The sequence below is a fragment of the Zeus faber genome (assembly GCF_960531495.2).
Source record: "Zeus faber genome assembly, chromosome: 1".
NCBI classification, from domain to species: Eukaryota; Metazoa; Chordata; class Actinopteri; order Zeiformes; family Zeidae; genus Zeus; species Zeus faber.
Genome location: NC_137193.1, coordinates 37469419 through 37530366, shown reverse-complemented (window position 1 = coordinate 37530366; position 60948 = coordinate 37469419). Strand labels below are relative to the sequence as shown.

The 60948-nt window shown below is 41.4% G+C and overlaps 1 protein-coding gene and 1 long non-coding RNA gene across 2 annotated transcripts; both read left to right on the top strand.

Moving 5' to 3' along the window:
* The first annotated feature begins 18787 nt into the window (after nucleotides 1–18787).
* On the top strand, nucleotides 18788–36382 carry LOC307239235. The gene is made up of 3 exons (XR_013844465.1): nucleotides 18788–18895; nucleotides 35644–35724; nucleotides 36278–36382. It is a non-coding gene; the product is annotated as an uncharacterized lncRNA (long non-coding RNA).
* A 7065-nt stretch (nucleotides 36383–43447) lies between these two features.
* clocka (clock circadian regulator a) lies at nucleotides 43448–58612 on the top strand (the record flags this gene model as incomplete). Its single annotated transcript, XM_080000438.1, is given in 20 exon segments — nucleotides 43448–43479; nucleotides 43676–43824; nucleotides 43898–43989; nucleotides 44084–44173; nucleotides 45154–45274; nucleotides 45898–46011; nucleotides 46107–46225; nucleotides 46305–46387; nucleotides 46914–47020; nucleotides 47173–47320; nucleotides 47740–47804; nucleotides 48017–48024; nucleotides 48026–48269; nucleotides 48829–48932; nucleotides 49279–49443; nucleotides 49900–50058; nucleotides 51956–52147; nucleotides 52673–52869; nucleotides 55527–55779; nucleotides 57690–58612. Coding segments are annotated over 20 exon segments (2703 nt in total). The 3' UTR covers nucleotides 57951–58612.
* Nucleotides 58613–60948: the final 2336 nt, after the last annotated feature.

Genomic DNA, 60948 nt, shown 5'->3' with positions numbered 1-60948 from the left:
TTTCCCTGCACACTAAGAGGAAAATGTCGCCTTTATCAAACCACGGCAATGTTCACTCTCATCTTGTTGAAGTGTTTTCCAAATATTTATGTTCAGAATTTTTTCAAATCTTTTTTATCCCAGTTCAGTTTTAACATTTAAGACCTAATTTGTGTGCTATAAATGTCAAATCGCCCCCTGCTCTGTTGATGCAGAAAATGAATGACGGTTTGTCAAAATGAAGTTACATTAACAGTGACTTTAAATAAGTTGCATCAAACAATCTCTACGAGGTTCATCCCAAGCGAAGTGTGATGCTCTGTGTTTGGATTGGAGGAGCCGCAACCTTCGCACAATCCCTCTGGGCCTCGGCTCAAATAAACCCATGAGGAAAGAGCGTGCAAATGCCAATCTTCCTCCTAATCCAAAAACTGTAGAAAGGTCGTGACATTTTGACACTTTTGCAGGAGACGCATCTCGACGGGGAAACGTCTCAGAGCAAAGTCGCAACCGAAAGAACCAGAAGTAAAACGTTATTTTTAATATTTTTGTTGTCGCAGTTTTGTTTTCCTGTGTAAAACTTTCCCCAGTGACCCCACAGGAAAACAGACACGGTATTTATTCCACTGACTGGGAAACGGAGTGGTTTGACGCAAAGAATGAAAATGGGCGTGAGATGATGACGGACACGGAGAGACTGAGAGGTTCATGTGGGAGGAAAACAAGGGAGTGGATCAGAGTCATCACCGGCTGGATGTGGTTAATTACTACTGCACCGCAAAAAGTCTGTCAAAAGAAGAGGAGAAAGAAATACATTTAGATAAACTTGAATCCAGTAATATTATAAGTAAGATAATTGATATTGATGAATTTTCTTCAAATATGAACAAATGTTATAAATTATCTTATAGTCTCAATATATAGTCCCCAGCAATATGATAAATAGTTAAACTCCAACATTTTTGGGGTTTATAGGGGTTGATTGGGGTTCCAGAGACATATTGTTGGGGTACGGGCCTAATGCGAATAAAAATTGCAGGTCCTTGATGTGGAGAAAGGTTGAGAATCACTGGTCTAAGCGGTGCACAAAACATTGTATTCTTACATTAAAATAATAATAGCTCTTCTTTCAGAGTGGGGAGCATCAAAAGTCTAATTTAAAAAACGTTGCTCATGTTAAAGTTGTCTTCCCTACAATTCAAGTTTTTACCCGTGAGGTCGGTTAGTTGACTTATAAGCAAACTCAAGAATATTATACTCACTATTGAAGATAGGTCAATTTATCTAAAATAGTAAAATAAAAAGAGATCAGATCAGACGTCAATTTTTGCTTCTTTATTCCCGGTGTTGAGATGGTCTGAGAGGATTTTGTTTGTCTTGACATTCTGTGTCAAAGTGTCCTCAGAGATGTCTGAATAAGGAGAATGAATGTCTCTGATCCTTGTGATGAAGGAGATGAGGAGAGGTTTATTATCTGAGAGCCATGGTCCCCAGCACATGGAGGCAGGGAAATATACAACGGGATATTCCGTATATCTCAAAACCCTATGGAATATCAACATTAAGTCAATTTATCCAAGAAACCTCTTTGGCAATATACGTCCCTCATCATGTTCCATTCGTTTTATTAGCGGCACCCCATAGCGTGGCAGAGAATCAAAGCTTCCTTTTTGTAACAAAATGATCCACGAACGCCGTGACATGCTTTTTGCAATAATATTTACCTAATTCATCTGATAGTCACACTGTGTTTTCGCTGTCTCTGTGACCTCTCAGCGTATTACCTCTGAGTTTTCTGAGGCCAGATAATAGAGAATGGCTCGGTAATTAGGGGTTTTAATAACGTGGTGGTTTAGGTTTACATAACGCTGAAAGGATAATACATTTCTGTGTGATCAAAACTTGAATAATCACGACACATTTCACGCAATTTACCAATTGTCCGGCACAGTTCGGGTTACATTTGTTCACATTTACATTACATTACATTTACATTACATTTCACTGCATATATGTATGGAAGTATGTATATGTATGTGACAAATAAAAATCTTGAATCTTGAATCTTGAATCTTGAATGTGTCATTGAGTATTAAATATTTATATCATTAACACATTTTGATGGTATGGTACTGGAGATAGAATTCTAGCCACTAGGGTGCACAAACCAGTGTATCATTAGTGTCAGTCCCAAGCCAGGATGAATAGAGAGGGTTGCGTCAGGAAGGGCATCCGGTGTAAAAACCATGCCAAATCAAACATGCGGACAACAAATCTGATTTTCATACCCCATCGGTTGAGGCCTGGGTGAACAACTACCGCCACCGGTGCCGTTAGTCAACAGGGTGCCAGTCCAAATTGTGCTACTGTCAGCCGAAGAAGAAGAAGAAGAGGGGGAAGGAGTGTCCGGAGACAGCAGGAGAGGAAAAAGGATAGGGGAGTAGTGTTGAGAGTAGTAACTTTGAACGTTGGCACTATGAAGGGTAAAGAGAGAGAGCTGGCTGACATGATGGAGAGAAGGAAGGTAGATGTACTATGTGTACAAGAGACCAGTTGGAAGGGGAGTAAGGCCAGGAGTATTGGAGCCAGGTACGAACTGTTCTACCATGGAGGGGATAGCAGGAGAAATGGGGTAGGGATAGTCTCGAAGGAAGAATATGTCAAGAGTGTTTTGGAGGTGACGAGAGTGTGGGACAGAGTGATGAGCATGAAGCTGGAAATTGATGGGGTCATAATGAAGGTGGTCAGTGCATATGCTCCCCAAGTTGAGTGTGAGATGGAAGAGAAAGAAGAATTCTTTAGTGAGTTGGATGTTGTGGTGGAGAGCGTCCCCAAGGGAGAGAGAGTGGTCGTTGGAGCAGATCTCAATGGGCTTGTTGGCGAAGGGATCAGAGACATAGGTGATGAGAAGGTGATGGATAGGTATGGTGTCAATGAGAGGAATGTGGAAGGACAGATGGTGGTGGATTTCGCAAAGAGGTAAGGCAGGCAATAGGTGGAAATGAACGGTTACCAGATGACTGGGAAACAACTGCAGAAGTGGTGAGGGAGATGGCCAAGAAGGTACTCGGTGTATCATGCGGGGAAGAGGAAGGAAGATAAGGACTCTTCGTGGTGGAATGAGGAAGTACAGGAGAGCATAGAGCAGAAGAGGTTGGCGAAGAAGAAATGGGATGGTCAGAGAGATGAAGAAAGTAGACAGGAGTACAAGCTGATGCGGCACAAGGCGAAGAGAGATATGTCAAAGGCAAAGGAAAAGGCATACAACGAGTCGTATGATAGGATGGACAGTAAGGAAAGAGAAAAGGACTTGTACCGATTGGCAAGACAAAGGGACCAAGCTGGGAAGGATGTACAGCAGGTTAGGGTGATGAAGGATAATGATGGGAATATGCTGACTAGTGAGGAGAGTGTTCTGAGAAGGTGGAAGGAGTACTTTAAGGAGTTGATGAAAGAAGAAAATGAGAGGGAGAGAAGAGGGGATGATGTTGAGATAGTGGATCAAGAAGTGCAGCAAATTAGCAAGGATGAGGTGTAGTAAGCAGAGCTGTAGTAACTACAGGGGAATAAAGTTGATCAGCCACAGCATGAAGCTATGAGAGAGGGTAGTGGAGGCTAGGTTAAGAGGAGAGGTGGAGATCAGCGAGCAGCAGTATGGTTTCATGGCAGGAAAAAGTACTCCAGATGCAATGTTTGCTTTAAGAATGCTGATGGAAAAGTACAGGGAAGGCCTGAGGGAGTTGCACTGTGTCTTTGTGGATTTAGAGAAAGCATATGATAGGGTGCTGTTAAAATAATATGGTGCCTCTGGTTGGAAACAGTTCTTTGTGATCCATATGTACCAGTCGCGCACATGTTGTTCTTGCACGTAGCCGCTTGAGTACATGTTGTTCATGTTGTTCTGCCCGTGCGCCTCTGGTTGGAGTCAGTTCTTTGTGATCCATATGTCCTTTTGTGAGCAGTTGCGCACATGTGGTTCTCCACGTACATTAGACTATATAAGGATCCAGGGAAGAAGGATCGGGGCTCAGACTTGAACTGACCCTGCTGTACTTTTTGATTCTGCCGGACAATAAATATGACCAACTCTTAAAGTCGTGTTACGTCCACTGATTGACGTTCCTACCCATCAACGAACATACGGAATGGGGAATGGTAGCTCAGGAGGTAGAGCTAGTCATCTAGTAATCTAAGGGTTGCTGGTTCGATCCCGGCTCCTCCTGCTAGCATGCTGGAGTGTCCTTGAGCAAGACACTTAACCCCTAATTGCTCCTGATGGCTGCGTCCGTCGGTGTTTGAATAATTGTAAGTAGCTTTGGATAAAAGCGTCTGCTAAATGTAAATGAGAACCTCGAAGGTAATTATCATACTTGAATTGATCAACAGAAATAAGTAATTGATTATAACAGGGTTATAAAAGGTTTTCTCAAACAACTGAACAACTTGGTGATCCCGACGATTTCTCCAACAGTGCCCAGAGACGAAGTGTGGTATTGCATGAGGAAGTCGGGGGGGGGCAGAGAAGTACGTAAGAGTGGTACAGGATATGTATGAGGGCAGTCAGACAGTAGTAAGGTGTGCAGAAGGTGTGACAAAGGCATTCAAAGTGGAGGTGGGATTGCATCGAGGATCAGCTCTAAGCCCTTTCTTGTTTGCAATGGTGATGAACAGGTTAACAGATAAAATCAGGCAGGAGTCTCCGTGGACTATGATGTTCGCGGATGACATTGTGATCTGTAGCGAGAGTAGGGAGCAGGTTGAGGGGAGCCTGGAGAAGTGGAGGCATGCATTAGAGAGAAGAGGAATGAAAGTCAGCAGGAGTAAGACAGAATACATGTGCCTGAATGGGAGGAAGGGCAGCGAAATGCTGAGAATGTAAGAAGTGGAGGTGAAGAAGGCAGATGAGTTCAAGTACTTGGGGTCGACCATGCAAAGCAGTGGAGAGTGTGGGAGAGAGGTGAGGAAGAGAGTACAGGCAGGGTGGAGTGGGTGGAGAACAGTGTCTGGAGTGATCTGTGACATAAGGGTTCCAGCAAGAGTGAAGGGGAAGGTCTACAGGACGGTAGTGAGATCATCTATGTTTAGAGGCGGTGGCACAGACAAAAAGGCAGGTGGCTGAACTGGAGGTGGCAGAGTTGAGGATGTTGAGATTTTCATTTGGAGTGACAAGGATGGACAGGATTAAGAATGACTACATTAGAGGGACAGCTCAGGTTGGACAGTTTGGTGGAAAAGTGAGAGAGGCGAGATTGAGATGGTTTGGACACGTGTGTAGGAGAGATGAGCTACATTGGGAGAAGGATGCTGAGGATGGAGCTGCCAGGCAAGAGGAAAAGAGGAAGGCCAAAGAGAAGGTTTATGGATGTGGTGAGGGAGGACATGCAGGCGGTTGGTGTAAGGGAGGACGATGCGCAGAACAGAAGGTATTGGAGGCAGATGATCTGCTGTGGCGACCCCTAACGGGAGCAGCCCAAAGAAGAAGAGGAGGTACTGGAGATAGGCTTTTTGCAGCTGAGTTGAGTAAATGATGTCAAACGAAATAACTAAAACACATTTGGTCACAGCTGATACAACTTACTCTCTTGAGTGTGGACTTCTTTTGCACGTGTGCAAAATGTTTTTTTTTTTCACAATTGTTCAATCGGCGATCAGTCCCTATTCATGCATAAAGGAGTTCACCTCTGAGTGTCCATTTTCAAGAATGACCCAAGTTAGAGGCAGAGGACAAAGACAAAGGAGAGGTAGAAGGGCCCATAGAGGAAGCGGGGGTGAAAGTGGAAGAGAGGGTGAAAGTGGAAGGGGGGGTGAAAAAGAAAGAGGGGATGAAGGAGGAAGAGGGGGTGGAAGAGGAAGGGGGGGTGAAAGAGAAAGAGGGGATGGAAGAGGAAGAGGGGGTGGAAGAGGAAGAGGGGGTGAAAGAGAAAGAGGGGGTGGAAGAGAAAGAGGGGGTAAAAGCGAAAAAGGGGGGTGAAAGAGAAAGAGGGGATGGAAGAGGAAGAGGGGGTGAAAGAGAAAGTATAGGCCTTACATCTTGGTGTAAAACTAATTTCAGGTCCCGGCTTAGATTTTTCCAAACTGAAGTCGGTGATGGACGGACAGACAGACAGACAGACAGACAGACAGACAGAGAGACAGACGATAGATATGGGCCGAATCTGACCTGCGGGACATATTTTTGCCACGCCACAATATATTTGATTGATAGAAAATGTATTGTTTGAGTGATTATTAGGGCTAGTGTTTTCTCCCAGGGGAGCTGAAGTAATCTTCCAGAGGTTACTCATCACTAGTCTGTGCTGTACTTCCAGAGCCCTGGTGACGCTGAGAGGAGGGGCCGCACCTCCACACGATGGAGGAGGATGGTGGTGCTGATGGTGCTGATGGAGAGATAGTCTCACAACAAGCAGAGAGAGGAGCAGCCAGAGGATGAGCGGCATCTCCCACATCCACAGCACCTGCAGGCAGCGCGGCGGCGCGACCAGCCTTGGCCCTAGTGCGAACAGCGTGAAGAGCAGCGCGATGAGTCCACGCGGCGCCGCGGGACTGTGCCTCGCTGCTCTGCTCGTCCTGCTGCCGGTCTGCCACAGTGAGTCCTGCTCACTGCTTCACCACCTTTCTCACTTTGTTTGTTCTTTTCTTTCTTAACTTTCTTTGTTTGTATGCTTCTTAACTACCTTTCTTTCTTTCTTTCTTTCTTACCCGTTTTTTTTGTTGGGTTTCCTCTTTTCCTCGTTTGTTTTTCCCCCCTGTCTTATTTAACTATCATTCCTTCTGTGCCGATCTTTGTTTGTTTGTTTGTTTGTTTGCTGGTTGTTTCTTTCAGACACGTATATGAATGAATAAAGCGTATCTTTTTATTATTACCATAATAATTAGAGAAGTTATAGTTGTTATTATCTTGGCCCTTTGGTTGTCTGTTTCTTTCTTTCTTTCTTTCTTTCTTTCTTTCTTTCTTTCTTTCTTTCTTTCTTTCTTTGTCTCTGTTTGTTTGTGTCCTTTTTTATTTTCAGGCAAATGTATGACTGAATGAAGCATATAATTATTATCATAATAAAATGTGTTATTGTTCATTTTATTATTGTTATCATTATAAGCAGTAGTAGTATGAGTATTATTTGTAGTAGTATTATTTGTATTGATAATTATTATTAATATTAGTATTAGTGGGAGTAGGCTAGTAGTTAGCGATATTACTGTATAGTTAGCTGTAGTAGCTATATAGTATTATTATGATTAATTTCATTATTCTGATGATGATGATGATGATAATTATTATCATTATTATTATTATTGCTGTTGTTTTATTATTGTTATAATAATAACAATAATAATAACAATAACAATAACAATAACAATAATAATAATAATAATAATAATATAAATTACTACTACTACTTTTAGTATTTGAATTGGACAGGTTGTCCAAAAACGTGAGCATTTGAAATGTGTGATTGGTAGAAGAGAAAGAATGGGGTATGTGTTAAATTAAGTGAAAATAAATATATATAGAAATGATAGAGTAGAAAAACAAAATGTTAAGAATGTCATACTTAAATTTACAAATATTATTTTATTTTGTGCTTATTCCGTACTTGCTTACATCAAAAGCAAACTATGAATTTGTGTCAAGAAGACTTGAGACTTATTCAATTATACAAGTTGACGCAGGTTTATCCATCCACCTCATTCATTTCTACGTGCATCCAGCTATTCATCCCTCCATCAATCCCTTCATCAATCTGTCCATCCATTCACCCCTTCATCTGTCTGTTCCCCCATCCACCGGTCCATGCCTACGTTTGAGTCCTCCATTCATCCATTCCGCCATCAATTCATCATCTTATGCATCCATCCATCCATCCCTTTCAATCCTCTGATTGATATGATGCCAAGGTATGACTGGATTGAGTTTGTTTTGTACAAACAGGCATTGATAAATGTTCTAGTAAACCGTCAAACTGTCTCACATGATTGAGATGTTTCTGGATGAAGGACGACACATATGTCATACGACATCACTGTGATGTCATTACTGTCGATGACGCATCACACTTATTACATACGTATTTCCTTGGGGAGTTTTAGACTCAATAAAGTTACATGGGACATAAATAATAATAATAATAATAATAATAATAATAATAATAATAATAATAATAATAATAATAATAATAATAATAATAATAAAATAACAATTAAATAATTATAATAAATATATATAAATTCCAAAACTAAAGCTGCAGATCCAGTCAGTGACAGTAGTTTTTGCAGATGTGCGTCAACTTTAGAGTTTTTATTGGATTTCTATTTCCATAATGTTGACACAATATAATCACTTTATCACTTTTTTTACTCTGCTCAGTTTCTGGTTCACAAAACCATTCTTCTTTCTTTCCTGTTTTGCTGAAAACTCATGTTACTGATGTGTTGCAGATGTAAATAATTTATGCATTCATTTCAGAATCTGTCTATTTGCTTAGAACATTAGTTTCTGGAAAACCGGAGAACAATTGTAAACATGAATTTAAACAGTTACAGAGACAGTAATCGTACGAGGATTAGATACATTGGTCTACAATGCCCTGCTCAGTATTTTGCAGTGAATGAACATTTCTGGTGAAGCATCAAAATATTTTCATATAATTTCGACTAGAGCACGACAATCTTTTATTCCTAGTTTCAAATTAATGTATATTTAGGTTTATGGTGTATTCATATTTCTATTGTATTTATATTTTGTATTGTTATTTATATTTTTTATATTTTCATGTATTATTAATTTCTATATATATATATTCTTTATTTTAGAACTTTATCTTGTATTTTTTATATACATTATTTTATATCTAACTGATCTGCATTTTCATTTACTTCTTTGCTTATAAATACTTTTGTAATCTTATATATTGTATACATTTTCGTTGTTGTCATTGGTGTTGATTCTATCTGGTTGTTCTCGTGATCTGTTTTACTTGATTGTCCAGTGCTTTGCGTTCTGAGAAAATTATCATTACAATCATTATTCATACATTATATTGTATTAATATTTTAAGTGTGTTTGTGGTTGGTTTTCTGCTTCCTGTGTTAATCTAAAGGCGCTCCAGCACAACTTCAACGAGCGACGTTAGACCAGAATCAGCTGCTTAGCCAGGTATGCTTTTATTGTGAGCCATTCTCTCTCTCTCTCTCTCTCTCTCTCTCTCTCTCTCTCTCTCTCTCTCTGTGTTAATCTCTCCCACCCTCCCTCCCTTCTGCAGATAGATGAAGTGTGCTCACTCCACCTCTCTGCAGACTTGCCATTTCAGGTGAGATGAAGCCTCCAAACCACCAGGAGGCTTTCACTAATCCCCACTCCCTCCTCTGGTGTCACGAATGAATTAACTGTGATGAACAGATTAATTTGTAACCCTGGTTATTTTGCTCTGGCCCCTGTTACAGGTGTCAGATGTTTTAGGGGAACTGTGCATCTTGATGCTTGTTCAGAAGTCAAAGGTAGTCCTACGTTTCTTACCCCACAGTAACATTTACACGTAGTCATTAAAAGACACTTTTATTCAAATTGACTTTCACTCGCAAGCTAATAATTGTTCAAAATAATACATTATTTGACTGTTGGTATAGAAAACATTACTTATTCTCTCACATCTTTTATGAAATCCTCTCAGACTCAGAGTTTTGGTTTTCTTCTTGTAGAGCTGTACAGTGTGTGCAGATTCCTCAAGATTCAGTTTAATTTCCAACCCAATGTTCTCCTTTCAGAAGCTGAAAGTGAGAGACAATAGTAAACGGGTGAGTTTGCCTTTGTTCATTTTCCATAAAAAAATAAAAAATAAAAAAATATTTAACCGTCAAGTGAACAACATGTTTCACAATCTCTGGTGAGCAACTGGTGCCAGGTATAATTCCGGGTTAAAATGAATGAAAAGCCTAAAGTAGTTAAACATATATATTTTAACAAAATGTCAATAGAAAACGAGGATATATGTCTTTGCTGCCATACAGCACATTTAGGTATAATTTTAAAGCCGCATTAATCAATATTTCTGTAAAAAGTCAGTGTTTATTTACATCAATTGTCATTTCCTTGAATTTCACTTAATGCAGCTTAAGCAACTACTTGTTTGTGGTCCATACAGACACCTGAATTCTTACACATTGATTTATTCAATCAAATATGAAAAAAGAGGCAACGGCATAGCTTTATTACAGACAATATGGTCAAGAAACATGCAAAGAGTTAATAAATGACCTTGGGGATAAGAAGGAATTCATCTGCATAGATCAAATTTGAAGGCCAGTCGCTGCTAGAGAGCAGACCGAGAAACTGGTGGTGCAGACAACTTATATTAACACATTGGTTTGTGTGCATATGTGTGTATGTGTGTGTGTGTGTTTCTAAGTTTCTGTTCCACTACACTAAACCTCACGGCGCTGCGTTATCACAGGGATGGGTGAGTTGCGGTTAACTTTGCTCGGCTCAGTCTTTGTGGTGTGAACTTGCCGTCGACTTCAGGGTCGTTTTGGAGCTTCAGGTCTCGTGACGGATGTTAGGATTTCCAACATGCATCACTCCCTGGACCAAGCTGGCTTCACACGTACCAATTTTACAATATACTGTGTGTCAGCTATTAAATGTTTTCATGGAGACACACACGCACACACACACGCACGCACGCGCGCGCGCGCGCGCACGCACGCACGCACACACACACACACACACACACACACACACACACACACACACACACACACACACACACACACACACACACACACACACACACACACACACACACACATTGCCCAGCAAGATGAAATCATTTTTCCTCCCTATCATCAGTTTGTGTTCTGCATGTGAGACATGCATGCTCATAGCATGTATAGTTAAGCATGTGTGGAATATTTAAAAAATAACCCTAGATTTGTGATCTAATATAGGCTGCATCATTTCCTAACCCTAACCATTAAATCACACATCTGCGATCTGAGAACTTCTGCATTCACACCTTGCTCAGTTAAGAATTATTTAAGAAGAACTAAAATTATACGTATTATAGTTATTTTATCACTTTTGATAGTTTGTAAGAAAATCAGGCTTCATCCTCCATAAAATGTAAAACTGAACACAACTAAGTGCAGAATCTCTATATCACTGAAGTGGCTGATAAAAGGTGAAAGCTTCCCCACATATCAGATAGAGGAAGAATATTATTTTCTTATTTCTTTTCAGCATGTCCATACTTTTGAATATTCGCTCCCCTGCATGTCAACACCATGATGTGAAATTAACAAGAAATGTCCCAGAGCCAACAATGAACAAAGGCTTGCATGGAGGAAAGTGAAGAAAGATTTTTAATATATATATATTATTATGTTATTTATCAATTTTATTTTTGCACTCTGTGTTGAAACTTTGTGCACAACTGAGTGACACTTCATTAGTTTCTCGCATAAAAACTCGTTTACATAAGTACATGACAGTGATACATTTTTCATCTTATTATAAATTATTGTATTTCCATCACTGCATCATTAGTAATCACATAACTTTATTTTTCCCTGTTAAGCAAAAAATAAACATGTCTTCTGAGTTTTGTCACACCACACAGATTATCAAATTTGAATGATTAAAAAATCACCAAGTATATACAATTAGGTTTCAAAATTGTGAAAAATGCGCTGGGGCAGTGTCCGCTCAACTCCTCTCACTCGGGGCTGTTAGCTTAGCATATTTCACCAATGATGCTCTGATTCCGACCTGGTGTTTATATAGTGTTAGGGGCCGAGTATGTCATAGTCATCATTTAGCCCCGCCCAAAGAATCAGACCACAAATATGGTTACAAACAGTTTAACGGACTCCACAATTCAGTGCTTCATCGTTCTGTCTTTTCACATGTTTTGAGCAATTACTTTCTACCATGTATAATGTATAGAGAAAAAAATCACTGAATTCACTTTACAGGGACTTTAAATTAAAATGAATAGAATAATTAAAGTACGAATAAAAATGGACAAAAAAGTGCGAAATAAATACAGTCAATCCTTACTTAAAAGGACTGTTCTTAAATGGCCGTGATTTGATATCTGAATCGACACATATTTATTACATATAATGTATAATAATAATAACTTTGATAATAACTTCAATGTATAAGCGCCTTTTTAAAACACCCAGCACACTTTATACAAAAACAGTTTTATCATCTCTTATCTATTGTCATGTAATTATTATTGAATTAACTAATAATTTTTTAATAAATAATTTTTTTTTTTTCAATTTAAATGTAGTTTCAGTGAAGTCTGCTTCTTACGTTCCATTCTCCTCGATGCAAACCTTAGCTCGTCTCTCAGGGGCCGTTGTTCATAGTTCTCGCATTTCTTTCTGTCGGGCCGCTTGTGTGCGTTGTGTGTGTGTGTGTGTGTGTGTGTGTGTGTGTGTGTGTGTGTGTGTGTGTGTGTGTGTATGTGTGTACGTGCGTGCCAGTCTTCCGTGCTGCACCCCCTCCTGCAGTTTGCGCCTCAGGTCCACACCAGAAGAGAGAGGAGAGTCTCACTTCGCGTATGTACCATACCTCCACCTCCACCTGCACCTCCACCTCCTCTTCGTCCTCTTCATCTTCATCCTCTTCATTGTCGCGTCCTCCTGCTCCTCCTCCACTTCCTCCTTCAGTACCACTTCCTTCTCCTCCTTTTCCTCTCCTCCTCCTCCTCCTCCTCCACTTCCTCCTCCTCCTCCTCCTCCTCCTACACACCCTCCTCCCTTCCTCCTCCTTCTCCTCCTCTTTCTCCTCCGCTTCCTCCTCTTCCTACACCCCCCCCTCTTCCTCCTCTTTCTCCTCCTCCTCCTCCTACACCCCCCCTCTTCCTCCTCTTTCTCCTCCTCCTCCTCCTCCTCCACCCCCTGCTGTTCCACCCTGATCAGCCATTGATGGAGCGAGCGAAGCATGGAGGCTCAGAATACTTTTTTCAGATCAATGGCTCTCCCTAAAAATGATTACTGCTGGTACCACTGATGCTCTCCATCCTACAGTGATGCTTATTAACACTGGAGAACACATTTTTCATTTTGTATTTAAAGCAAATATTTAAAGGAGATCGATAGATAGATAGATAGATAGATAGATAGATAGATAGACAGACAGACAGACAGACAGACAGACAGACAGATAGATAGATAGATCGATCGATCGATAGATAGACAGATATATAGATAGATAGATAGATAGATGGATAGATAGATAGATAGATAGATAGATAGATAGATAGATAGATAGATAGATAGTGTCAATCAATAGAACAAAATAGAAAAACAATAGAATACAAAACAATAGAATAAAATATGAAAAAATGGCAACTTTGGTAAAAAATATATACAATAAACCTAACAGTTAACTGTACTAAATAAAAATATGTTATAACAGATATATCGAAAACAACAGATATAACATAATCTAAAATATATATATAAAAAATGGTCAGAAATACGACACAAGCAGTTCATCACTTTCTCAATAAAATAATCAATTGATGATAAAGTCATTGAATTCATTAAGTGGGCCTGATTAATAAATATTGATCTTCTCCTCCAGGCACTGTAGGAAACAAGTACGAGTAATATTGCTATAATAACTATTAATGAATCTAGAAAGCAGCACATGACTGAGTAGTTTTACTGTGCTCATTGTAGTATTATAGTATTATTTTAGTATTATAGTAGTAGTAGATAGTATTATTTTATTTATAATTCAGACCATTTTAATCAAGAGTTGTTATTAAACTCCAAAGGTTTAGTGTCTTTATATTTGCTAAATCCAGTGTTTGGTTTGAATGTGTTTCTTCTCTGTGTAAACACTTAACACCATGTTTCAGATGGTGAGGCAGAGTTCTCCCTCTGCGAACAAAATGCGCATTAGTTGTTCTCTCTGCCACAGTAATTACCGTCTAAAATTAGTGCGGATGACACAGGGACGTACATCCACATAGATAATGCAGGAATGATGGGAGCTAATGTGGAAAGTGTTCATGCTGGAATCTGAGTGGGTGAGTGAGGAGAGGGATGTTGTGGAACACGCAGGACTTCCTGTGAAACTCAAGGTGAAAGCAGCAATCCCCACGTGTAGAAGTGGAGGTTTACCTGAAGTTCTGTGTTTTCCAGGACGATCTGCAGGGTCCCGGTGGGATCCAGAGCAGAGGGTACTTCCTGTACCGGGTAGGAGCGTTTACTACTAGTAACTTTACATACTATATACTAGATGTACTCTATACTCTATGTACTGTATGTATTGTATACTTGATGCACTGTATGTATTGTATACTCTATGTACTGTATACTCCTGTATGTATTGTATACTCTATGTACTGTCTGTATACTCTATGTACTGTATGTACTGTATACTCTATGTACTGTATACGGTATGTATTGTATACTGTATGTACTGTCTGTATACTCGATGTCCTGTACTGTATGTACTATATACTGTATGTACTGTATACTCTATGTACTGTATGTATTGTATACTTTATGTACAACAGAAGCTGTTTCCTGGCTGAGTTGGTCATTTGTAAAATATATTATGATATATTCTTCTAGCCGAGAAATGGAAGAAGATCCCTGGAATAAGAACATATGAAAGGTATCATATCAACTCATCAGCTGTGGTTTCCTTATAAGATAAGATTAAATTAGATCAGATAAGTTCATTAAAGTAGAAATTCAGGATTGGAAGGTGGTCGTGGGTTACTATATAGAACATTGAAAAATATAACCAAATTTGTTAAAAATAATTTGAATATTTGGAAAGACACCTTGTATATTTCACAATACATGCAAATATATTGCAAAATATAATCAACTGACTTTACCTATTTTTCTACTATTCAAATATATTTCAAAAAATATTTAAAAATAAAAATGTTCTATGCTAATTACATGGATATGGATAGATACGTAGATAGATAGATAGATAGATAGATAGATAGATAGATAGATAGATAGATAGATAGATAGATAGATAGATAGATAGATAGATAGATAGATAGATAGATAGAGAGAGAGAGAGAGAGAGAGAGAGAGATAACAAAAATACAAATAGAGAAAAGAAAATGTCAATATGCAATAAACCTGGGGATTACCTGAAAAAATGAAAATATACAGTAAAATATATACATAAACAGATATATATATATATACACATACATTGTACAATATATAAAAAAACACAATAATTTGAGTATTCAGATCCAATATATTCTAATATATTGCAAATGTATTAAATGTTCAAATTCTCGATACGCATGAAGATTATTTCAAACATATGTCTGGGCTATCTCCTGGCCTCAGCGTCAGTTTAAATGTAATTTGAATGAAACAAACAATGAAGAAAAAAACAAGAATGTCAACATATTACATTAATATATTTTGGTATCTTCACTGCTGCCTGTGTTGCTCCTCAGAGCAACCCTCTGTCCATGGGTGACCTTTGACCTAAACCTGCACAACGACAGTGACAGACCAGAACCCTCCGCTGTTTGTGAAACCTGAATCTACATACAACCCAGCTCCAATAGTCTTCATTTGTTCAGATTCCGTCTGTGTTCGCGTGTGTCTGCGTGCGTTGTTTCAATTAAAATGCTGTCACCTTATTAGACATGGTCGTGGAATCGAATCCGTCTTTCAATCCCCCCTTTCTGTCTGTTTCTCAATGAAAATGAGTGAGATGAAGATGAATAGATAAGGGAACGAATCGGAAGTCGGATCACTTGGATGTGTGCGTGCGTGCGTGCGTGCGTGCGCGCGTGTGTGTGTGTGTGTGTGCACCTTTGATAGAGCAAATGTCAATTGTAGAATAATATGAATTATTTTACACATGGAGGTTTTAATCTCTGTTTTCTTTAATATTTTTACTAGGGCTGCCACTTGAAAGTCGACGAGTCTAATCATCAGTCGGAAATAAAAGTCGAGCAGTGTTTTTTTATGTCAGTCAGTGTGTATGACAATAAACAGGGGAAAACAGATAGAAGCTTACAAACTGCACAGGGATAATATTTCAATGAGGAATTATCAATAAGGGGAATCATAAATATATTTTTATATGTGTGTTTTATAAGTGTCCCCATTAAGTACGGTTTCGTTACGTAAGGAGATGTGAAATAAAAACGCACTGTTCCTGCACCCCATCACTGGCTTGAGACGGGTGCGAGTGTGATTCGATTGACACAATTCTGAGTCGGGTACAGCCCTAGTTTTTATACAATACAGAATTTGTTGTACCTGGAAGCATAAAACTAAATGGAGCTTCAAATAAAGATGTGAAAACACACACACACACACACACACACACACACACACATTTATATATACAGTGTATTCTGTATACAGTACAGTGTACAGGTCTACAAGTAAAATAAATACCAGATTATCAAATGAAGTGAGACCACGTCAAACTAGAATATGTTTTGCCAAAATCCAAATGAAATCCACGCAGCTGCTTTCGGGTCAAACATCAGTCAACTTTTCAAGATTCAAGATTCAAGATGTTTATTTGTCACATACGTATACACACTAGCAGACATATGTGTAGTGAAATGACGAATGTGTGAAACGTGAAATGACAGGTGACATGTTAATGTCAAACTTACAGCCCCCTAACGGCTCATTTCTCTGTCTACGGCACAAACTGCAAATGTCTCTTTCGATTTAGAATAAAAATGTCAAACGTGTAACAGTTTATTTTCCAGTTCAGAGCTGCGGGCGGTAACTTCACAGCAGAGACTCTGAAAGAGACGAGCGAAGCAAAGGCTCTGGGTGTGAAACGTCCCGAAAGAGGCTGAATCAACTGTGACAAGACACACCCGTTGTGCCACCAGTTATAAGTTCATATCTACTCAACCACATTAAATAAGTATTTTATTTGACCTATGTTTACAAAGTGCCTCAAGAAAACAAAAGAATGGCAGATGGTTAAACAACAAGACAACAACAGCAGTCAGCTGTACCTTAAAATTAAATATGTAGATAAGGGGAGTACAGTTAAGTAAAGAGGAATTGTAAAACAGATAATCTGTCTAAAATGAACACAATATAGAAATACAATTCAGTGAAACAACACGTTTACTCTTCCTTGGTGTTTTCTTAACATGCAATAGTTTATTACAGCCATTAGATGGTGATGCCAGATTAATAATGGAAGTCAGTGGTGTCACTCAGTTAAGTCCCTGTATATCCAGTGTTAAGCGCCTCATGGTGGTCTAACAGCATATCAGCACAAAACAATTTAATTTAAAGGTTTTTTGTCGCGAATGTTTCATTTTAGTTGGTTTATTGGGCTGCAAAGTTCAGGTTAACTGTGGTGCCGTCCACTTTTAGGAGTAGTTCGTTGATGAGATATTAAGGACCGTCAAAATAAAACCCAACAAAAACAAGACACATTCTTTTGAATGAAGATTATTATTTCATTAAGGTAGTCTCTTCCTGACTGACCATTTACATTTTGACTAAAAGTAAAATAGAAAAAATATATGAAAAAGTGATTTCAACAAAATGCCGGGTCAGATGAGGTAAAAGTAACATTATTACAGGTCAGATGAGGTAAAAGTAATGTTACTAAAGGCCAGATGAGGTAAAAGTAATGTTACTAAAGGCCAGATGAGGTAAAAGAAACATTACAGGACAGATGAGCTAAAAGTAACGTTACTACAGGTCAGATGAGGTAAAATAAACATTACTAGAGGTTATATGAGGTAAAAGTAACATTACTATAGGTCAGATGAGCTAAAAGTAATGCTACTTAAGGTCAGATGAGGTAAAAGTAACATTACTATAGGTCAGATGAGCTAAAAGTAATGCTACTTAAGGTCAGATGAGGTAAAAGTAACGTTACCACAAGTCAGATGAGTTGAAAGTAATGTTACTACAGGTCAGGTGAGGCAAAAGTGACGTTACTACAGGTCAGATGAGGTAAAAGTAACATTACTATGGGTGAGATGTGGAAAAAGTAATGCTACTAAAGGTCAGATGAGGTAAAAGTAACGTTACCATAAGTCAGATGAGGTGAAAGTAATGTTACTATAGGTCAGATAAGGTATAATTAATGCTACTACAGGTCAGTTGAGGTCTGATGAGGTAAAAGTAATGTTACTACAAGTCAGATGACGTAAAAGTAAAGCTAGTAAAGGTCTGATGATGTAAAAGTAACGTTACTACAGGTCAGATTAGGTTAAGGTAACGCTACCAAAGGCCAGATGAGGTAAAAGTAGCATTACTACAGGTGAGATGAGGTAAAAATAACGTTACCACAAGTCAGATGAGGTAAAAGTAACGTTACTACAGGTCAGATGAGGTAAAAATAACGTCACTACAAGTCAGATTAGGTAAAAGTAACGTTACTACAGGTCAGATGAGGTAAAAGTAATGTTACTACAGGTCAGGTGAGGTAAAATTAACTTTGCTATCAGTCAGATGAGGTTTTTACCTCATCTGACTGATAGCAAAGTAACGTTACTATCGGTTAAAGTAACGCTACTCCCGGTCAGGTAACATCAACCTAAGCTCTGCGCTTCAGTGATACTCATATAAACTGTGTGTGGCGGGTAAAATATACTCAAAGCATGTGGGACATTTTATTTGTATTATACGTTGTACAAATAAATGGGCAGTACCGCACGAATGTTTCTCCATCTCTTCACCCGGAGCAGGATGCGCGGCGCCCCTCCTGCTTTCTCTACGCGGCCCGCTGACCCACATTCGGCTAACTCGGCTAGCTGCGTGCTAGCGGTGACAGAACGGCAGCGCGGACCGGCGGAGGAAGCTCAGTGACAGGAGGGCTGTTTGGAGGATCATTTAGGGTTGATACGATTTTTTTTTCGCAGCCAGCGGGAGGGAACACACACCCGGACAGTGAGGCGCAGGCGGCGCGGTAAGTGGCACAAGTTGCTCTGGAGCTCCGTGTTGGTGATGGTGTAGTCAGATTAGCACACGGAGCTAACTGCTGCTAGCGCTGAGGCTGGGACAGGAGCGTCGGCAGAGAGAGGCTCCCGGAGGATGGGCGGTCGACGGGTCTGCTGGAGAATAATAACACACTGTTTAGCTGGGAAGCGGTTAGAGTGCATTCAGTCTTCATGTCAGTCAGCCGGACCTGGTCAGTATATCTCCACATTCTGCGAGATCAGCAGCTACTGGACGTTGCTTAGACATGATATGTCATATGTTATGATATATTCTATATTTATATGGGGGGGGGGGGGGTCCCTTAAAAGTTGCTCATGGGAAAGAATCGTGCTTGACATGCACAGCCACAAGTATCACAGTAAGTTCTATGACTATAATGGATGAAGAAGCGTCAAAGCTTTATGTATTGTGATGAACTTAGTTTGAAATGTGAAGGCTGACGAAATAAACACGGCCTGTCCTCACACTAAGTCGTGTGAGGACAGGCCGTGTATAGTCTTCATAGTATGCTTTGTCAATTGTACTACTTCTACTTACTATACTATCCCACTGTCCTTAAGTTATGATATACTGTCCTAGTATCCAAATGATGCTGTCCTAACCATCTGTCCTCACCACGTATAGTATACTATCCAGCTGAATGACCCCCCTGGGAGTTAATCACGTGTTATCTTATCTTTGTTTGTTTGTCAAACTCCACCTTCCTTTTACCCAACAGTCTGCTTCTCTCTTTAAAGCAGACTTCTACTGTAGGTGTGAAGGCCAAACATGTTGTATTTTGGATAATGCTGCAACACAGCAGATATTTTGGCTTCATCAAAAGTGCCTGTTAAAGAGAACGCAACACGTTTCAAAGGATTGAAATGGTGATGCCACCGGGAACATGGCTGTTATGTCAGTAACCCATTAGAGTGACTATACCATTGTCATTATCTAGGAAGCATTTTGAGCGGTTTATTGTTGTCCATCAGTCGTCTTGTTTTGTGCTTCCACAGTCCGTGTTGTGACCACAGTGTTCCTATTGAGTTGCACCTTATCAGTGTTTTATTAACTCATGGTGCACAACTCTTGCTCTTGCCCCAGCAGTTGAACAAATCACGTCTGGAGCTGGATCCACTGTTGACTTAGCTGTTGCTCAATTATCGGCCATTTACTGGCTTTGGTATCTGAACAGAGTTCTAATGGTCGCTTCTGGGTTTTGACTCGTTAGAATCCTTCTGGGTGGGATGATCCGCGTTTGGGAGCTGGTTGTGGTACTGAGGCTATGGATTTTAGCTGTTGACTCTTCTCAGGAGACTTTCATGCTGACAGTCACATTTGAATTCTGTTGGATACACATGGAGTTAGACGCGTTTACACTAACTGGAAATACCAGAGTTTCCGTTATCCAGTTTACTGGTTTTTGACTGGGAAAATATGTTGAAGTCCGACATATTTAAATCTCTCTGGTCATAATGTCCGGCGAAGGTAACTCCCTCTAAACACATTTTCAATTAGTGCTGGGCGATAAAAGAACATCGATAATTATCGCCATATTTTTTTCCTTAATGTCGAAATAAAATACAAAAATAAAAGACTATCATTTTGATAAATTATTCTGCAGATCTGTTCATTTCGGCGTTCAGCAAGTTGCAACGGAACGCCAATCAGTTTGGAAGATCTAAAGCTGACCTTTCACCGCTTACCAATAACGTTTGTTGATATAGAAATAAGCCCCACCCGCAGGTTGTGCTTGTAAACACAGTACACATGGAGCTGAGACAGAGCGGAAGCGTACACAAAGCAGACAGTAAATATTCATTATGTTGTAAAATATGTAGATATTGCCATATTGATTTTGTTTTTGATTTTATAAAAAAAAAATTGAAGTGAAATGTTAATGAAAGCATTGGCACTTGTTACTTATATTTCACAAACAGAAATTATTTGATTTCAAGTAGTTATATTCGTTATATTTTTTTATACATTTTTTAAAATTGGGTTAAGTGATACAACGTATTTTATCTTAATATTCAATAAAAAAATATTATAAATCCACATGCCTTCATGATTTCATTCTTTGTATAGCCTGCCAATCAATTGATTTTAAGCTCAGTAAACACAGATGATGTTTGACCGTGACATCAGAAATTTTTCAGGACACCTTGGCTGGCACCAATTTGTTCTGACGGAAACTCTGGAAATACTTTGTTTGTTTTAGACGAGGGGCGGAGCCTGGGTAGAGCGTGTAGAAGGCAGGACGTGATGCAATGACGCTGCAGAGTTTAACCGCACACGAAGGATGGTGGACGAGGGCTACAGACTTAACAGTAATTGTGACTTTTTTTGCGTCGGTACGCCATGTATTTGGACGTATCTGTATCCGTAATATCAATGAAAGAGTGGAAAGGAATATAAAGGAAAACGGAAAGGAGTACGAAGCAGGTATGCTGCGACCCTTCTTCGCCCTCGGCGAGTGGGCGTGTTGATGACGTCACGATCATGTGCCAGTCGCATGACAGAGACGTCATCGACACATGAAACGCCCACTCACTCGCTGTGAATTCTCCGGACAATCAACAGCTATGGTCACACATACCGCTCAATCGGACATTATGCAGACTTTGTACTAGGGTGCTGGCTGGGTAAAGTCCGGTTTATGTCCGGTCTAACTGATTCGGACATTTGCGTTCACACATACAGCTCCTCCGGGTAATGTCAAGATAATTTCAGTGTTGCAGTGCATGTGTGAAGGAAGCCTTATAAACACACAAGGGCCTCGACATGATATAATTTGCTCTGAAAGAAACCAATTTGTTTTTATGCGACACAAAATGGTTTAAAAACCTTGAGAAATGAAACGATCCTATTCTAACAAAATGTTCTATTTTATCTCTTGAGTGAGCCAAAAAATGGAGGGAAAGGTCCTTTTATTTGCATTTTCTTCAAAAATGTCTTTTTTAAAGTCAGTCAGAGATGATTATATTTTAAAGGGGAGCTCCAGCTTACATTCACGGCTCATCCTCATATAATTTTGGTTTGCATTCCCAGAATAGGGTTTGATTTAGGCTAACTCTGGGCTGGAGTCTGCAGATGGACTCAAACAAAAGGACTCAAACTGCACTGATTGTGACTCCCAGGGGGTTTGGTCCAAAGGGCAGAATGTGTTAGATCTTCCTTTCTTCTCGGTAGGACCCTCCACCCCCTGGAGGGTATAATATTGCCTAACATCCAGCAGATGCATTTTATTAATTTAGATTCTCTTCTGTGTTGCTCTAATTTGGCAACAGGTCTCCTAGTATGTAGCTTTTCATTGAAACTTGGCAAAAAGAAAGTCTCACTTGACGTTATCTATTTATAATTGAGTTCATATATCCATACATGTAGTCATATAGTTATGTTGTAGTGGTGATTATTAATTTTAGGTCTGTAACAATTTATTCTTATTTAATTTGTACACAGCTCATATACACACATTTGATGAGTTGTACAGTATTATCTTCTGTACAAACCCTGGAGTAAGCTGTTTTCTGTACAATTCACCATACAATCGAATTATTGTTTGTGCTGAAGAAATTAACTGCTTAATCTACTCCAGATAGACTTCTAAATTATACGTTGAATTTTGTATTTTCTATCCTTTTTCTTTGGAACAAATACATGGTAAGTTCAGAACCAGATGTATTCTTTAATACCTCAACTCTTTTCCATATCTCCCAGCTCTATTAACTCTTATGCTTTAATTATGAATTAAATCAGAGTTAATGAGTCAGTCACTGCAAAGCAATAAATCCTAAAGCCCCACCTTTTCCCTTAATAATCATGAATTGTAGATCAACATATATCAATAGGCTGCTTTCACATGTCGTCAATTATATATAACCAATATCGTGATTATTGCAATTGTACAACTTTTGTTTTCAATTAATCCGTATATTTATTAATTCAGTCCTCCACCATTAGTTCTATCCACTACTGGTGCCTCCCATACCCAGAATTCAGCGTGCTTTAGTAAAGTTCTACGTTCCTCCGTGGGCAGATGTTTGTCTTTACATCAGTGACACAAACCTCCGTTACAGCGGAACGGACGTTTCAATTTCTGTGAAAGAACACCATGAGAGGTTCATGTATCTTGGGTGTGTTGCTTATGGGTCTGTGCACATCGCACGCTGTGGGAGCCTCACGGTGGTGACCCAAATGTCTTATTCCTGAATCATTTTTCAATGGGAACCTCCGGGATGACAGAGTCTGCTTCCAAACGAAGCCTATGGTATTAAAAGCAGATTACCAATACATTGATAATAAATATATATATTTTCCTTTGTCCAAGTACTGAGCACTTGCTCTTGGGTACCAATACCAATTGCCAATTTGATTGATTCTTTGTTTGAACAAAATCAGTTATGTCACGAAATTGTCACAAAATGTGAAAAGTAAACAATCAAATGGGAACTCAATGCGAGGACGTTATGTTGCTTTCGGGTTAAGGTATCGGAGCATTTTTTTATGAGTGTATGTACATTAGCATAGTAGAGGACCTGGTATTAGTATACATATTTACCACAGATCGTTGGAAATACATATCACACATATCAGTATGTATGTATGTATGTATGTATGTATGTATGTATGTATGTACAGATACATACGCATATCAGTGAGGAAAGTCAGAGGGTACAGATTCAGAATCACAACTGGTGATTTTTCTTCCTTTTTTCACCTTCTCTATTCCACAGTCAGTTCTAAACTAAGTTGGATTTCTGTCTATCTATGCAGAAAGACTTTCACAAAGCCTGAACTGCCAGTACTTATGTCCTAGATAAGTGCTATGGTTTGGTCTTTGCATGATGCAAAGTTTTCAAAGTAAAAGTCAGATTTATAATTATGACCTTTCTCAGTTTATACCGTTTTCACACCAAAATTAGCGGGTTTACCCGGGTTTTTGATTGACACCTTTCCCATGACTATTGCTGAATTGCTTTTTTTTGTCACGTTGTAAAAGGTGCGTGTCATAGTGCCAGTGTGACTGGGAACAAAACAGTAGAGGAGAAGGCAACTGAAACAAAGAACGACATAAAACTGTAAGACATGGGGGGTGGGGGGGGTTTATACTGTTCAAAAGAATCAGATCGTTCATGAAAGACCCAACACTACGGTAAAAGCAGTATGAAGTTCCCATGCTGATGGCACGCAATGTTCCTTTGGCGGCGGGGAGCGGGGACCGGCTTGGGGCTATGCTGGAGTGAGTCGGAGCCCGGCGGGGAGCGTAGAGGTTCTCCCCTGTTCTCCCCATGGTGCGATCCCCACACTCCAAACATTTCATGGTCCCCCATGCGCAAAAAAAAGTCAAAAACTCCTGATTTAGATTTTGGATTCTAAATGGGACATGAAATGATGGAATGTTACACGGATATTCATGTCTATTTATGTGGCAACGTACGGAACTTCAACACTCATCCCATTGCGCAGTTAAAGGAGCCAAAATTAGCTGGTCGACCCGGGTGTCCTGTTTACATCACAGCCGATCGGAGGTGGAGCCTATTAAAACCTGAGTCTATTACCGGGTCGGTGGAGCCCATTAAAACGGGTCATTAATCTAAATCTATTACCGGGTCATTTGACCTTAGCGGGTGTTACCGGGTTTTTGGCGCAGTGAGAAAGGGGTACAGTGGTACCTCGACTTACGACTGTAATTCGTTCTATAAGAACGGTCGCATGTTAAAACAGACGTATGTTGAAGCTATTTTTCCCATATACACCACGCTCATATTTTTCTATGATTTCCTTCTTAGTTTCAATGGGCATCATTGCCTTTTTCTTTTTCCCATCATTCTTCTTCTTAGGACTCATCATGAAGGGTGAAAATAAACAAAATACACAGCACAAACACAGTAAATATGAAAAAAATATCGATAAGCCACAAACTACGTGCACACACGATATAGGTCGCCCGCTGACTGACTGCTGACTGACTGCTGACTGGCTGCTGACTGACTGCTGACTGGCCGCCGATGCGCCAACTGCAAATTTCCACGATCATATCTTGGAGCAGTCGGTCGCAAGTCAATACAAATTTTCGCGACTATCGCTACTCGTATGTTGGATTAGTCGTAAGTAGATGCAGTCGTAAGTGGAGGTACCACTGTATTAGACTGGCTTAGATTAAAAGTATTTATCTCTCTTATTAAATTGAGATTGTTTAGGGCCAAATCAGAAAGGTCCGAGGAAGGCAAACCACCAATTGTCCAATAAAATGATTAAGCACATACTGTATGTAAGTAGGTAACTGGTTAATCTTTGAATTTTTGGGATTATGTTATTATTTAGGCCTATTTAGACCTTCAGTTTTAATAAAAGTGAATTTTAAAATGAAAGCTGCTTCAAGATGAAGGATTAAGCCTTTTTACTTTTCATGAATAGTAGGGATGCCATTGTGAGGAATTTTTCCAACCGGTTAATAAACACGGTTATAGTGTCTCCACTACTCACGGTTTTGTTCCATACGGGCTTGTTTCGTTCTATTAGGAGAAGTAAAATAAAATATAAACACACTGTTCTCGCTGTCACGCACATCACATCACTGGCGTCTTCGGTACCATCGTTGAGGGAGACAGGTGCGCAAAAAGTTCCCCGATCGTTCCCTCTCCGCACCTCCACCTCCCAACCCGGGATGACGCGCTACGCGGCCACCTATCGCCTATATGAAGAGTCGGCCTGGACAGCCCTATCGGTTAGATTGTGTAACTCTTCTTCTTCTTTCGGCTGCTCCCGTTAGGGGTCGACACAGCGGATCATCTGCCTCCAATACCTTCTGTTCTGCGCATCGTCCTCCCTTTGGCCTTCCTCTTCTCCTCTTGCCTGGCAGCTGCATCCTCAGCATCCTTCTCCCAATGTAACTCTCATCTCTCCTACACACGTGTCCAAACCATCTCAATCTCACCTCTCTCACCTTTCCACCAAACTGTCCAACCTGAGCTGTCCCTCTAATGTAGTCATTCTTAATTCTGTCCATTCTTGTCACTCCCAATGAAAATCTCAACATCCTCAACTCTTCAAGATTCAAGATGTTTATTCGTCACATACATATACATACTTTAATACATATATGCAGTGAAATGTGCAGTGAATTATTACATTTCACTGCATATATGTATGAAAGTATGTATATGTATGTGACAAATAAAAAATCTTGAATCTCTTGAATCTCTTGAATGTAACGCACCCGGTGATAACACACAATATGTCCTAGGAAAAAAACAACTGCCACCTCCAGTTCAGCCACCTGCCTTTTTGTCAGTGCCACTGGCTCTAAACTGTGCAACATAGCTGGTCTCACTACCGTCCTTTAGACCTTCCCCTTCACTCTTGCTGGAACCCTTCTGTCACGGACACTCTTCTCCACCCACTCCACCCTGCCTGTACCCCCTTCTTCACCTTCTTATCCTGTACCACTCTTATGTACTTCTCTGCCACCCTCGACTTCCTCATGCAATACCACACTTCCTCTCTGGGCACCCTGTCATATGCTTTCTCTAATTCCACAAAGACGCGGTATACCTCCCTCTGACCTTCCCTGTACGTTTCCATCAGCATTCTTAAAGCAAACATTGCATCTGTAGTACTTTTTCCTGGCATGAAACCATACTGCTGCGCGTTGATCCCCACCTCTCCTCTTAACCTAGCCTCTACTACCCGTCTCCATAAACTTTATTCCTCTTATTCTTGAAGATGGGTACCAGTACAAGATTAGATTAGAAGATAAGATTGTGTAACATAATATATATATTTTTTTAATGTTTTAATCAAAGGCTTTGCGATTTGACAATTGCTTCTGTGAAAATGCAATGTCGGTTTGAATTTAATTAATTGTTCAGCCCTGGACCCACTGCATTGCTTTTGGGTTCAGTTGAATATTCTCTTCTTGGACCTATGGCTCATCATGATCCAATCTCCCCAACAGTGTTACACTGAGAGAAGTGATTCACCTGTAATGAATTGGTTATTCTGCCTCTACCAAGATACTGATACAACATTATGCAGAATTATTTCTGGGTTTCTGACTGACTAAATGAAAAACAGAAGTTTTGTCTGTATTGCATACATGCTGTGATGTGTGTCCTCGTACCGCTGTGCATAGCGTAGCCTGGCTGTGTTTACAAAGTGGAATCAACAAGGGAACCTGACGCATAATCAGCCAATGTCACACTGTGTTGGAGCAGTAGGAGGCTCCGGGAGAGCTCTAATGAGCTAATCTGTAGCTCCTGTCTGAGCTGTTTGCTTTGCTAACCACACAAAAATACCAGCAATAAAATGTTAACCTTACATCAACAATGAATGTTCTACATAGTCAGTCATGACAGAAAATGAAGAAAATGGGGAAAAATAGGGTGAATGTACAGAAAACAACAATATGACGACCGTTTTTGCTGTAAACTATGGAAACAAAACAGTGCACACAAAGTCTGCATTTCCATATGATTATTTTGTTTATGAACTTATAAACAACCATTGATGAATTTCCATAAGAAGTACTATATCAGGATTTTTCAATACATCTACTACTACTATTATACCTGCAGTAGCTACCCTGTATGGCAGCCAGAGGTCTATTTGAGGTTTTAAATCGGATCTTAAATCTGATCGTTGTCCTCAATAAATAAAATAATGTCCTTTGAAGGGTATAATTGACCTAATACTGTTTAGTGGTCTCAGCCCTGACAATATTGAGACAAAGGATATCTGTTTGTCTGATCATCAAGCGGTTTCATTCAACGGGGTCTTATCCCAATTTACTATTAATCACAACATTCCTGTCCGCCGCCATGTTTTTAACTCTATGTCAGCGAGCAGGTTTCCTGAGCTTTTCAGTGCCGCAGCTTCGCCTTCAACTGCCTTTTATTCAGATTTTAACAGAGGAGCTTGTCTCCCAATTTAATGACATGCATCTGATTGCCCTGGACTCTGTCGCCCCGCACAAAGACAGAAAGTAAAATATAACATCACAGCCCTGGCTAAATGAATCCACCCAGGACCTAAAGAGAGACTATAGGAGAAAGGAACGGAAATGGAAGAAGAGTGGTTTGCACATATTTTATGAGATCTGGAAAGACTTTATGCACAATTATCAAACGGCAGTTAAAGAAGCAAGGGCAACTTTCTCTTCTAACCTGACTGTTGCAAACCATTCCAACCCCAGAATTTTATTAAAGGTAGTAGACTCTGTCATCACCCCCCCGGCTGTCTTAATCAGGCGCCACCAGAGATGTGTGAGGAGTGAACCTTTTTGCAAATAAAGCTGAGAATATAAGACAGCAAATTACTCCCCCTGACCAAGTTATACATGCTTGTAGGGACACTGACAGTTATTTTAGCAATTTTTAACCTTTGTCAGTGTCATTTTAATTTTAAACTCTATCCTGCATGAAATCAACCACATCCAGCCTTGATATTATCTCCACCACATTTCCTAAAGAGATGATTGACACAATTGGACCCAATATATTATCAATTATAAATAGCTCGCTGGAGAAAGGCATTTTTAATAAAAAGGTATTCATTATAATAATAATAATAATAATTTATTATTATTATTTTATTAATTTTTTCAATTTTTATTTATTTATTTTTATTATTATTATTACTATTGTCTGTTATTATAAAGATGTCTGCCCTACAGGATAAAACTGAGGACTTGATAGCCTCATACTCTACCATGGGGACCAAGGGAGGTCCCTAACACCGTCTCGTATGCTCGCTCGATAGCAGCTTACCACCCGTAAATCAGTGAGTGTTTGCCGCGGACAATATTTCTTTGGACCAATATGGTTTGGTAGCAATTAAAGGAGCGTTAAACAGTTATGCCTCAATCTGTTAAATAAGATTTGTTTCACTATGTGGTGGAATTTCCCCTCAAAGTACAAAGGATAGATCTGCACACCAAAATAGCTCCCGTTTAAAGGATTTTATTCAGTGCAGTGAATAGAAAGTCAATATTTTCCTCAACAAGAGACCCCAGCGATGTGCAACTCACGTTGCACTTATACGGCAAAGGAGGCAACAGAATAATGAGTCATTGTTGTGCCATTTATAACGCATTACATCTGCACATTGACTGGATAGGGATTTAGTATAAGATATTGTAGTAGCTAGTCGGGGTTTGCAACTTAGCATTACAGTTCCTGAGCGTTAGACATGTATGTACTGCACTGTGATCATTTCAGGTTTGTTCTCTCGCTCTGGTAGTTTTTCTGTCTGAGCTCCACTGACCCACTTGGCTCCGGCTCGGGGCCTTTGGCAGAGTTCCTGCTCCTCTGGAGAGCGAATCTCCAGCAGGTCGCTGCCAGACTGCTGCTGCCTGCTCGTCTGCCAGTGGAAACCAATGCTGCTTCCCTCTCGGACATTCCTGTCTGTGGACTATGGGCAGAAAATGCCAAAAAAAGGCTGTTTCAGTGCCATAGGGCCTGTGGATGCAGAAAAGTTCAGTGGAAGCACGGATGACCGCTTCAAGTGCAGCTTTGGTTTGGTTCAGCAGTGTGATGGGCTGCCGGTTTGGCTCAATACTGGCCAAAAGGCCACAAAACAAGATCAGATTATTTGCTGGAGATGTCGTGCTTGATTTATTAGTCCCTCCAGAGTTTTTGTGATTGTTGCGACTCGGCTCACCGCGTTTATTGCTGTTACGGACACCGATTACAGTACTGGCCCACAGCCCCCACTGTTGTTTTGCTTTTTTTTACATTTTTTTAATGGAAATAAAACCTTAATAAAAACATTTGGTTAATTTCCGTGTATCAGTGCCGACGTTCGTCAAAGGAAAAAGAAAATCGAATTTGTGAAATATTAAGCGTTTTATCGATGCTTAGTTGGACACTATAAAAGTGAAAGTGTCTGCTTGTGTGCACAGCAGAGTCACAGCACAGTCTGCTTCTCACAGGAGGAGATTTGAGAAGGCTATAGGAGACCTTATATCAGGTCTAAATTCGGACCTGCCTCCCTCCATTGATAATTAGCCCACCAGCATAATTGGGACACTCCGCCCACCCCCCGTTGTAAAATGTCTGGTGTTTATTTATTGGTGGGGAAAATTTCTCACCGTGGCATCCCTAGTTGCGACCAAAATACGTGATTTTGCAGAAGCTCTTGTCAAAAATGTTGCATTTTGCAAACTTTTATGTTTCTGTTTTATGTAAAAAAAAATGTTTTGCCCTAAAATTGGAATTGGCAAGAAACATTTCAAGTCAAGTCATATATTCATGAAAAAATATTGTTATATACGCCGATCAGCCACAATATTGAAACCACAGACAGGTGAAGTGCTTAACATTGATCATCTCTTTCCAACGGCATCTGTAAAGAGGTGGGATATATTAGGCAGCAAGTGAACAGTCAGTTCTTGGAGTTGATGTGTTGGAAGCAGGAGAAATGGGAAAGTGTAAGGATCTGAGGAACTTTGACAAGGGCCAAATTGTGATGGCTAGACGACTGGGTTAGGGCATCTCTAAAACAGCAGGTCTTGTGGGCTGTTCCCGGTATGCAGTGGTTAGTACCTACCAAAATTGATCCAAGGAAGGACAACCGGTGATCCAACGACAGGGTCATGGGTGCCCATGGCTCATTGATGTGTGTGGGGAGCGAAGTCTAGCCTGTCTGGTCTGATCCTACAGAAGAGCTCTGTAGCACAAATTGCTTAAAAAGTATGAGCGTCAGAATTGGACCATGGAGCAATGGAAGAATAGATGCATCACATTTTCTTCCACATCATGTGGATAGCCGGGTGTGTGAGCGTTGTTCATCTTGGAAAGAGATGTCACCAGGATGCACTATGGGAAGAAGGCAAGCCGGTGGATGCAGTGTGAAACCTTGGGTCCTGGCATTCATGTGGATGTTACTTTGACATGTACCACCTAACGAAACATTGTTGCAGACCAAGTTCACCCCTTCATGGCAACGGTATTCCCTGATGGCTGTGGCCTCTTGCAGCAGGATAATGCGTCCTGCCACACTGCAAAAATTGTTCAGGAATGGTTTGAGGAACATGAGCAAGAGTTCAAGGTGTTGACTTGGCCTCCAAATTCCCCAGATCTTAATCCAATCGAGCATCTGTTGGATGTGCTGGAACAACAAGCGTCGCAACTTACAGGACTTTAAGGATCTGCTGCTAACGTCTTGGTGCCAGATAGCACAAGTTTTAATTGCTGATGTTTTTAACGACACTTGCTTTCACTAGTGTGTCTGTGTCATGTGTGAACTGTGATTCTGTGACATGTAACCTATTTGTAATGTAAAGTTTTTTTCTCATGTGAAGTTTCATAATTCAAGGATTGTTGAAAAAGTGTCATCAGGACAACCCTCACTAAATCATCCTCTGTGTCATAGCTTTTTGGGCCACCCCTCCTCTTTTCACCTGAACCTAGGCACTGATCTCCAGGTCTCGTTAGCGGCAGCTTGTCTACAGCAACATGTGTGTTACCATGGTAACGGTGGTCTCATTTTGTCAGTCGGTCCCAAATCCCCCGCTTCCCATCGTTGTGAAAATGTGAAACACTAGATGTTTGGGCTTCTTGCTTATGGATGTCAAATAAATCACCGCTGTTCTCAGTTGTCATGGTGTGACAAATGGAGATTAAGAAAGCAAAAGGCCACGATGATGCAAAGGTTTTAGCTGAACCACACGATGATTTTAACCAGTATTATGGCAGCTCCATGGTATATCATGTCACTTGGGAATTACATAACTGGTTAGATTAATTTATATAGAGGAATTAATCCATCAAAATATTTATTCATGAGGGTTAGAGGATTAGGGTCACATAGAAAATCTCAGAATTCCAAGAAAAATACTCAGAATTCTAACTTTTTTGTCAGAATTCTAATATTAATCTCTGAACTTTTTTTTTTTTTCTTCACATGGCTTTTTTTTTCTTTCCATGTGGCCGTAATCGTCTTCTGTACAAACCAGATTTCTTCAGGTGCATTTCCTTTTATTGTGTTGTCTGGTGGGTTTTGCTATGTGTTGCTAGCTTTTATCGACAGTAAATTCAGCGTTCTTTAGCTGATTAAGTCTGAATAGCATTGACATTTGAATAAACCTCTTCACAGGGATTGGCTTAAATAAGTCACCAGAGGCCTGGTCAACCTGAAGTTCTTACTCTTCACAAAAGCGTACTATTTTGTTTGGATTTCGTCCTACGTTCCCCGTCTGACTTTGGCTAGAATGGGGGAAGCTCTGTTATACGAGGAGCCGCTTCACAATTGTTTTATGACTGGGAGAGTAAATGTAATGGAGGACCCCTCCGCCTCTCCTCTCTCTATTTTCTGTCATGACTAAATCATGTGTGATCATGGCCACCTGACATTGGCCCGCGTCGCTGAAATGCTTCGTGAGCGCGGTGAGTCAGGGGTGCCGGTTCTGGGGCACGTCAGGTTAAGTCGGAAGACCCGGCTGACGGGGAGGGTGCTGGACGCTCCGCTGGCTTTGAAAGAATTCAGCTGCGCTATTTTTACACGGCACGGTGTGGGTGGTTGCTATGGTGCTGCCCGCTGGCACAGCAACCACGGCAGCCACGCGGGCGGTTGGGTGCGTGCAGCAGGGCATGTGACGAACAGTACCGTGGATCCACTTTGCTATCAGCCATATCCTAAGAGATCTGCTGCTCTGCTGCCCTACATCCCAACACACACGCAACACACACACACACACACACACACACACACACACACACACACACACACACACACACACACACACACACACACACACACACACAATTCTCCATGGCGTTGGCAAAGCTGCTTGTTTGGCGAGGGAGTTGCGGTAAGAAAACGCCTCTCAGGAAGCTTTCTCGGGGTGATGCGGCACAGAGGGGGCACAGGCAGAACTTGCGCTGCGTCAGCGGCGTGTGGACGCTGCATCTGCTGCTCTACATGACTACATAACCAACAGCTTGTTAGAGAGCAGCTTTTCCCTCCATACGACTCTCACCCCGCAGCTTGGATGACATGGGGGACGCGTAGGCGTAGAGCTGGCCGATTTATCGTATAATATCTATAACATGCTATGAAGCTTGATATTGTTTTGGATATTGTAACATAATGTTGTCTTTAAAGAGCATTACAGTAAAATGATGGATGGATGGATATATACTTTATTTATCCCCGGGGGGAAATTGCAGTGTCCCAGAAGCTTACATCAAAAACAATATACAGTGTTAATAACAAAAATGAAAAGTGGCACTATCTAGGGGAAATGTGAAATATATAATACAAGTAGTATACAACAGTAGTCAGTCAAGTTAGCGACACCAAGGTCTTCGTCAACGTATAATCGAAACTTCTCCAGTCAAACAATACCTACATTAAATCCTTTTTGTACCCAGATCTAGAAAATGTCTATTTGTATGATAGTTTGTATTTTTCTCGCAAGCCTTCTTCGAATTAATGCAACGTGTGATTGGCTAGCTACAGCAGCAGCAGCTGCAACAGTCTGTTAAGGTTCACAATTTTTCGTCACAAAAGTCCGTCTTAAAACAGCAGTCAGGTGTATGAGCAGTGAAAGAGGTTTTCCTGGCTGTAATCATTCTTCCCGTCCTGGCTATTTGTTTAAAAAGACGCTGCCCAAATACTTCATTGTACAGTTTTGTACAGTAATTTAATAAATAATAAAATAATTTGAAACTTTCAAAATGTATTTGTGTAAAAATAATTTGGATGTGTAGGAGTGGTGGCGTTTTTCGCAACTGAATGCTTCCATTCACAAGATGGGTATAGTGGAAAAATAAGGTATCGAATGAAGTACTCATTCGTATTGGTACAGATATCACTTTAAGGGTACTGATATTGGTACTGGTATGGTCATTTTTTAAACAGTACCCAGCCCTAAGTAGAGCGATTCGTTTGCACACAGGGAGAAGGAGCGGAGCTGGGATTGAGTGAGGAGGAGGAGGAGGATGGAGAAAGTAGGTCAATGGGTCAGCAGGTCAGTGAAGCACGGTGACATCACAGTTATACAAGCCTTGCGTGGTGCTTACACAACCCCCCCCCCCCCCCCCCCCACACACACACACACACAAACATAATCACACACACACACGGCAGACACTGCAATGTACCGCTACAGTAAACACAATAGCCTCTTCCTTTCTTCGCTTGCATTTCCTTTCTTTTATTTGTCTCTTCTTTTTTTGACCTTTTAATACACAACGGTTTTATCTAAATCCCCTTTTTGTACATCTCTTGTTATTGTTATGTTGTAATATGATCACTGGGTGTTGAGCATGACCTCATGTTTCAAATTTGATACAAAGGATCACGTTTCAATTCAATCGTGATTCAATCTGATATTGATGAGACTGCTCACCATTCCAAATGAGAATTGCTGCCAACTTTCCAGTTTACCATCTGACATTCATGACAAGTATATTTATTTCAGTGAACAAATTCTGTCTAATACAGAAGGAATTTCAATTAATTTGTGACTAAGGTGGTCTTTAAGCTGGAAAATGGGAAAACTTTTAGGATTTGTCATCACTGTGTACATGTTCCTGTTTGGACAAAAACAGAAGCATCACATGCAGTGAGCAGTAAAATAAAGAGCTAGGCGTTAACTGACTGTCTGTAGCTTGGATCCTTGTTCTTTGTTTTCCTGTGATGATGGCCTGTTGACTATCTCACCTATAGGAAGAGCCGAGTTGAGCACAGCTGAATCCGATTCCACTGACAAAGTTGGGGTACATTCAGGTACAGCCCAAATTCCTGTACGTAGAAACCAAAGCTGCCTCAGGTCAACCTTGTGCTGTTGGCCGTGTCACAGCGATGTCGGTACATGTGTTCTGCAGAATGTGGGCCAGAGGGCGCGGACCTCTGACCCCTGCCGCTACTTGAGCTGTTGGTGTTGTGGACAGAAGATCAGACTGATTGTCTGAGACGAGCTTTCCTCGAGTGCAGCGGGAACCAGCATGACAGGAATGGTGCAGATAATGTTCCGTGTGTGTGCGTGTGCCGTGAGAGGTCAGATGACGTGGACATTAGGTCACAGGGCCACGGCCAGGAGTTATGAATGAATAAGACTCATGAGTAGGCAGCACTATTATGTCAGGCTGTCGCCATCAGGACATTTTAGCTTGATGATTAATTGTCAAACAAATAATTGCTTCTCTCTTTTTTGTAATATCCAAATGATAATTGTGTAATTCATACATTTTCCTCAACCAAAGAGGATTAGCATAAAAAGCTGAAAATAATCTGAAAAACATGAAGAATAAAAATAATAATAAAATAAAATAAGTGAACTAAAAACAACAGACATATACAAAGATAGTCGGATATACACCGATCAGCCCCAACATTAAAACCACTCACAGGTGGAGTGAATAACGAACGAATGAACAGTCAGTTCAGTCAGTTGGAAGCAGGAAAAATGGGCAGGTGTAAGGATCTGGGTGACTTTGACGAGGGCCAAATTGTCATGGCTAGAAGACTGGGTCAGAGCATCTCCAAAACGGCAGGTCTTGTGGGCTGTTCCCAGTATGCAGTGGTTAGTACCTACCAAAAGTGGTCCAAAGAAGGACAACCGGTGACAGGGTCATGGGCGCCCAAGGCTCATTGATGCGCGTGGGGAAAGTCCAGCCCATCTGGTCCGATCCTACAGAAGAGATAGAGTTTTTTGTTGATCACAAAGAGTGTTGTTGAGTGAACATTAATGAAGGAACCTGCTGACTTGTGTGTTTGTGTTTCTAACAGATTCCAGTGGGAAATGGAAAGAAGACGGACCTTCCTCCTTTACTAAAAGCGTACTGTGGCTTCACAATGACCACGTAACCGGTGAGTGCTTCTCAGTTTGGACTTGAAATACAGGAGCGACTATTTGGTAAATGGTTGGAATCTGAGGTCGTCCACAATGTTTCATCAGCCCTTTTACACACGATCTGCAGGTCATTAAAAACACTTAACATTTAAAAAATGAAGGCCTTAAATTATACTAAAAGCATCAAATTATTTGACATTATATAACAAATTATACTTAGGTTTTTTTTTTCACTTTCATTTTTTTTGCCTCAATGGGAAAAAAACAAACGAAAACCTTCATTTGCATACTTGTATTAGTTAAGAAAATGTCAGATTGTTTTGTCAGTCCACAGGGGGAAAGACAAAAATATATAAAGTTTGATGCATTTTCGACTCAGATCACTGGAAGATTCTTCTGTTTATTTTTTTCAATTTTTTATACAATGGAACTCAAATTTGGTTGAACGGGAATTAAAAATGTGTTATATGAACAAAAAAAATTTCAATTTCGGAAGATTTATTGCAAGCAAATCTGTAAAATCATTCGGTTGTAAATCCTGTCGCTCTGTGTTTCCTCTCTAACCTGCAGACCATGACGCTGCTGCCTCGTCCCACATCCACATCCTCACCCGAGGCAGAGGGGGAACTCGGCTAAGCTGGGACCCCCCCCCAGCGACCTCCCCCACTTCACCCAGGACTCCCCCATTGCCCCCCACCCCCAAGCGTCTCCCTTCTCAGGCCTACCTGTCTCTGCTGCCACCGCTGTGTCTTCACCCGGACCTGGACCCCCATCCTCCTCCTCCTCCTCCTCCTCCTCCTCCTCCCGAGGGACTGGCTGCACCGGAGGTGGGCTCACATCAGATACTGTTATGTCTTGGGATGAACTGCTCCTGGTTCTGGTTCCCCGCTTTTTCCTCGCTTCACTTTCTTCCATTATTTTATTAGAGGTCCAGCCCCAGACTATCTTTAATCTTCTTGGCGTTTTTCGGGCTAAAAGTGTCTGGAACACGACAATCGCAGTATGCACGGACATGGTTGAGGTTTCGTTGGAACGGGGACGTTTCAGGCGTCTTGGCATTCAGGTTTAACCAATATCAATATACATTTGGAGCAGAAATTGGTGAAAAACTGTCATAATTTTACCAGAGGTAGAAGGACATTGGCGATTTGATTGGTTTCAGGAGTTTTGTGACATCATCATCCAAGGTTATATAAGTCCAAGCTTCGTCTCTCAGAACTCGTTTGCATCAGCCACTTGCGGACAACTTGAGCCGATGCTGCGTTTAAAGGAAACTCAGAAAACTAACTCGTGCTGCGTTCTACAAAATCCCAAAAGCTATAATTGGTCACGGAGGGTGTATTTTCACCGCAGGAAGTTCTAAGAACCTTTGGTCCGTCCCTTTCTTTTGTGTCCGCGCTGCGTCACCCAGGAACGATGGCAATTAGGGTTGTAATGGTTTATACCGTTTTAAGGTATACCGCGGTAACAGTTCTACAGTTCTGAACCGTGAGCCTTTCCCTGTAATACCGTGCCCATGCTATAAATTAATGTTGCAAAATTGAAGATGCTGACTTTAATTTACTTCACCTTTTGTTGCTGCTGCACGGTAGTATATGGCCAAATGTTGTAATAATCCATCCAATGAGTAATTTTGCTAAGTGCTGCGTTCCACCAGAGCTGCTTATACCAATATCTTACAACAAGGTGCTTTACATTACTTGCGCACGCATGGGAACAAGTGTAAACAAAGATGGCGAAACGGGATGTTTGGCAAAATTACTCATTGGATGGATTATTACAGCATTTGGCCATCTGATACCGCACAGCGGCAAGTTAGGGGAATTCAATTTTACACTACACAGGGTAAGGACGCCCGTTCGTCGTTCCCGACGTTCACATTTGGGCCTGATGCTGGAAATTTGTCATCAACGTCAAAATTTTGTCAAAATTGGGCTGAATCTGTGTATTTTGATCCGGGCATTATGGGAACTCGGAAATCTGTAATACGTACCTAACACAACTAAACTTGACCCTGTGCTGCCTGCAGCTATATTTTTTTACTTGTTTCTGCTTCCTTTCCTCAGGTTAGTTTGTCTAACATTAGTTCAGTTCAGTCCACTTGAGATACTTTGGTTTAGTTTTTAAGTTGGTTTGCGCAAAACTTCTCTCCCCCTGTGGATTAATAATCCAATAATGTTCTTCATTCTGTTATTGTTTTCGATCCATCGAGTCTTGTTGCATCCAGCACGTAACCAAGAGGCATGAACAGCTGATTTAATGTTAATAACTGTGTATTTCTGACCCCAAACCACCTTCAATCTTAAGTAAAAAGTCAAAAGTAAAAGTCTCCGATTGGATTGATCGGTTCTCTCTGTCTGCTGATACTTAGAATTAGTCTCAGTTGTGAAATGGTATCTGTGCCGTTTCTCCACATCATTTGTGTCTTGTCACTTTCGTTTGTTTTTTTTTTTTTTCGTTTTTTTTACAGGTCTGTTCACAAATGTCTACCTCAGGCTTAAAAGGCCCCGTTCACCAGCCGACACCCTGAAACGGACACAAAATGACCTCCAGCATCGACCGGTGAGTCCCAGCACGCCACTAGCTTAGCTTAGCTTTGCTTAGCTTAGCTGCTGCCCCACAAAGCCTTATTTGCAACGTGTCACTGTGGAACCCTGGAGTCTTTGTCCATGGATGCAAGTTATTTATAGCTTTGTTGCTACGGTAACAAGAGGAGTTTACTATAGCCACATCACCAGAGTGAGTGTCAACAAGGCTTGCGTGCTGTTTAATCTTTGATTTGTTGTTTTCACCGTCAATTTGGGTCGTATGGGGATTGACACGTTACCATTAAATCATTGCTAGACGTGTTTTTTGGAAGAAAGTACCTTTTTAGAATGTGCGTTTTATGGACGTTGTGATAGATCTGCTGGGACTCCTTGGTGTAAGATGCTCATGTTGTTGTTCCTCCTGCGTGTGAAGAGTAGGTGGTGTTACTGATGAGCCATAGAGCGTCTGTGTCCCGATCGGCCAGAAATCCCACTTTAATGCTCATCATCGCAGGGATGTGCATGTTTATGCTCATGTTCATCATCGGCAGGAAGATAAAGCTGCCAGTCTGTCATGGTATGCCTTTTGAGATATTTGGATATCCCCACTGCTACAGTCTGAGGTCAAATGGAGACTTCAGTTGCCTGTAGGGGTGAATATGTGTGACCCAGTTGTGGAGCGGTGGCTCGTTCTGGGCATCTCCCTGGATCACACATAGTGTAACCTGAGACAAGCTCCACAAAGTAGGAGGACGGAGGACATTGTTTCATCCAGCTTCAGCTCAAAATCTGACAGAAAATAATAAATCATACATTTTATGAAATGCAGTGCTACAAGGTACTTCAAATTCATTTGATGACAGTGCACAATATTTCAAACACTTCAATTCATAAAAAAAGAAAGACAATACAAATAAAAGAATAAATTAAATATAAAAAGTATTAATTTGAAATAGAAAATGAATGATAAAAAAGGCTGCTAACTTAAAGCAAGCTTAAATGTATATGTTTTCAGCTGTTGTTTAAAAATGTCCACTGATGTCCACTCTCATATGTTTTGGAATGGTGTTTCACAGTTTAGGGCATAGTTGAAAAAAGCTGAACCCCTAACTTTCTGTTGAATAGGGTTGTTGGTTAGAGTTAAAAAAGACCAACAATAATCTATCTACAGTTATCCCACTAGTCTTCTTTTGAGTGGAAAAAGATAAATATATGAATATATTGATGTTATGGTATATAATTAACTGTATATATAATTTATCTTAAAAAGTCTGCTGGACAAAACAATAAATAATAAACATATATGTTTGTGTGTGTGTATATATATATAATTTATCTTAAGGAGACTCATATATATCATTATTGAAATCAGAAATGCTTTCGTTTCGCTGAAACCCCATCAAACCTAGTCACCATGTCCATTTTGATTGTGAGGCGTTTATAGCGCTACAGGAAAACATGAAGGAAACATGAAGTAAACGTGACCTCATAGGGAGGGAGAGATCCAAGAACTCAAAACATCCCGTTCGATTTATACCGGATGTCTTTGTGGGAGTCTCTCCCCATCAGAAGAGGTTAAGGGAGGGTCTTTCTGGCAGTGGGGTGCCGACATGGGGAGAGTTTGATTAATAACTATAAACCAAAAAGATGGGTGGCCAAATAAATAATAATAATAAACAATAATAATAATAATAATAACAACAACAACAACAACAACAATCAGTCGGCGAGCAGGAGGAATGACCCTAGCTCCAGGTTGGCTAATGAGACTCACTTGCCGATCTCTGCAAGACAGACAAACATTAAGAAAGCTCCTTGTTATGAATCGGACCAATCAGTGGCACTTGGGTGCTAATTCGGCTGATTCTGGACAGTTGTGTGTCCGCAGAAAGGAAACTGCGCTGCTCTGCAGCCATGGCTTAACCACGGGCCTTGGTCTGTCGCAGTCTTGTTCTACTGCAAGAGTGAGATGAATAATTATTCCACTGTCAGCTGCTTGGATGGACAAATGGATAGATCCTCAAATGATCCCTGAATAGATGAAATTCTCTTTGTAGGAGTCTGTAAAAATCAAAAGTTGAAAACTGTCAATATAAATAAAATGATAATGTCTCTCATAATCAATAAAAAATATGCAGGACTGTGAAATCGCATTTGATCATTTAACTTCTTTTTGATATTATGGACAAAATGAGATTCTGTTGGAGGGCAATGTGAAGAAAAGGGATGTTGGTGGCAAACGCTGTCACTGTGGATGATGAGCCGGGCTTTGTTGTTGTGGAAGCAAAGGTCTTGTTAGGTGAACTTCTTATTGCTGGTGGACTTCTTTTGTTTGTCAGAACTGAGGTGTTTTTCTTTTTCCATGCTCACATTTTGCACTACTAAAAGCAGACTGTTTTTTTTTTTGTTTTTTTGGGGGTTTTTTTTTCAATCACTTAGAGGAGTAAATATGATTACCAATATTACACATGCACCATGATTGACTAATGTGCGACTGAGTTTGACGTCAAATGGAGAACAGGTATTTATAGCCACTGGTAGGTTGTAGGGCATGTTGACATTGACTCAGAGTTGCATGAATGCGCTTGTTTTGATGGGATTTCTGAATTAGTGTTGAAATAAGAGAACATAAGGATGAGTAGCTCCGACCCTGATCTAGTTCAGGGTGGCATCAAATCCCACTCTACCTGAAAGCTGGGATGGCCAGAAGGACTGGTCGCTGCTTTCTAGCATTACTACTGCTCGCTCGGGAAATAGGGGGTTCAAGTTAGGATCTCCGTATTTGTATGGGTATTAAGGAGTGCGTTCTGAGTACTTGACTGAAAGAAATGGTCTTCATGCTTCCTAATTCACATAGCCATCTGCACTCTGTGCCAATTGGTTGACTGCCAATTATGGAATATTAAGGTTTAGGTTAAAAATACTGGAGTAAGAGCAAGTCCACACCAAGTCAGATGGGGCAGAAAACCAGCATGGACAGCGCACTCGCTTACTCGTCAAGTTGACTTTTGAGACTTGGGGATGGAATAGACAGTGGGTGATGTCACCCGCTTCTTTGATTGGTCACTTTGAATATTATAGAATGTATCATAAGAAGTAGTTTAAATGCACAATGACTACAAAATATCATCTAATAAAATGTGCTGTGGACATATGCAATAATTGTGCATTTTATCTACTTCTTCTGATACGTTCTATAGAATTCAAAGTAGAGCTGCAACTAATGATCATTTTCATTATCGATTAATCTGTCGATTATTTTCTTGATTAATTAATAAGTAGTTTTATCCAGAAAATGTCAGAAATTGTTGACAAATGTCAATCACTGTTTCCCAAAGCCCAAGGCCACATCCTCAAATGTCTTGTTTCATTCACAACCCAAAGATGTTCAGTTTACTGTCATACAGGACTAAAGAAACCAGAAATCATTCACATTGAAGAAGCCGGAATCAGAGAATTTGGAAATTTCACAACGATGAATCAAAATAGTCCATGGGCAAAAGTTCCTTGTTTTAATTGTTTTACAGAAAAACATTTTTTTTGCTAATTCGAAAAATGACTTGACTCGAAACCGTGAAACGATCCGAACCGTGAGTTTTGTGATCCCTTGCACCCCTAGTTCCGTGCGCATTTGGATTTCGAGACCAATTAAACTGCTGGTCACACCTCAACAGTGATTTCATAGTGCCCGTTTTTCCTCAGGCGTCAATGGGAAAACAGGCACAATCAGTGGGCGTGGCCAGCAGTAAGACCTAGTTGTACATTTCACATGCAGGAATAAGGAACGATCGTAGTTCTGAGAACACCATTTTGAGGGACTTTTTTTTAGCTCCCACTTCAGGGCAGAGACTTTCCAACGCAAGAGAAACCTTCAGTGACATAAGTGCATGATGATTGGTCCAGATGTTTTGTCTACGGTGATTGGTCACCGACATGATCCAATGCAGCACCAGCAACCGGTATATTTAAAAACCTGTGTAAATATGTGTGTGGGTTTCTTTCCGCAGGTAACGGTTTAGGGAGGGAAGCAGAGTCTTTCTGGCCGTGGTGCGCCAATATGGCGAGAGTTTTATTGTCCATTGCAATATGTGGCATGCAGGCCACAATTTTTTATATATATATATATATATATATATATCTCTGAGGAGTCTAATAATAATCGGGGATAATAATTGTCCTCTTGGGCGCAGGAGGAATGGCGTTACTCTGCTGGGCTGCTCACGAGCCTGTGCGCCGATCTCGTCCGCAACCAACGCTTGACCACGCCCCTTTGTCCGCCACAATCTGTCACTATTACAATTTATTTCCAAAACATTTTAACACTTGCATAAAAAAACAAACAGTGCCCCTCTGCGCCCTGCCTTTCCCATCCACCCCCTCGCCCCCAGAGCTCGCTCTGTGCACTGGCCAGCCCACATTCACTCGCCGCCAATAAAAAAACCCCAATAAAAAACAGTAAAATAGTATTTTTATTGTAGATGTATTTAGTACATTTATTTTATGTTCTGACATTAATTGAACAAAACAAAGAATCCCTGTGCACTGTCCTGATGCGACCCCTTAACTTACGAAAGTCGGAACAAACTTTTAAATGAGGCCTTGTAGATCTAATATGAGCGAAGATTCAGCAGCTGGTTTGCTTATTTCTCGCCTCAAATTTGTTCAGTAACAGATTTTGGTGGACTGATGCGGTGAAATCAGTGAAATTTACGGAGTAAATTCAACACGGAAGTCATGCTAAAACCCGGTTGGCTCACATCACTTCAGCGTACCTACTGGTAAATACAACACGATCGATTTTTTTTTGCGACCAGAAAATGCGACCAGAAAAAAAGCCCTGGATGGTATCTAGTTCTGAGGTGCCCTCCCCAGTTCCTAGTTCCCCTCAGGGAATCCCCAGAACTGTTTGGTCCGAAAACACCTTTGGTTAACCCTTTAAGGCCCTGGTTTGATGGAATGAAATCCTGCTGCCGGCACACTTTACAGTTGTTAGCAGTTTCTCATTCAGACATTATGCCTGATAAAGCCAATATTATAGTAATATTTCTGATGCTGTTTTATTGTCTCATAAGATGTTCTAACCAGAGTGTCCTGGCCTGCATTGTGTCGCGTGTTGGCGCGGTGTCGGGTGTTAATTGGGGCGCTAGCAGAATGTAGTCCAACTGTCCAGTTTTTGACTTGCAAGGATGACAGCCGTATCTTAAATGGGTTAATGGAAGAAGATGAAAAGGACAAAGCAAAACGTTGAGATTCTTATCACCTTTGACTGGATACAACAAATTTGTGTGAACTGCACAGCAAACGTGAGCACAAACAGGTCCACAGTGATGCTTGAAATGTGGTTAGATGATGGCAGTAGCGGGCAAGCTGATCCACCAAGATGATACACTCTGCTAATTATGGATTAATACTTATTTAATCATATCATAACGTCCAACAGTGTGTCTCGAAACAAGTCTGAAAAGAAGCGCAGAGACCAGTTCAATGTGCTCATCAAGGAGCTGGGCACCATGTTGCCAGGGAACACCCGCAAAATGGACAAGTCGACCATCTTGCAGAAGAGCATCGACTTCCTGTGCAAGCATAGAGGTGAGAAACCTTTTTTGATTGAAGTTTTATCAGAATGGGAGTTGCCTTTTCTGACCTTCAGCCCATTTTCCAGAAATCGCTGCTCAGTCAGAGTCCAGTGAGATCAGACAAGACTGGAAGCCTCAGTTTCTTAGCAATGAAGAGTTCACGCAGCTGATGTTGGAGGTGAGCGGAAACAGACTCTGAATCTCTGAAAATTCGAAACCAAATGCTGCTAAAACCATAAAACCCTGTGTTTTGTTTTAATTTTTCTAATCAGGCGTTAGATGGATTCTTCCTCGTAATCATGACCGATGGCAACATAATCTATGTTTCCGAGAGTGTGGCCTCGCTGCTCGAGCACTTACCTGTAAGTAGAACGGGTGGTTTTAATAATATCAAATGGCCGTTCCTTGTATGTTTTACTCTGATGTGGAGGCTACAAACACCAGGGTGAGTTTATTTGTATATCCGTTCATCACAGTTCTATTCTCAAATGGCTTCGCTCGGCCATATTCAAAAGATAGTTTGTTGACACCCAAACAACCCAAAGCCTTGAGCTAGGAAAAACACCCCAAAACTCTGAATTGTATTTATTTATTTATTTTATTAAAATAATAATAATAATAATAATAATAATAAAATAAAATAAAAATTGTTGTTTTTCTCTGAAAATACCAATCAGATTATGCATTAGAACCTTTCTAACATGCCTCTAAATCCACTGTGTTCCTGAAGCTCTGTTTAAATGGAGTGAACCACCCTCCTGAGGCCTCAAGTTATATGAGCCAATGGGGTTTGGGCACAAGTTCCGGGTTCTGTGAGCCAATGGCATTTGAGCATGGCCTCCTGGTTTCGTTCTGTTTACTCCATAACTTTCACTGAGGGAGACATGAACACAACACCAGGACTCTCGCACGCGGGGATCTTTTTGTTTCATGCAAATGTCGGCTTGGCAGAGAGTAAAATGAGCCTCAGTGTTGTACTCACAGTGATTACTTTGTCATGTTTACTTCATTATTTGACACTTTGATCACGTCTTCTATAAATATCAGACATTGTAACATTATATATATGACAGAAAGTAAGGAAAAGCATAATAGGTCCCCTGTAATGCACAGCTGGAGTGTTTCATCACTTGGCCTATGTCAGCATTTCCCAGATACAGATGTACGTAAGAAGAGCAAAGGGGACAAAGTGAATCACAATTATCCACAGAAATGGAGGAGCATTGAAGTAGTAATAGAATGAGGTTACCATGACACTACCAGCTATCACAAAGAGTTAGGTCGTGGCAACAAAGCGACACTCACTGAATGTTCCTACACCAGTTGTCTTGTTGTGCTCCAGTCAGATCTAGTGGACCAGAACCTGCTGAACTTCCTTCCTGAGGGGGAGCATTCTGACGTGTACAAGGCCCTGTCCACTCACATCCTGGAGGGGGAGACGCTCACGCCCGAATACCTGAAAGGTGACTGAAATGTTCACATCCATAACTGAAACCAACAGCAAAACCGAAAACCTTCAATGAAAATAATCTTCTTCTTTCGACTGCTCCCGTCCACAGTGGATCATCTGCCTCCAATACCCTCTGTTCTGCGCAGTCAGGAACTATAAATACTACATTAGAAATGGTCGGAGCATAAACAGAGCACATAATATGTTGTTAAGATATAAAACATCATATACTGATGTCCTGATATAAAATGCCTATAATGCTTAAGCAGAATAAAAGTTGTGTTATCTTTTTTTATAATATGTTTGTGCAATAAGATAAGTACTCATATGTTATTAGTGCGATATGTCTATACAACAACTTAAATTAATTGAGTCAACATCAACATTACACCTATATATTAAACAACTGTTTTTTGGGTTTTTTTTTAGTAAAGTGACTGTGTTAGAAACTTAATAGAGTGAAAAATACAGATATTTGCTTTGAAATGTAGTGGAGAATATGTCGAAGAATTCCTCAAACTGAATATACATAAATAAGTACATCTTTGATTAACTTACTTGAGTACAATAACAAAGTATTTGTATTTTGTTACTTTAAATAGGTGAGAGTGATTCCTTATTTCTTTCTCACCGCAGCAAAAAACCAGCTGGATTTCTGTTGCCACATGCTCCGCGGGACAATCGACTCCAAAGAATCGCCCGTTTACGAATACGTCAAGTTCATCGGAAACTTCAGGTCCCTGAATAATGGTGAGTTTTGCTGATGGCGGTACAGACGCCTGCCGTGTCCATGGACTCGGCACCCTCTGGTGACTGCCCCGTGCGCTCACTCTGTCTCCCCGCAGTGCCTAACTGTACGAGGAACGGTTTCGACGGCGTGATCCAGCGATCGCTCCACTCCGCCTTTGAGGACAGGGTCTGCTTCGTGGCCACCGTGCGGCTCGCCAAACCCCAGTTCATCAAGGTAAAGAGCGGAGAGGCTTCTCTCCTTCTGCTGCTCGAAGCCGAGTGTGAGAACTTGACTCTTATTTCACCCAAAACAGGAAATGTGCACAGTTGAAGAACCGAATGAAGAGTTCACATCCAGACATAGCTTAGAGTGGAAGTTCCTCTTCTTGGATCACAGGTGAGTTCAAACTCAGAAATACAGAAATGACACTGTACACTTATTGGATTCATATTTATTCATCCCGTACAGTACATCCACCTATATTTGGATTTATTTAATTTAAACCCATAACCATACTAGCAACCATACTGCCACTTAGCCCCAGATATGCCCTTTAACTTAACTTATCCTGTGCAAAGAATCTCTTTTTCTCTTTTTTAGTTTTTTATTTGGCTATTTTCTTTGGAAAATTGGCACATTTGGTTATACTTATTTCATTTTTTCAGAGTGCTAAACTTTTTTATGGCAATTATCTGTTGAGCAATGCACCAATTGGTAACCCTAACCCTAACCTTAACCCTTTACCAAGACAAAACTCCTCGTATTTGAAAATGTTCTTAGTGAAATAAACAGAATGATACGACCCCCATCCAGACATGCCGTCTCAAACTACTGAGCACCTCTTGCAACTGAGGGAAGTTCAGTTCATCTGCAAGAGTTTTCGGATAACTTTTGTCAATAACTGTGGTGGTTATGGCTCCAGAGCTTCACCCATCATCGGCTACCTTCCATTCGAGGTGTTGGGAACGTCTGGATACGACTACTACCACGTGGACGATCTGGAGACGCTCGCCAAGTGCCATGAACACTGTGAGTCCTTCAGCCAGCACTCCCAACAGTCACGGAAAGTTCTGCAAAGTCCGAGAATTTTCGTAATGTAATTCCAGACCGTGAATTGAAATGAGCACAGGATCGAATCAGATTCTGAGTTCCGCTCTCTCTCTCTCGCCCTGTGGCCACAGTGATGCAGTACGGAAAGGGAAAGTCCTGCTACTACCGCTTCCTCACCAAGGGCCAGCAGTGGATCTGGCTGCAGACACACTACTACATCACCTACCACCAGTGGAACTCACGGCCTGAGTTCATCGTCTGCACCCACACGGTGGTCAGGTACTGATTGCTATGATCACAATTTTAATCAATATCGATTCAATCCCATGACACGAGGCGGCTGATGATGCGGTTCTATATTTGGGAATTGCTGCCAGCTTTTCAGTTTTACCATCCGACATGCATTACAGAAATATTTCACAGAACAAATTCAGTCTAATACAGATATTAAATATTGAAATAGATTTGTGACTGGTGGTATTTAATTGAAGCAGTGTGCATAACAAGACAAAATGCATAACTTTCAAACAAAGTATCAATATTACAATTCTCAAAGCGATTCACTAATTGAAACAAAGTTTAAGCATATCGATTATCGATTTTTATTTTATTTACTTTTTCACAGACATCAACATAGGAGTTTCCCTGATATGAATATCACACTTTCACATTTTACATTCTTCCTGTTGTGTTTGCAGTTATGCTGAGGTGCGGGTGGAGCAGCGCAGGGAGCTGGGGATCAAAGAGCCGGCTTCAGAAATGGGTGATAAGGTGAAACTCTTGTTTTTGTTGTTAAAGGAACAAGAGAAGAAATCACTTACGTATTTTGAGCTTTTACTGATTTAAAAGGACAAATACCTCAACGTAAAATTACTCCAGTAAAAGTGAAAGTATGTATTTGACATTTGATGAGTCATTGATAAGCACTTTGATAGATCCAGCCCCTTATTTTTATATACGTATATTCTGGTACAGTTTTTGATTCAAAGTCAGCACTCGGGTTCGGAGTCACAGCGCAACACGTGCAGCCAGAAGGAAGCCATCGAGCGCTTTCAGCCCAGCCGTACGCCCTCAGCCTCCTCCTGCAGCTCCCGCAAGTCGTCCCACACCGCCGTGTCCGACCCCCCATGTAAGCAACACCCTGCTCCCACCCTGATCCCACCGACATCAGCCCCACGTCGCTCAGCGGAGTTATCAGAATCAGAATCAGAACCGTCTTTATTGCCAAGTAAGTTTACACAAACAAGGAGTGTGTCTTTGTGTTTGGTGCATAAAAATAGCAATACACATAGTAAGAGATAATAAGAAAGTAAAACACATGTATTGCAGGTCAAGAAACATATATGTAAAATAGAACAATAAGAAAACACTATGTAAAATATACAAGAATGTCATATCGTTGTTTTTAAAATAAAGAGATATAGAGTTTGTGCAGGAATGTGCAAATGTTCACAATATGAAGTATAACAATATGTGCTAGGAGATAGATAATAGTCCATAAGAATGAAGATTGTGCGGTTTAGTAGACGCACAGACCTGTGAATTTGCCCCAAGTTTACGAACAAAACAAGAAAAACAACACGCACCAACACACCATGGCAACCGTCTGTGGCACCATCTTGGGTGACCGCTTGAGCAGACCACAATCAGAGTGTGTGTGGGGTGAATCTGCTAAGTTGTTGAGATGTGGAACTCAAACAAAGTAATAATATAATTTAGGATTATCTGAATCTTGGAATGATAGAAGCTCCGTCTAATCGGAGCTGAATGCCTGTGTTTCCCTGTAGCGTTGCAAAATAAACTCCAGGGAAACAGAAGTACCCCGAGGAGACAGTCTGTCTCCTCGGGGTTGGAGATGATCTCAACACGAAGGTCGTCCATAAGCAGCCAGGTTGGTATGATCTTAGGATCACAGTAATCATAGGGCATTACACAACTATTATAACTACATTATAATATTGTAATCGAATACAGACCTCATATTTACTCATATCATCATATCTTATGGAGCACAAATGAAGGTTGCTTTAAATTATTGCGGTACAATTTGACGGAAGCTACATGATAATATAAAATTATTGGCCGGTTCTGATAAATATCTATACATCTTAAGTTCAGTCTAAATATGTTATTAGCTGTTGGGCTTGATCTGATCACTGCAAACATCTCCAGATGAAGCATTGTTGTGTGTTTTTACTTATTTATTATGTTTGTGCTTTTCTACCTGTTCCCATCAGCACATGATAAGCTCCCAGAATACCAGCCACAACATGGCACCATCCATCACGTCACCACCACCACCACCACCACCACCACCACCACCACCACAACCACAACAACAACAACAACAACAACAACAACAACAACAACAACAACAACAACAGATTCAGCCAAGTGGTCAGGTAGGACATTTGTTACTTTAAAAAAATATATGAACTCCTCAAACAAAAAAAAATCACATTGAAAAACTATTCAATTGTTTGCTTCTCATTCAAAAAGCCAGACTATATGCAAAAATCATCCATCTCTTCAAGTCTTCCATTGTAGTTTCAATGTATTGCCATAAGTTAGAGACAGTCGCTATTGTCATACGAGGGCTGTGAAACCAGAAGTGGTCAGTTATATTTTGAAGTAACTGACCACTGATATTGCGTATATAGAGTATTCCACAGAGTCGTGTGAAACGTTTTTAAAATTTCGTGCGAAAATAAAATAAAAAGCAGTTTTGATACCCTGACAAAATAGCGGACCAGAATACTCTGCTCTTTATATCGAACCATGTCACAGCCCTCGTTCAGTTCTCCTTCACTCAACTTCCTGTCCTGGTCCCTGTGTCACTTCCCTCCCCTGTCCCGCAGCCCGTGGTGCAGTTCTCCAGCCAGCTGGACGCCATGCACCACCTGAAGGAGCAGCTGGAGCAGAGGACGCGTCTGATCGAGGCCAACATCCACAGGCAGCAGGACGAGCTGCGGCTGATCCAGGATGAGCTGAACCGCGTGCAGGGACAAAGTCTGCAGGTCGGACGCCTCCTCCACCTCCTTCATTTTCTGGTTTTGAGTTTTCTTCGGTCAGCAGTACAGACTTAGACTGTTAGTTTGGGGTGATCAGAACACTCAGATTGTCATATACAGGTACTCCTCACTTAACAACCTACCTGTTTAATGAACGTTCGGACTTACGACCAGCTCTTTGACCAGTCTGTATTGTGCAATACCGCGGCGTGTGTGCGGAGTCTCAGTGTCAAGCATCTCATGGCGCATCACCGTTCTTAGTCTGTCTGGTTCCCGCAGTCTGTCAGTATTCACTACACTAGCGTAAGCAATCACCATTCCCCCTTAGCCTGAAATAACACGGGTCCTCGCTTATCGACCAATTAACTTAACAACCTGGTCCTAGGAACGGAACTCATCGTTAAGTGAGAAGTAACTGCATTTCATTAGAGACATCCCACATCTTGACGTTGACGTTCTTCTATGTGTCAAAAAGCAGAAAATGAAGTTGTTTTTAATATCTATATCACACTTAAAAATAATTTGAGCCGTCACAATGACTAGATTATCACCTGATCGCATTTATTTGAGCAGATCGCAATATTTTTCTAAAATTGGAAGATTGCACAATCAGGTTCCCATCCAAATTTTTTGCATGACAATCGTCAACTAAAATGTTATGATCTTGACAGCCCAATTGGCACAGGCGGTCTTTCCATAGGGCATAGTTAGACAACTGCCTGGAGCCTCGCGCACTAGAGGGCCTCCTGGATTTGTGCAGCTTTTTTTTCTTTTTTCATAAAAACTCTGTTTACTTGGTCTCTCCAGCGATGGAGAGACATGGTGGGCGGAAGAGAGTAGTGTTGGGGCTTTAGGCCCAGTCCACACATATGTGGGTATTTTTTTAACTTGGTATTTTCTCTGCGTTTTGGTCTCCCATCCACACCACAATGGTATTTCACGTCACTGAAAACAAAGCTTTTAAAAAAACACCGTTCCAGGGTGGAAAATCTTCGAAACTCCTCTTTCTGCGTATTTGTGTGGACCGGTGAAACATGTAATGATGACGTCATGACCATCGATTTTCACGTGCACAATTTTTGTTTCACACATTGAGCATGTGCCAGAAACCAATGAAACCAAGATAACAATGGCGGACTACCAGTGTGTTTCAAATGGCTTGTACTGTTAGGTTTAATGTAGATAAATAAATGTAAATAAAATAAAAAAGTTTGGTGGCGACGCGATCTCTGCCATCCGCTTTGCGATCCGCTGTGCCTCACCACTTTGCGTTTCTCCAAACAAAACCAATAATAACAATGTGTTTTTATAACGGATGTATTTATTGTAATTGAATGAATAAAAATAAAACACTGTACGTAACAGAGAGCTTGAAGCCGGTACAATCCCGGAAAAAAACAGTCTGGTTAGCGTAGTCTAATTATATGTTTACAAGTAGTGTAACTTCATCATTATACTGCCATGCGGACGCATATAAATACACTGCGCCCTCAAGCCACCTCGCCGTCTGCGGTTCAAAGTACGCCAATGCCGTGCTGTGTTGTTGTTGTACTCACCGCTCAAGAAGAAGGCGGAACAAAATATATATTTTTAAATAACCATATACATGTGGACGTGGCCTTTGTGATGAAAAGTTGAGCTCTTTAAAGAGATTTGTCTCTTTATGTTGTGGTTAAAAAAAAACCTTTCTGTCCAGTATAGAAATTCCAATAGTGGCTCACTGGGTCTCATCGCCTCTGTTTGGGACTCAGGCTCGCTCCTCTTTTCGTTCCAGTCATTCCAGGAATGAAAGTTGCTGTACAATAATGATGATAATAATAATTAATAATAATGTTGTTAATATATTACTTGTTTTATTATTATATTCATCATTCTAATGATTATGTAATGTCTGTGATTTCAGATGTTCCTGCAGCAGGGAAGTGGAGCAGTGAGTCTGGGCTCGGTGCAGATGGCGCAGGGGGGCTCACTCCTCCAGGGTGGGGCCCTGGGCCTGCAGGGTCAAGTGGTCTCTGCAGGAAGCCTCCAGAGCAACCTGCAGCCACCGGCCCCCCAGCAGACCCTGCTGCGGGAGCAGAGCTCAGCGATGCCGCAGGTCAGCCTCACTGCGAGTACTCAGGGCTGATACTGAAGGAAAAGTACAAGTACAAATACAAATACCCAAATCTCTGTGTCAGCAGAAATGAACAGTAAGGGACAGTTGCAAGACACAGAGGGATTTAATTAAAATAAAGGAAGCAAAAAAGGAAGCTAAATGAACTATAAAGTCATGTATTACTCGCGTCCTGTGGACATGGTCACTCGCATTTATTGTTTTCATTGTTAATGATTAAAAGAGCAAAAGCAAGAGCTTGTGTGCTGCTCAGAATATGGCCTTCTATCATACTCCATTCCTTGTTTTTCACCTTTTGCATCATGAGTAATTGTGTAGGTTACTTAATTAGGAATGTAGTCTATTATGCTATTATTCTATCTAGTACTATGCTTTTTTATCGGTTCACAGTCCTGTTAAATAGTTCAAAAATGCAAAGCACAATAAATGTGGCCTTGAAATGATGTCAGAACAATAACACCACAGCCTCCCTGTCTTCTTCCTGATCTGTTTTCTTCCTGGTTGCAGCCTCAGCAGCGTCCCCCAGGGGCCCTGCAGCAGCAGCAGCAGAGCTCCCTGGCCACTCCGCTCTACAACACCATGATGATCTCACAGGGCAGCCCCAGCAGCATGCTGCAGATCGCCACCAGCCTGGCCCAGGGCAATGGCCCCAGCGCCCCCGCTGTGGTCACCTTCTCCCAGGACCGCACTGCCACGCAGATCAGGTACTGTCTTTGTCACACCGCCCCTGCTGGCTCCAAGCCGCTCCTACAGGGTCCCCGTCAAGCCACTTGTTTCCTACGGAGGGAGCAGCAACAACCGAACCTCACGGCAATATGAATCCTGCTCGAACCTCGATCGCCCACCCCCAGCCTCCAGTTCAAACACACCGTTGGCAAATAGAGAGACTCAACGTTCAGCGATCAATAAAAAAACCTCTTTAAGTATTGTGTGTGTGTGTGTGTGTGTGTGTGTGTGTGTGTGTGTGTGTGTGTGTGTGTGTGTGTGTGTGTGTGTGTGTGTGTGTGTGTGTGTGTGTGTGTGTGTGTGTGTGTGTAAATGTTATTATTATAAAAAAAATTTGTAGAATATTTTGCATTAGATATTGGTTATAATAAAGACCAAAAATAACTGTGTTTACTGAGTCTGAACAAGCATAAGCAGTATATATTTCAGATCCCTCACCCTCCCGTGTCCTGTACAAACATCTTTAGGTTTCACCCTCCCGTTAGTCACAGAAGATACAGAATTCATTTACAGAAGTGAGCAATGTATGATTAAAAAATTTTTGGGGGCTATTTGTATATATCTTTTCTCTAAGTAGTTTTGAACACTATTAATAGAATGCGTATGAAAAAAGGATCATGAGAAAAGTAAGTAAAATAACAGCCTAATGAAAACTGTTATTTGTTGATTGCTTAACGTGTTCGGATGGTTCTGTGTCGTGCAGTTTGAGCAGGAAATAATGTTTGTATTGTTTCTGATTGATATTTCACAATGCCCTATATAGACCACTCTGTTGCAACACATTTGCATTTCTCTGCCAAATGATGCATGGAATTTCTTGCCACATATTACATGATATTGTTTAGGACAGAGGTTCCCAAACCGTTTTCTGGCAAGGCCTCCGTGACAGATGAAGCTCTGGCTCTTAAGCCCCTTTCCCACTTGCACTGAAAGCCGTAAATGGCGATGTTCCGTATTGCTGTCATGTGGGAAAAGGAGCCGGTGTTGATGTTTCGTAAAAGTCGTCCTGTGAATTTCCCCACTCTTTGTATAATTTCCGGGAAAATTCCGGCTGGGAATGGGAGTGTGTGGGAATGCAGTAACATTGCCTTAAAGTAGGGTTGGAGCGGAATCCAAATAAAGCACAAATAGCGGGATTTTACTAGAGCCTAATCATCAGTCAGAAACCCTTCAGTCGACTGACTTCAAGTCGAGCACTGTTTTTTGGGGGGGGTTTTCGTCAGTCAGTGTGCATTAGAATAACAGGATAAAACAGATAGAAGCTTACAAAATGCACAGGGATAACATTTCAATGAGGAATTATCAATAAGGGGAATCATAAATATGTTTTTATATGTTTAAACGGATACGGTTCTCTGTGTGCCCCGATCGCCGTGCCCCATTCCTCCAAATAAAACAACTAAAAACAGTGTGGGGACAGCTTGCACGACCCGTATGGATGGGTATTGTTAAGATTTTAACGGTACTACTACTCCTACTGATACTGATTTTCGATCCAGTACTTTAACGGTACTGTTATCGGGTTTTTTTTCATTTTGTTTTGTTTTTAATTGAGAAAAACTGAAACAAATTAGGAGCAGAATTAATACTGCTTTATTTTCTGCGTATTACGCATGGAGAGGGGGCGGTCGGAGCAAAATCTGCACCCTCGTTTCCACGTATTGTAATGGGTTGTATAGCTTAAATATATATATATATTTTTTTTTTTTCTTACATCCTCCAATACCGTTAACAGTATCGGTAACCTCTGAGCTTATCGATACTACGGTCTTTAATTTAGCCCCTGGGCTAATATAATGAATACCAGGTCGGTTTGGTACCCAACCTGAGTCATGAGTGATCGCTCGTGCCCCGTTCCTCCGTTCTCCAGAGTCCAGCTACGTATCTGTGGCCCTGGAACCAGATGCCTTCAGTAGGGACTTGATGTCAGGTCCTCATGTCGCAGGGCTGATGCCTGTCTCACTCCCACGCCCCGCAGCTGAGCAATTTCTTTGATGTAGCATGAGTCATTCAGCAGCGGGTTTCCACTAGAGAAAGCGTTGGGCCGGCCGTATGGGAATTTAACTCTGTGTCGACATTTCACAACATCTGCTTCTGAACTCAAACCTCATTAAGGAATCCACCTGACATCACATTCAACTGTAGACTGAAACTCCTCCTAAAATTACATGTTAATGATTCAGCCATTTCATGACACAGGATCTGTCGGTCCTTGGAACTCATTAAAACGTATTCGATTTGAATTGATGATTTAATAACGTTATATAATTAAGAATCATCTAGTTCATAATCTGCTTCTACCTCCTACTGGGCTCCCTGTTCCAAATATATTCAACTTTCTTTTAAACTAACCTGCCGTACTTCACTGAATAAGAGAGAGATGATTTGTCCAAAAATCTGTCTTACATTTTGTCAAAACTTTGCATCAGTGAGTTACATATTTTGGGAACCTTTTAAGACAGACACCCTGTCATCAGAAATTTTAGGTCATGTCTTCTGATTTACCAACTAAAATTTTGTCTGACTATCATGAAGGACCCAACCCTAGTGAAACCTTGCGAGGGGAAATCTGTTTTCCTTTCCTGCGTTGTGGTACCTTGCATCCGTGCTGACCCTCTCCTCCCGCCATCTCCAGGTTCCCGACGGCTCCGCAGCTCCTCACCAAGCTGGTGGCGGGTCAGATGGCCTGTGGGGCCGTCATGGTGCCCACCACCATGTTCATGGGCCAGGTAGTGACAGCCTTCGCCCCCCAGCAAGGCCAGACACAGACCATCAGCCTATCCCAGCCGCCCCAGCAGCAGGAGCAGCCGGGCCAGCCGCAGCCCCAGAGCGCCGCCCTGCAGGCCGGGCAGACCCAGCTGCCGGCGCAGCAGACCCAGTTCCTGCAGGTATCTGACGCTCTAAAGTGGAAATTTGTGAGATTATGTTGCTAAAAGAAAAATCCCATATTTGATACTTTATTTAGCTGGCACTTTTTAAGAAGCAGCCATTCAATGTATTCCCTTAATACATGTGCTCCTCCTTCAATGCTGTTTCAATTGTTGGTGGCGGGGTCCACCTTCAGCGATAATGGAAAGATTGCGTAAGCAGTGAAAACTGTTGATATGGATGAACATTCACAATATATATATATACTCCAAAAAGTTAGGGATATTCGGCTTTCGGGTGAAGTTTCCCCCTAATTTCATTTTCACAACAGGTGTTTGATTCATGAATCGAACAATACATTTCCTGGTTCACTTAGAATTGGTATTTTAACAGTCCTCTTCATCACGCTGTTCACATTTTGACATCATGACACCAAGACGACACCTAACAACTGATCAACGGTACCTCACCATTGTGAGCCTTCAAACAGGATGTTCTCAGAAGGAAGTGGCCACTGAGCTTAGAGTGTCACAGAGTGTCATCAGCAGGTTGCAACAGAGATACAGAGAGACTGGAAGAGTCACAGAAAGGCATAGAAGTGGACGTCCTTTGGCCATGTCCCACACTGATGAGCGCTTCATTGTGAACAGTGCCCTGAGGAACCTGATGATGAATGCCACTCAACTCCAGGCACATTTAAGGGAGGTGAGAGGCACGTCACGTGTCACATGAGACCATTCGAAACCGTTTCCATCAGCATGGTCTGCGTGCTAGACGACCTTCAAGGGCACCTGACCACACCACCAGGCACAGGCATCATCGTCTTGCATGGGCCAGGGAGCATTGACGCTGGACGAGGGACCAGTGGCCTCAGTGCTGTTCTCTGATGAAAGTCGATTCACGTTGAGCAGGAACGATGGCCGCCAACGATGTTGGAGACGTCAAGGAGAGCGCTATGCATCAGCCACTGTTGTCACCAGACGAGCCTTTGGTGGTGGTGGTGTTACAGTGTGGGCAGGTGTGTCTAGTCAATACAGAAGTGCCCTACACTTTGTGAATGGTACAGTGACAAGCCCATACTACCTGAATAACATCATTAATCCAGTCATTGTGGCCCTGCATGAACAACACAGGCCTCATTTCATCTTCATGGACGACAATGCTCCAGCTCATCGAGGTCGCATCATTAGGGAACAGCTGCTGGAGACTGGGGCACCTCAAATGGAGTTGCCTGCACTTTCTCCAGACCTGAATCCCATAGAAAACCTATGGGATCAGCTGAGTCGCCGTGTAGAGGCTCGTTACTCTGTACCCCAGAACCTCAATGACCTGAGGGCCGCCCTTCAAGAAGAGTGGGGGGCCAGGCCTCAGCAGACAATAAGTCGACTTGTGAACAGCAAGAGACGTGGTTGTCAAGCTGTAATTGATGCTCAAGGACACATGACAAGTTATTGAGACATTGACATTTTTTGTTGTGGTAAACCCACCACTGTTGTTGGCTTTTGTTTCAATAAATTGTTTGAGATGAGGAAATCACCATTGCATGCTTCTACTTAAATGACCGACTTTCATGATATAATATCACTGTCGCGTGAACCTTTTACATTTTCCATAAATTTAAGCTGAAAGCCAAATATCCCTAACTTTTTGTGAATATATATATATATATGTCTCCCTACCACCTCGAGTGACCAAGATCAGTACAAGGTATAGTGAATGACGAGTGTAAATGATGCAATGTTGGAAAAAAAATTAACAATTTCAAATGGAATTCTGGGAACTGAAGGACTGCCACAGAGGATCTGGTGGACTTTAAACCCTTTCCACCCATTCAAGTCCTGAACCTTCAAGGAGCACATTCTTTGTACCACCAAAATTTGCTGTGTTTGCTCTCAGACTAACTCCAGTTTCTCCTGCGTCCCCCCTGCAGACTCCTCGGCTGCTGCATGGAAACCAGTCCACGCAGTTGATCCTGCAGACTGCCTTCCCATTGCAGCAGCAGGGCACCTTCACTGCCACACCACAACATCAACAACAACAACAACAACAACAACAACAACATCAACAACAACAACAACATCAACAACATCATCAACAACAACAGCAGCAGCAGCTCCAGCTCCAGCAGCAGCTCGTATCCCAGCGTGGAGGGGGCGGCTTGTCAGACCGCCCCCCCACGCAGCCCCAGTAAGATGGCAGACCCCGTCGGAGGCGGGGCTTAACTCAGATAAGCTAAAGTAAGCAAAGACAGCTGCAACTGCAGCACAGACACCGGCACCTGAAAGGCATGGAAGGGCGGGGGGGTCTGGCCTTCCCCTTCCCAGGATGCATTGCTGCTCAGCTCTCTCAGCGCATGTGTGAGCGCCCGGCGCCTCTAGGTCGGAACTCGGAGTCCAGAGCGCTTTATTGTCCCGCGGTCGCGGCAGAGGGGAATCAGACTCCCAATCATGGACTGAGCCCCCACCCCATCCGTCCGCCCGGGGTGTGTGCCTGTGTGCGTCCACACTGGGCTCACCCTCGCAGGACTAGTATGAGCTGAGCCACCTGCCATGCGCGCTGCGGCTCCAGAGAAGTTTCGGGAACTGTGTGTCTGGGAGCGAGATCCGCCGCTGTTTGTGTTTTTGTTTTTAACGTCAAAATGAAAATAGGTCAGAAAATATTTTTAGGAATGTCGTGTAGACTAAAACTTTTACTGTACAGAACATCACATGTAATATAATGTGTAAATATACGGTGAATAAGAGAGAAACTAATATTTTATATGATGCATGTCCTGCAACGTGTAGTCTACTGTTTGTAGCTTTGAATATTCTGTTTCTTTTCTAGTGTTTGAGGAAAAGAAAGAATGGAAACGTCTTGAACGTCCTTCCTCCGCAGGGATGACGCCACGGCTGCTGTCACAGTTTGTTTAAACCCCCCAAATCCCACAAAACTCAACGCAAATATTTCCATGTGAGGCTATTTTTAAGCTTTAGAATGCAAAGCTGCCCGCAAGGTTTCATGTTTCCTGCAAATACTTTCACTTTGATCTAATGTCAAAGCGCCTGACGAGATTTTCCATTTTTAATGACATTACTTAAGACTTAAAGTCACACAAAATACATTTCTTGCCCACAGAGTAGAGTAGAATTTGCTTGGTGTCTGGTTGGTTTTAACAAACATGAATTGCTCGTCCCTTAAATTAAAGGTTGTATGAAGGGATTGGTAGCCTGGCATCGCCAGACTTAATTCGTAAATGCATATTAGTTTGCAATCTCTTAGTTAGTTTTAGATTTTGAAGGGGCATTACCAACCAATGTCTCTCAATGCAATCGGATAGACCTACAACCAATCAGAGCACTGAATAGATCTACAACCAATCAGCAACAACACGTGTGACGTAGCGCCGAGCGATTGAGTTGGTAAATTAAAGTTTTACCAGATCCTGTCAGAAGTACGGCAAACACATCTTTATCATCAACAAAAGATTTTTAGAGGAAATATACCGTTCAGTTTGTTTAATACTGTCGCGATTGCGGATTCAACAAACCGTTCCACATCAGCGGCAGTCATCCTGGTTGTTTACAAAAATGCCTCAACGGTGCTCTCCTCTGCATCGCTATCGTATCAAACCCTCCCCTTATTAGATAAACGGTTGTGATCGGTCCGACCCTGGCACAGTGGGGTGGAAGTCTGTTTGAATGGGAGGGCGGCCAGATGTACCCTGCAGAGCAAATGAAACATGAGCTGCAGATTGGTCTGGTTGGTTCGTGGATTGGATTTCTATCCAGGGAGTCTTGGAGCCGAAACAAACCCCACGGAAAAAACGTGAAGCCAAATGCAAACACACTCCGATCGTACGAACCAAGCGCTCGAACGTTCCAGTGGATGTCGTTCAACCATGTCCACCAGGGGGCAGTAGAGAACAAACCTGATCTGGTTCACAGAACGACAACCACAACGATCAAGAACATGTCGACTCTTGAGGAACGTGTCACGTTGTGCTTATTGTACCAGAGTGAGAAGAGACAGTTTCTGAAAAGAAATTACAAATAAATAAATCAATATTTCGCCACTCCCCAAAGACTTAAATTCAGCTGCCATGGTGATTAGAAATTAAAAACTAAAGAATATAAAATATAATATTTTTGGAGGCTCTATTAGTTCCCTCTTGTTTCTTGTTATAGCACCCCCGAGCTGTGACCCATGGTACCGCAGCCCGAGTTTACATGGTGTTCAGAATTTCCAGGCGAAACAGAACGCAGCGACGCCCGAAACCATCGTTGCGAAGCTCGAGGCATTTGCGCACATACGTTTGGTTTGTTCCAGGAGGTGGATGAATGGATTCGTGAGATACATCGTCTGCGTTCTTGGGAAGATGCTGCTTACTAAGGGCGACCAACAGTAATTTCAACAGTTTTGTCAAAGCTGGTCTCCTGCTGCTTCGGACCTTTAGCGATGGGCCGGCTTCTACAAACAGCTTCTTCAAAGCCCCATCAAAGCTTTATGGTCGCTTTGTGATTGAAGCAGTCCAGTCTTACTGATACAACCTTTAATATACCAGATGAGCGTGTTGCAGCAGGGGCTTGTATTTCCTACGTCTTGGATGTGTGTGTCTTAAGAGTCTGTTGTGTGTTTGCTGGAAGACATTAAGGGCTGCGGTGTCATAACTCTCATTCCTCTAATTTATCTGATTTGATGACATGGTGGGAAGTGATTTGCCATCTGGTCGTCCAGAGCGGAGGCCTTAGAATAATCAGTTGCAGAGTCTCCACGTCCTGCTGTATCACACTTTAAAACACGCTGCCAGCTTGTAAAAAAGGAGGTTTGCGAGTGCGAATAATTTTTATTTTATTTATTTTTTGTTTACTAGACCTCATTCCGTAACTGGGATGAAACCACAGACCCACAGGATTTGGGTATGGGTTTATTCCCATCCTAATGAGCAGCGGAGGGATTCTAGATGCAGCAGGTGAAACGGAGAGAAAAGGTTTGACAGCCACCGTTCAAAATACCAACAAACACAGACGGACGCAGAAAGAAATGCAAAGTTCTTCCCATTTTGGCAGAATGTGTCCGAGACATTGGTCAGAAATCCGCTGCGGTGTTACATCTCTCAGTTTCTCTGAACTAAGGCTGGATGTATGAGCTGCAGGGAAGGAAATATAATCTACATAATCGACTGTAACTTTAAAAACACTTTAATACGC